The 61,613-nt window shown below is 52.9% G+C and overlaps 2 protein-coding genes across 5 annotated transcripts; one reads left to right on the top strand and one right to left on the bottom strand.

Moving 5' to 3' along the window:
- Nucleotides 1-871: 871 nt before the first annotated feature.
- On the top strand, nucleotides 872-13,380 carry MAFF (MAF bZIP transcription factor F). Its single transcript, XM_084751221.1, is given in 4 exon segments — nucleotides 872-1,071; nucleotides 11,312-11,378; nucleotides 11,742-12,164; nucleotides 12,166-13,380. Coding segments are annotated over 3 exon segments (732 nt in total). The 5' UTR covers nucleotides 872-1,071; nucleotides 11,312-11,342; the 3' UTR covers nucleotides 12,439-13,380.
- Nucleotides 13,381-14,641: 1,261 nt separating this feature from the next.
- Nucleotides 14,642-58,273, bottom strand: TMEM184B (transmembrane protein 184B). 4 transcript variants are annotated; one of them, XM_084751207.1, is made up of 11 exons: nucleotides 57,525-57,642; nucleotides 32,465-32,713; nucleotides 30,738-30,903; nucleotides 24,288-24,378; nucleotides 24,101-24,176; nucleotides 20,746-20,837; nucleotides 19,846-20,015; nucleotides 19,277-19,471; nucleotides 17,539-17,559; nucleotides 16,541-16,782; nucleotides 14,642-14,873 (listed from the first exon to the last, which is right to left on the bottom strand). In XM_084751207.1, the coding sequence occupies exons 2-10, from the start codon at nucleotides 32,654-32,656 to the stop codon at nucleotides 16,541-16,543; spliced, it is 1,245 nt and encodes a 414-aa protein (XP_084607333.1). In that variant the 5' UTR covers nucleotides 32,657-32,713; nucleotides 57,525-57,642; the 3' UTR covers nucleotides 14,642-14,873. The 4 variants fall into 4 exon arrangements, with proteins under 4 accessions (XP_084607333.1, XP_084607332.1, XP_084607331.1 ...); XM_084751206.1 differs by lacking the exon at nucleotides 57,525-57,642 and adding an exon at nucleotides 58,149-58,273 and having other exon boundaries at nucleotides 14,642-16,782; XM_084751205.1 differs by having other exon boundaries at nucleotides 14,642-16,782.
- Between the last annotated feature and the right edge of the window lie 3,340 nt (nucleotides 58,274-61,613).

Below are 61,613 nucleotides of genomic sequence, written 5' to 3'. Positions count from 1 at the left end.
ACAGGGTTTCTCTGTGTAGCCTTGGCTGTCCTGGACTGCTTTGTGGACCAGGCTGGCCTCGAACTCAAGAGAGATCTGCCTGCCTCCCCCTCCCTGAGTGCTGGGATTACAGGTATGTACCACTGTGTCAGCAATCAGAGTTACATTTTTTTATTTTATTTATTTTTAAAAATTTATTTATTATGTATTCTGCCTGTATGTATGCAGGCCAGAAGAAGACATTAGATCACATTGCAGGTGGTTGTGAGCCACCATGTGGTTGCTGGGAATTGAACTCATGACCTCTGGAAGAGCAGCCAGTGCTCCTAACCTCTGAGCCATCTCTCCAGCCCAGAGTTAAATTTTTTAAAAAGTCTTTTTTATTTATAAATTTTATGTTATGTTATGTTAAATTCGTTTCTTTGTTATGTGTCTGCGTGTGAATGCACATATACCACCACAGGCTGAAGGTCTGGAGAAGACCCGTGAAGGCCCAGGGCAGGCAGTTGCTGTGGCTGTGGGAATACAAACCCAGGGCTCACAGGTACAGAGCCCGCACTTAAAACCACGAGACTGGATGAGATCATCTGGGCAAAGGGTCTAGATCGAAGAGAAAAGAGGCCAGACAGTGAACCGTAAAGTGAAGCAAGTGACATCTCCACCCACGTCCTTCTCGACAGGCGTCACGTGAATACATCCAAAGGACACCAATCCCCAGAACTGAGAACCTTGCAGGCTCTGGCTGTGGGCCCCTAGAGCCCAGCCTACTGGGGGCGGGGCCTTAGCTCTTGGTTGCCGCTTGGGGGCCGGCTGGCGGCTGGGGGTGGTGACGTCACTGCATGACTGGGTTTTTATGAATGAAAGGAATCCTGTGCGTGAGTAATTCCGGGAAGCTCGCCTTACAACTGCGCGCCGCTCAGGCCCCCTGCGCCGTCCGCTGAATAACAAAACTCGGAGCGGAGGTGCGCAGAACCGGGTTCCCACTGAACTGCGGTCCCGATCGGAGAGGAGTGGGGGCTCCAGAGTGGCCTGGGACCGCCACCGAGACAGCCGCGACAACCGCGCGCGGAGCGCCGGGCCTGGCGGAGAACGGTAAGGACGAGTCAGAGCCGGGGACCGAGCGCCAGGAATGTGCGCTCCGGGTGGTTCCTGGGCCGCGCGTGGGCCTGCGTCATCGACGCCCCCTGAGCATCTGCTCACAGCGGGGGCCTTAGAGGGGCTGGCTGGGAGGCGGTGCGCGAGCCCCGGAGGAAGCCGAGGCGGGGGCGGAGGCAGGGGCGGGGGCGGGGCGTGCACGTACGTGACTCGGTGAGAACAGTCCCTGGAGCCGCGCCCAGCACCGTGTGTGCGCGGTTTGTTTACGTCCCCCGGTGGCGTGCGTGCGCGTGTGTTCTCTTGGGGAGCGCCCTGGGTTCCTCGGGCTGCGTGCGCGCCGTGTACTTCGAGGTTTGTGTTTGTGTGTGGCCGCACGCGCTCCCTGGAGACTGACACGAGCCCGGTGTATCTTGAAGTGGGTGCGCACGGGTGACCACAGGAGCAAATGCGGAATAAGGAGCCGAGTGAAGGAAGTGGCCCAGTCGGTGGTCACGCCAGGTCTGAATTTTTTTTTTCCTTCCCTCCCCTCCACCCTCTGCTATCCTCCCCCTTTCCACCAGCCGGGACTGCCCGGCCCCAGTTGTCTCCGGAGTTTCCCCTGGTTGGAGCCATGTGACATCAGTGTTTGTTCCTTGCCCAGCGCGGGTGCCTGCAGCCTTAGAATAGAGAAGAGGTGAGCGAGCCAGCTTTCTCCTGGCCACCTAGTGGATCTGGTTGCCTAGTGCGTGGAAGTCCTTCCTTGGCCCCAGGTTTTCTGGCTCGGTATGCGTTATTCATCCCTGGATTGTCCCATTCCTCCGGTCTCTGGAGAAACTGGGAGGGCTAGAAAACCTGTGGCGGGCTGTGATTGGGGAAGGCAAGGCTCCCAGGCTACTCTGGTGGCTGTTGTGGCTGGTGTAGGTGTCTGAGGCTGCGCCTCCGGGGTCCTACCTGCCACGCTTCTGGTAGTTTCAGTTTTCAGATGGACTTCTCTGTGGACTGCTGGACCCCAGGGCTAGTGAAAGACTGGATCAACTATCTGGAGTCCCCGGATCAGCAAGATCAGCTAGCTGGCAGTGCTATTCCCTGGTCTTCCTGAGGGAAGGGTTAATGTGGGAAAACACCTGTGGCCAGGGGGGGTTGGCAGCTGCTGAGCATGCCTTTAATCCCAGCACTCAGGAGGCAGAGGCAGGCAGACCTCTGTGAGTTCCAGGACAGCCTGGCCTACAAAGTGAGTCCAGGACAGCCAAGGCTACACAGAGAAACTTTCTTGGGAAAAAAAAAGAAAGAAAGAAAGAAAGAAAGAAAGAAAGAAAGAAAGAAAGAAAGAAAACACTGTGTAGCCTGCCTGAAGGATGGCTGGTTCTGGGAACCCTGTGACCCCCCCCCCCCCAAGACTTTCGGTCTCGCATGGTCTGGCAACTGGGCTTGCCAAAGGGTAGAAATGTTAACTTTGAGCCCAGTGAGCTCTGCTGCCACTGTGGGAACTCCAGTGTCTCTGTGTGCAGCAGGATGGCAGGAGAGGCGCTGGCAGCTGCGATGCACAGCCTGTTAGACCTGGAGCGATCGAGTCCATAGAGTTGGGGGTTGGGGGTTTGTAGCCAGGACCACAGGAATCAGGTGGGTCCACCCTCACACCTGATCAGGAAACATTCCCCACCCCAGGGCTGGGGGGTCAGAGGTGAGGGAAGCAGCCGACAGATGGAAACTTAGTATTGAAACATTGTTTCCCCTTGAAGCCCCAGGGGTCTGCTAAAGCCCAGCATCCCTAGATCATGCTTTTTTTTTTTAAAAAAACTGTTTTGCCTGCATGTATGTGTTTGCACAGTGTGTGTGTGTGTATGTGTGTGTAAGCGCGTGCCTAGTGCCAGCAGAGGTCAGAAGAGGATCTTGGATTTCTTTCTTTTTCTTTTTTCTTTTTCTTTTTTCTTTTTCTTTTTTTTATTTTTCGAGACAGGGTTTCTCATGGAACAGCTCTGGCTGTCCTGGAACTCGCTCTGTAATCCAGGCTGGCCTTCAACTCACGGAGATCCACCTGCCTCTGCCTCCCAAGTGCTGGGATCAAAGGCATGCGCCACCACTGCCCGGCGGTCTTGGATTTTTTGAGGTTGTAGTTATGGGTAGTTGTGAGCCATCATGTGGGTGCTGCTCTTCGTCACTGAGCCATCTCTCCACCTTATTTATTTTGGAGGGGAAGATTTCTTTAGACTTACAGTGTGAGGGGATGTGCATTCCTTGAGGCAGGAAGGAAGGTGTGGCTGTAGTAGTGTGGGGCCTGACGCATCCCGTCTCCATGCGTCAGGAAGCCTTGCTGATGGTCAAGCCCTGGGCTGGACACTGGGGGTGAGACGAAGAGACAGACCCAGACACTGCCTGCCGTCCAGGAAACAAATAAAAGAGCCAAAGACATAAATACAGAGCAGCTGCTGAGATGAGAGAGTCACGTGGCCTAAGTAGTAACCGTACTTTAGCCAGAGCTATCGTGGAAGTTTCCCTGGGGCGGAGGCTAGGGAGTAGGTGGCTGCCGGCGACTCTGGGACTGCAAGGACAAGGGCTGTGATTCCTCTTCGGGCCCTCGGGGCTCAACACAGGGCCAGGCATACAGTAGGTGCTTCTTGGATATGTGGATAGGTGAGGAAATAAGCAATGGGTGTGTGTCCTTGAGCTCAGTGACACAGATAGAAAGAGGACCCCGGGATCCAGGGAAGCAAGCAGAAAGCAAGACTGTGGGCTGTAGGAAGTTTGAAGGAATTCCCCCCCCCCATCCTATACACCCCCCCCCCATGTGAGCAGGTCCCTCAGGGTGCAGGCGAGTTCCTCCTTCACACACAGAGACTGTGTTCCTTTGGGCCAGTAGTCATTAGGAAATCCATTCCGTTCATTTCCTGGTTATTAGCAACAAAGATGCTGGGGGCGTGGAGGGAACATGTTAACAGCAGAAGGCTTCTTCCTGGCCTGGGGCAGATGGGGCATGGGCTCCATGGTGTTGATTTTTTTTGAAACTCACTTTTTCTTTAAGTAGGAAATGCATGTGTTCCACATAAGTGCAGATGCCTGTGGAGGCCAGGTGGTGTCAGGTCCCTGAAACTGTAGTTACAGGCAAGTGGGACCTACTTGATATGGTGCTGAGGATAGAACACAGAGCCTCTGCAAGAGCAGCACGTGGTCTTAACCACTGAGCCATCTCTCTAGCCCGAATATTTGTTTTTGTTTTTTTGCGTGTGTGTGTGTGTGTGTGTGTATAGGGTCCTGTGTAGCCTGAGCTGGCTTTGGACTTCTAGTGTTCCCGTCTCTGCCTCCTGAGGGTTGTGACCGACCACGATGTACGTGACCACACCCAACTAGTACGAGGTCTTGAAACAAGCCAAACATGGTCAAGCTTGTAGGTGTGTGCTCTAGTGACCCCCCCCCCTTTGACGCGAGTGGAGGTGGAGGCAAAGGAGCGGGTAGTGCAGTGGTGAGGCCACTGCGGTCTTGGTCTGGCTGGAAGAGGAAATGGCCCCTAGCTGTGCAAGGTGGAGGAGAAAGGAGGTCAGAGCTCGTAGGCTGGCCACTGGTGCTGTCCTGCTTCTGCCTCCAGGAGGCCCTCCGGGGTTCCCTTTCCTTTCCGCCAGTGCCTCCACCCTGCTGGAGGCTTTGGAGTTTTATGCTGGGCCGGAATCTGCTGCTGTAAAACATTGTCATTGCTGGGTGTCTACCTTCGGCTCAGGGGAGGTTGGACATGTTGGGAAATCCAGGCCCAGAGAACAGGAGTGACAACCTGAAGCCACACGGTGAGGGTAACGGTGTGGGTAGCAGAATGGGGCTGCTGCGACCCCAGCCTGCTGCTTCCCTGCACTGCTCAGTTCTCTCAGTCTTGCGCTCTTCCGGCAGGGAGGAGGCGCCCCGCGTGTGCTGCCAAGACCCAGGCAAACACATTTTTTCCCTCTGTCCTCACCAAGTAAGCACTATGGTTCAGCAGCCAGAGAGGAGCCCATGCCAGTGGGTGGGCCGTCTGCAGGATGTCTCGGGTGTACAGCAAGGGGCCAGAGACAGGGACAGGAAGGCCATGGCCCCTGGCTGGGCAGCCCTCATGTCCCCAAGAATGAGCTCACGCCTGGGTCTCCAAAGAATACTAGGAACCTCAGACCTGAAGTTGGCCCTGCTGGCTTCCCCAGGAAGAAGAGAAGCCTTGAGGGTGGGGTCCTTGGGTCAGGGCAACTGGTGCCTTGTGTTCTAGAAACTGGGGGCCCCCGCTGCTGGGAGCTGAAAGGCAAAGGTGATGGGAAAATCCCCCTTTCTCCTGTTGGGACTTTCCCTCTGTGACTGGCTTGACTGCTGAGCTAGGACATTCCTGGGCAGCTGCGGGCCTCTGTGGACTTCTAGGATGCCACTGAGGGGCCTGAGGCTAGAATGGGGGTTGGTGGGAGGGAGGAGGATGGGCAGGTCCCAGCCCTCCTAAGGCCGAGCACTCACTGTCTGCAAAGAGAGAGGCTGCAGTCCCATCGCTGGGGGGGGGGGGGGACGGGACGACTGGCTGTGTGGAGAGGGATTCTGAGGCCGTGTGAAGAAATCGGGGAGGTTTTGAAAGATTCAGGGGGCTGTTTCATCTCACTGGAAACAAGGGACTTATTAGAGTTGTCTGTGCTCAGCCAACCAAGTCCGACTCTGACTGGACCTAAGAGGCTTGCATTTTACACACCGACTCGACTCTACAAGCATCAAGACCAGGTTCAGGAAGGACTGTCGAGCCAGGCTATGCTGCTAGGTTCTGTGGCCAGGCACTGCATCCCAGTACTCAGCACCTAGCGGGTCTTAGTTAGCCTGTGCAGGGAGAGACCCTTTCTTCCGCTCTTTGACTAAGCAGTTATCGGCACCTCCCCCCTCCCCCCTCCCCCAGCTCAGCTCTGCAGAACTGGCAAAGAAGGCCTGGATATGTGGTGTCACTTGCATGTCCCATCCCTAGCCAACCTAACCCAGGCACAACACAGTCCAAGTTGTTTTCTCTTCACAGAAGTGAGGAAACAAAGCTCAGAAAATGGCGTACTGTTCAGAGGGCATACTATACGGAGCTGTCTGGCTCACTCAGTATAGCTTCAGTCCTGGGCTCTACCCTGTGTGGCTGTGTCTCCTCTGTCACCTTCGCTGGGCATTACCCGACTGTGTTACCAGGAAGATGATGGAGGAAAGGATCCACCAGACTCAATCCTGAAGGCAGGGCGTGGTGGCGCACTCTTTAATCCCAGGATTCGGGAGGCAGAGGCAGGCGGATCTCTGAGTTTGAGGCCAGCCTGGTCTACAGAGCAAGTTCCAGGACAGCCGAGGCTGGGGGTGGCCTTGGGGTGGGGTGGGGGGTGGGGGGGTGGGAGTAGTCCTGAGTGTCGGAATCAGAATCCTGCCCCAATTGCAGACGGGCATCTGTGTGGCTTCTAGCAAGAGACGTGCTCACTCAGGTCGCTAACTTGGGGTAATTTCTAGGCCTTTTCCTACCCACAGTTCTTTAGGTGACCCTGGCTGGCCATGCTGGCTTGGAGCAAGCCCCCAGAGCCTGCTGCAGCCCTGACACTTGGTGAGGCTCAGAACTTTACTAAGTTTCCAAGTGTTCTCTGTCCTTCTGTTTGTATGACAAGCTTCCACTATAACCGTGGAAACCTGTGTCCCACCCTACAGATGGGACAGTAGAGACCCAGCTACCACCTCAGGTCACACAGCCCGGAGAAAACACAGACAGGACTCAAACTCTAGGCTTGCCTCCCATCCAGTACCCTATGTCCTGGTCTGGGCCAGAGGTCACATGGGAGGGTCCCTATGCTTGCTCCAATTCTCCTGGCACCTGTGACATTTGCCCCCACAGGGAGGCAGCTGACAAGGAGAAGGATGAGGCGGCTACTTAGCAGGTTTCACTCACACTGTGTTCCCCTAAGTTAGTTTTGGAACTTGCCCGGGGACAGTGACCAGCTGGGTCACCATGACAGACATTCCAAACCAACCGCCCCCACCTCCCCGTCGCCTGCTCCCTGCCCCTGTTGGGCGCTGGCTGGGCAGCCTCAAACACCCAGGGCTGACTCAGCTGTCTGGTATAGGGGACAGCAAGGAAATAGGATAGTTACACCACCAAGGCAGAAGGGCTGGGGGACAGAGGGCACCCAGCAAGACCTATGAGTCAGGGAGGGCTTCCTACCCTGGGACAGAGGGTGAGCGGGAACCTGGCGGACCAACTGAGGGCAGAGTGGAGAGGTGTCAGAGGGTGGGGGTGGTCTAGAGGTGAGAGGGCAAGAGTAGGAGAGGAAGTGAAAGAGATCCCTGCAGGCTGGAGGCAGATGGAGGGCGGCAGGCTGGTGGAGGCAGGGTGGGGCTGGGCCTGCGTGGATGCCTGGACTCTGTCTTCTGCCTAGTAGGGATCAATGGGACCCACGGGAGGTGTCCACGTGGCCCATGACATGTCTGCTTTTCTCGGTGGTACCACCGCCATCCCCCAACTCCCCAGTGTGTGACTCAGGCAAGGGACTGTTTAAAGAAATGCCACTGCAGCCGGGCATAGTGGCCCACCACACTTGTAATCCCACCGCTCAGGTGACTGAGGCAGGAGGATTGTTAAGTTCTAGGCTCTCCTGAAAAGTCAAGTAGAATCCTTCACCCAGAATCAGCATCGGAGCCTAGATCTGCCCAAGTCCTGGTCCAGGCCCCAGGCTCAGCTTCTTCCGGCTACATCCTAAGAGGCATGGTGGGAGGGTCTAGCTACATAGGCCAGCCTGGCCTTGAACTTGATATGTAGCCAAGGAAGAACTAAAGCTCTTCCTGCTTCAGCCTTCCCATCATGCCTGGCTTGGTGGCTCTTTTCTTTTTCTTTTTGGATTTTCGAGACAGGGTTTCTCTGTGTAGCCTTGGCTGTCCTAGACTCGCTTTGTAGACCAGGCTGGTCTTGAACTCACAGCGATTCACCTGCCTCTGCCTCCCGAGTGCTGGGATTATAGGTGTGTGCCACCACGCCCGGCTGTTTGTTTGTTTTTCAAGACAGGGTTTCTCTGTGTAGCTTTGCCATCCTAGACTCGCTTTGTAGATCAGGCTGGCCCCGAACTCACAGAGGTCTGCTTGCCTCTGTCTCCCAAGTGATGGGATTAAAGGCATGTGCCACCATGCCTACTTGGTGGCTCTTTTTCAATTTTGTTATTTTGATTTCTTGAGACAGGCTGGCTTTGAATTCCTGATCTAGCAGTAATGAACTTTTGACCTTCCTGTTTGTTTCCTGAGTGCTGGGGTCCTTGGCCTGAGCCTCTGTTCCCCAGCAGACCCTGTAAGACACTGCCAGCCTTGGGGCCACAGTAGCTGTTTCAGTTCAGAACAGTGTCTTGGATGGCCAACTTCCCTTTCCTGCCCCACTCCTTCCTGCTGACTGAGCTGCTAGACCCCTGACCTAGTAGGAGTTCCTCAGAAGCTCCAGACTGTGCCCACCTCAGGCCTGAGTCACACTGAGAATTCCACAGTTGCCACATGAGCATGTTCTCTGGCCAGACCCTGTTCTCAGCCCTGGAGAAACCATTGAGGATTCGAGAAGGTCCCTGCTGCTGGAGAGGGACCATCCTCACAGGGCTGACACTGGGCAAGATGCTGCATGCATGAGTGTGCCAAAGACTTGGTGTGAGATGTGAGTGTTAGGTTGGCACAGAGTATCCTCCTGGATTGCTGTGGCCTTTGGTTGGACTAGCCTAGCTAGCTAGGTTGCCCATCTCCACCTGGCCCATGCTGGGATTACAGGTGGGGTACCACACTCTCCTTGCACTTACATGGGTCTTGGGGATCCAAACTCTAGACCTCTTACACACCCTCTTAAATTCTTTCTTTCTTTCTTTCTTTCTTTCTTTTTCGAGACAGGGTTTCTCTGTGCAGCCTTGGCTGTCCTGGACTCACTTTGTAGACCAGGCTGGCCTTGAACTCATAGAGATCCACCTGCCTCTGCCTCCCCAGTGCTGAGATTAAAGGCTTGCGCCACGATGCCCAGCCTTTTTCTTTTCTTTCTTTCTTTTTCTTCTTTTGGTTTTTCTTGACGGGGTTTCTCTATGTGTATCTCTGGCTGTCCTGGACTCACTTTGTAGACCAGGCTGACTTCAAACTCAGAGTGATCTGCCTCCCCCGTGCTAGGATTAAAGGTGTGCGCCGCCACGCCTGTCTTCCCCCTTAAATTCTTAATGTTTACTTCATTTGCATGAGTATTTTTCTGCTGGCCTGCCTGTGTACCATGTGTTCAATCCCCAGTGTAGGCCCAATATTTTTAACTAATATATCTTATTAACAACTTAGTAACTGAGCATATATCACTTATAACCCGACTAACCAAAACCATAGGAAAAGAGGATTAAGGAACACAATAACAAAACCATAAGGATATCAGTTCCAAGGAATGATTCTCCTGACTATAATCAGTAGGATTTCTTCTGCTGGAACCTGGAGTAACCAGAACCCGGAACCTCAGCAAGAGCCAGAGCCCTGAAGCCTTCCCTCGAGTGGTTCTCTCTAGGAGCATCTCAAAGTGTAGTGATGAACAGCCAAAACTATCCAAAGTCTCCAAAGAGCCCCGCCTCCAGTGTGGGCTCTTTTATATATCTCCTCCCAGAGTCTGTTCACGGGATCTTTTCAGCTGGCAACAATCAAGCTCCCACACGAGGTGGTCGGTTTTCTAATGGATTAACCTCACCTGTTCTCTCACAAGACTGTTCTGATCCCACACTTGGGATCCTAAGAAACAGGTTTATCTCTCCTTCACCCCAGTACAAAAAAAGAAAGGAGAAGGGTTAGAGAGATGGCTCCGAGGTCAAGAACATTTATGTAACAGGGTCTCGTATAACCAGGCTGGCCTCAAACTTGCTATGTAGCCACCACTGGCCTTGACGTCTTTCTTGGTCCTCTCCCTCTTGAGTGCTGGGATACAGATGTTCACCACCACACCAGCTTCCCTCCAGGGCTTTTTATTCACCTGTCTCCACAGTGCTGGGTACACGGCAAACTGTAGCTAATCAGGAAAAAGTCATTGAAGGAGTGTGAGGCTCCCAGGATCACGGGGAAGGCTCTGGGGATGGATGGGCTGGCTTTATAGGCTTGGGGATAGCTGCTATTCTCTCTAGGCCAGTGGTGCTTAACCTGTGGGTCGGACAACCCTTTTTTATAGGAGTCACCACGCATCAGGTATCCTGCAGATCAAATATTTACATTACGATTCATAACAGTAGCAAAGTTACAGTTAGGAAGTAGCAATGAAAATAATTGTATGGTGGTGGGGGGGGGGTTGTCACCACAACATGAGAAGTTGTATTAAAAGGCATTAGGACGGTGAGAACCACTGCTTTAGGACCATGCTGAATTCCTGGTGGATAGGCTCCGGGCAGTTTAGGGAAATCTTTCTAAAATACGACCTTGGACAAATGCTGCTGGAAAGGAGACTTGGGGGCTGCATCTTGATGGGGTGCTCGTTTGACCTGCACGGATTTGGGCACATTTCTGTTGGCAGCCTGTAATCCCAGCACCCAAGAGGCTGAGGCAGGAGGATAGTGAGTTTGAGGCCAGCCTGGCCAAATGCCACACGTGAGATGGCTGTGTGGGCAAAGGGGCTTGCTGCCAAGCCGAAGGATCTGAAATGGATTCCGCCGTCCCCAGCCCCCACCGCACAGGTGGAAGGAAAAAAACCTGAGTCCTGTGTATTACCCTCTGACCTCCACACAGCTGTCAATTGCAATGGCTCTGGTGTACCTGACTAGCAAACATAAATGTAAATAAAGAAATGGAAAGGACCAGCCCGGTCTACACAATGAGTCCACGACAGCCAAGGCTACACAGAGAAACCCTGTCTCGAAAAACAAACAAAGTAAAGAAACCCAAAACATGCATGCCCTGGCCCATGTGGGAAAATCGTGAGCAGGACCAGTTCACATTTGTTGAGTACCTAGTGTATGCAGGCACTGACCTTGGTGTGGTGAGGCTGTGGTGAAACTGGCGCTTTGGTGGAGAAGGGGGTGGTAGAAGGGACAAACCATCAAGTGGGATGGGAGGTGGCCAGAGAAGCCAGCTCTGCAAAGGTGGCATTGGGCAGAGGCCTAGATGAGGAGTCACCATGGGGGAGTTGGGGCAGTACAGGGACAGCGGGAGCAAAGGCTGGACTGCTGGGGTCAGAGGAGGTTGCTATGAATTCTGAAACAGGTGCCTTGAATGCCAGGGTATGGAGGTTGGATTTTACACTAAGTAAAACGTGAACGAACCAAGGGTGACCCTGAACTTCTTTCTCTCCTAGGCCTCCAGCCCAGAGGGCACCTTCTGCGAAAATGTCCGTGGATCCCTTATCCAGCAAAGCCCTGAAGGTGAGTGAGGTGCTAGCTCCTGCAGTCTCTCTCTGCTGCTGCTCCTGGTAGAGCAGCGACATCTCAATTCCCCTTTCCTTCTTGGAAGCCCCAAAGGGGACTCGGCAGCGAAGGGGCTACGGGTCAGGTCACTTCCTGTTGCGAGGGGCTTTCCAGGCTGGGTTTCTCAGCTGGGTCCAGGTTTTGACGCTTGTATAGTTTGAGCCCCTGGTAGCCTCCTGTGTGATGACGCTGGTCCAGCTCGCCTTCAAGGTCTTGGCTCAAGCCCAGTAACCTCCAAAACGGGGAGAGGAGGGTGCACTGGGAAATAGGGTGGTATCCCCAACAGGGCCATGTGCCTCTGTTTCCCCCACGGCCCCGCAGGTCAAGCGCGAGCTGAGCGAGAACACACCGCACCTGTCGGATGAGGCGCTGATGGGGCTGTCAGTGCGCGAGCTGAACCGCAACCTGCGCGGGCTGTCGGCGGAGGAGGTGACCCGGCTGAAGCAGCGGCGCCGCACACTCAAGAACCGCGGCTACGCGGCCAGCTGCCGCGTGAAGCGCGTGTGCCAGAAGGAGGAGCTGCAGAAGCAGAAGTCGGAACTGGAGCGCGAGGTGGACAAGCTGGCGCGCGAGAACGCCGCCATGCGCCTGGAGCTCGACGCGCTGCGCGGCAAGTGTGAGGCGCTGCAGGGCTTCGCGCGCTCCGTGGCCGCCGCCCGCGGGCCCGCGGCGCTGGTGGCACCCGCCAGCGTCATCACTATCGTCAAGTCGACGCCAGGCCCCTCCCCTGCTCCTGACCCTGCCCCCTGCTCCTAGTACCCGCCCTACGCCTGGAAAACTTCCCTTCCCAAAGTGCCTGAGTGCCTTCCTCTCGCGGTCTCCCGTTTTATCTGCCACCGCTACCCACTGTGATGTCTTCACATTCCTTTCCTGGGCTCTTTCTAACTCTCGCAGGCCCTCAGACTGGGACCTGATGGCCCTGGGAAGGGGCACCTTTATTAAGTTGGGGGGAGGGCGTTGGGGTTCTGGGTTTCCCTGGGTTGAAAGTCGGTCTCCGATTGGAAGGGAGGGGGTCTAGAAATGGTGAGAAGAGCTGGTGGGAGAGGCTTTGGAATGTGCCAGCATGCCCTTCCGACCCTCCCAGGACTCAGGAGTAGGTGTGGCCTTGTGGGGCTGCCCCGCCACCCCGTGAAGCAGAACTCAAAAAAGCCTCCCAACTCTGCTTGGGACCTGGGAATGTCAGACTTTCCCAGGCTAATTAAGCTCAGTTGACAGATGGGGAAGCTGTCGGGCAAAAAAAAAAAAAAAAAAAAAAAAAAAAAAGGCCCAATGCTACTCAAAACCGAGTAGTTGAGCTGCAAGCCCAAATGGGCCTTCTCACAGCTGCCCTAACCAACATTCCAAGCACGGACTTCACAGGGGGGATAGGACACAGGGACCTAACAAAGTGGCAGGAGAGCCTCCCTGGCTCGGGAGACAGCTATGTGGTAAGGAAAGAGAAGCTGAAGGTGAGAGGAGGTGACACAAACAGATGAGGTGAGGAGCTGGCCAGCCAGAGAAGGGGCAATGGAGATGACCATTGTGATAGGCAGATGACACTACAGTCCTGATGTGGGGATTGGAGGGGGGGAAGAGTCCCTTGAAATTAAGGTCCGTGGTGGAGTGGGGGGGCTGACCACTGTCCCCCTGGGAAGTCCGGCCCTAGCACCTCCCCAACACTGTATGCAGCTGACCCCTCCACACTTATTTATTGCACGAACCTAAATTATTCTCGCCAGCCAGAGCCCAAGCCCTCTTCCCTGGGAAATACGTGGGCCTTGAGCTGGACTTATATTTTATATCTACAAAAAAAATCACATTTAATCGTATATTTAGGGAAAGCTGGATGGCAACAATAGGGTTTTTTTTTTAATTGCCCAGCTCCCAGAGTTTATTTATTTTCTGATGTAAAGTGAGCCAGTTATCTATCTTGAGTATTTTGTAGACTTTCTAAATAAAGTTGAGTTCTCTTTTTCCACAATGAAGTGTACATCCTAGAGTGTTTTGCATGTCCTTTAAATGAGCGGCCTGATATGGGTAGAAGGAACTTGTGGGTCATGGGAGGCTAAATCTCATTGCTGGCTTTTGCAAGCAGCTACGGATAGAGACAGGGTGAAAGCCGCGATCACACAGTACATAGTCCCAGGCAAAGAGCGGTTCTAAGTCTTGAAATTTTCTACCACTTTCACATAGGCCTGATTTGCATAGTGAGAACTACTTCCCAGTGTACTTACTTGAAGGCTCAGAGAGAAGTGGATTGCTAGTTTTAGGCAACAGGCTTCAGCCTTAATCGTAGGTTAGAGGGTATGTGTGTGCGCCATCCTCACATGGACTCTGCCTTGCCTGGTGAGGGGAGCTGGGATTTGAACCTAAGTGGTCTTTTTTGGGAGTGGCACTTACTGGTTTCTTATAGCTCTAGTTTATTCGACCTCTGGGAAAGGGGTGACAGGTTCGCGACCCACAGGTTGAAAATTAGTACTTTAAAATGAAGGCGCTTTGAACCAGAGTCTAGAAAAGCCAGGAGGGCTGCAAACCCTAAAAACACAACAAATGGTAGTCCACAGAACTAGCGTGAGGACCTTGTTATGTGGCTGGACAGGGAGGGAGAGACCAAGGAAAAGGGGCAACGTTTGAGTATAGGGAAGCGCCAATCACGTGGCTTGGTTGGACCCACAGAACTCGCTCAGATTGGGGCTCTACCAAGACTCCTTCCTGAGGGGCTAAACTCAGGCCTACTAGGAGGAAGGGGTGGCGGATGGGGGTGGGGCGTGTGCACAAATGACGTAGGCTGTTTACCTTCAGGTTATAGGCTGCTTAGGAAGCTGCCCCGCCCACACATTCCAACCACGCCTGTCACCCACAGGCCAGACCCCTAGAAAGGCATGGTGCGAGCAGGGAAGATACCCATGCCTGTATCCCTCCCTATGCCTCCTGGTTCCCAAGGATGGAAGATCGGCTCAAGGCAGGGGCCCAGGGACGGGTAGAGGAAACCCCTTGTGGTCAGTTGTCTGAAGGAAGGAGAAACTGTCCACTAGGGATGTAGAACCTGATTTTAGTCCCAGACAGTGTAAACACCCTTTTGGTCCAAGAGGTCACTTTACATCAGGAAATAAGATGTGATCGACATACACATCTCACACAGGAAGAGGATGGACACCCTGCCCACCACCACTGCACTTCTCCCAGACGAGAGGGGGAAGGAAAACCAACAAACCAACAAAAAACCTCACTGGTAGGCAAGAGAGATTTTGATACAATCTATATTATCTCATATATATATATATTTCTTCCTGACTTTATTTGCTTGCTTCTGTCACGCATTTAAAATATCACAGAGACCAAAATAGAGCGGCTTTCTGGTGGAACGCATGGCAGTCACACGACGAAATACAAAACTAGGGGGCTCTGTCTTCTCATACATCATACGATTAATTTTCAAGTATTTTCTTTTATGTACAAAGAGCTACTCTCTATCTGGAAACGAAATAAAAAATAAATGAGACAAGATAGGTTATGCATCATAGGAAGAAAGAACTGGGCAGTCAGGTACAGATTTCTGTCCCGTGTCCCCAGTGACCACTAGCTTCCTGCCACTGAGCTCTCCCCACAGCCTCACCCATCATGTCAGCAGGCAAGTGCCAGGGTGGGTGGGGACCAGTGGGTACAGGAACCAGCAACATACTTTGGCCTGGAAGGAAAGGAAAGGTCTGAGAAACAAACTGGTGGAAGCAGTCCCAGGTGGGAACCATTGCCAGCCGCCTTTCTGGGCAACTTGGGACAAGCTGGCCAGGCCCACTGGGTGGGGCTGAGAGCTGGCCTCTGGGCCATGAGAAGGGAAGGAACCTGTTTGTTCCAGAGGTGACCAAGGGGAGAGCTTCCAGTGAAGGCCACAAGACAGGGCTGTTTCTTCTCCATCACTGTTCACCTCAAGAGGCTGCTCAAGCCAAACCCAAGTGCTGCTTGGACTCCGCTCACCAGGCCCTCTGCCACCCTACCTTGGAGGCAGCTCTGGGATGTGAGTGTAGAGGGGGTCAGGGGAGAGAGTGGGTGGTCCCAGACAAGGATGCCCAACCCCACACTGCAGAACCCTGAGTGCCAGCAGCTCAATAAGGAGCCCCCGGAAGTGCCTGGAACTGATGAGAACCGGGGAGGGGCTTTCGTACATGACTAAGGCACAGAAGAGATGGGCTGGGGCCAGGTGAAGCAGAACACCAGGCCCTGTAAGGCCAGGGGACCCAGAAGAGTCTGAGAACACCCCTGCCTTGGCCCCGCTGCATCCCCATCCCCCCAGCCTCCCTCTGTATGTGGTCTGAAATGCTGAGACTCAGACTTCTCCTGTGACTTGAGGGATAAGCCCCAGGGAGACCAGGGCCTAGCAGGAGTCTGACTGCTCCACTGAGGAGGTGGTGAGGATCCAAGCCTGGCACAGTCAGGAAGAATGGAGGGGGCAGCACTACCCCAAACTACCAAGAACTGGACCCAAGTGAGAGGGTAGGGTGGGCTGCTGGCTGTCATCTCAGGAGACCCAGTGGCCACTGAGAGAGCACTCAAGGGTCCAGAGCCGCATGTGTCACCGAAAGGCCCATAGGCACGGAGGCATCCTTCTTAGGTGGGCCCTGAGGCTCCAGGGGTCTAGCTCTGGTCCTTGCAGCATGCCAGGCAGACCTAGGTAGGGGAAGGGTCCACAGGGCATTCACATCTCCTCCTGCCCAGAGTGAGACAGATCCCGTATTGGACAAAGGTCAACTGGTAAGTGGGGACAGGTAGGAAAAGACCAGGTTGGGCCTGGGTATTGCACGGAGTAGGGTGGGCTGGGCCTGACAGCTCAGCAGGTATCCTGTTGGGGAGGGGGCTAGGATGCAGCTTCTGGCCAACACATAAGCATCTGGGCCCAGGCATGGCTGGTTCCAGATGTGTCCCCAGTACAGAATGGGCAGCAGAGATGTGGCAGCCACAGCCAGTCTTCTCTGCTCTCACCCCGAGTAGTGCAGGGTTGGCCATGTAGACATATTCCTGAGGCCATAGTCCTGCGAGTGTTTCTGGTCCAATAAATAAAGGGCAACAGCAGCACTGTGCTGGCTCCTCCCCAGCTGGGCTCGGGGCTGGAGGGGGTACTGCCCGTTCCCCACCTGTGCCCACACCTAGAACTCATCATCAGAGCTGAGCAACAGAGTCTTCTCGTTGTCACGGGCACCGCTAAGGCTGTGGGACCGGGAAAGGCTATGGGTGCCACCACGCCAGGTGGGCCCAGGCTCCAGCGTGGACTGCTGTGTGTACTGCTGGTAGGCAGGCGAGAAGTTGTGGATGGCGTCCTGCACAATGTCATGTGGGTTCATGGTCTCTTTGAGGCTGCTGGAGATGCTCTTCATGGGGGCACAGCGGCCTACAGAGAGGAGGCAGGTGGGGTCCGGGGCCAAAGCAAGAAGAGAACTTGATCAGTCCCTGCTGGTAGGGGACAAGGGAAGACCCCACGCCAGTACTGCTGCTCAGGACAACAGTGCTGCTGCTGACTAGGACAGAACATGGGGCTGTGACAGAAGGTGAGACAACAGGGCAGAGGGCACTCACAGGTAGAAAAGGACTGGCACAGATGGAGAGGCTGCAGGCAGTCACCTGGGACACCCCAAGCCCGACCTGGGAGGGCTGCTGGACCAAGTATCAGAGCCTCCCTCGATCCCAGGAGCAGGCTGGCCTGTTGGCTGTTCCTCTGAGAGGCCGTGCTCCAACTCACCCAGCTGACTCTGTGCCCCACAGTTTCCGGGGTAGGGGTGGAAGCGCAGTGCAGGCCGCCAAGCCAAGCTAGAGGAATGAACACAAGCCTGGGCCCAGGACTTGGGGCTCATAGTCTCTCTACTCTGCCCCCTGTGTTCTGGGCTGAAACCACCGCTAAATGCCCCTACTACTCCTTTAGTGGAGCACTGTGCCCCAGAACCTAGCAAGGTGTATTTCAAAACTAGAGAATGGAACAAAGGCAGCCAAGCTCTCCAAAGGGCAGCCCTCTTAGTCAGGTGTTCAGGGCTCACGCAGGAGTACCAGCTGGGAGGAGATGGGTACACAGAGGATCTACAAAAAGACATGCCAGTGACAAGACCAGACTGACGTGCAGGACGGACGTGTAGACAGCAGAGAACAGACCTACCGTATGGGCCGTACGTCAGCACTGCCCAAGGCCAACCCCAGGGCAAATGCAGAGTAAAGGGGCAGGGAGAGAAGGCAGAGGGACAGAGAAGACAAGAGACAGCTGAGTGAAAGTTGCCCACTTGCCCCAGGCCCAGTGACATCCCCTCCCAGCCCCAGACACCCAGGCTGCTCTGGCTGCCCCTGAAGGACAGCGCTCACGGTAACAGCGGTCACGCAGAAGGCAGTGGAAATTCCATCCCACCTCTGGGGTGCCCTAATCCCACCCTCCCAGGAGGGCTAAGCTACGCCTGCATGGAGCCCTGTGCCTTGCAAAGCTCCTTCCTCTCACAGCTTTGGAAATCAAGGCTCAGAAGACAATCAGGGAGCAGAGCTGGTTTTCACCCCAGCCTAATGTGGAGCTGGGAGGCACTGGGTGCCATGGCTAAGAGGATGGACTAGGGCCCCACAGGCAAAGCATCTTGTCCTGGTGGGACTGGTCCTTGGGGGGGGGGGGGGAAGGGGCTGCCTGAGGGAAGCACACAGAAAGACTGCCAGGTCACCAGTAAAGTGCCCCTGCAGAGCCTCCAAGACACAGCACTCCTTTGCCACAGACAACCCAGCCTGCTTCCAGTGGTTCCAGGCCCAGGGCCTGTCCAACCAGAGTTAAGGGGCTTGGATGAATGCTATCAGACAACCCCCACCCCGACCCCACCTACGTATGATGGGCACAGCAGGGGGCAAACCTGCCAGCAAGTGGTTCAACACAGAGTAGGGATGCCATTAAGGACCATGATGGCAACTAGTGTATCACAGTGTGGGGGACAGCACAGTCCAGCAGAGGGGCTGGGCAGGGAGTCCTATGCCTGTGGTGGCGTGCACCTTTAATCCCAGCACTCGGGAGACAGAGGCAAGTAGGTCTCTGTGAGTTCAAGGCCAGCCTGGTCTGTAAAGCGAGTCCAGGATAGACGAGGCTACACACACACACACACACACACACACACACACACACACACACACACACACACACACACACACGAAAAAGAAAAAAGAAAAAAAAAAAGGAAAAAAAAGAATCTCCATGCCATCACAGGGACCTATGGTGAGCACTAAAGCCTGAGGAGAAGGTTTCTGGCCTTCTGTCATGGAGGAACGCTAATCGCAACTGGATGGCAGGTGCCTTGGACAGGAGGCCTCCCTCTCCTGTCCCAGCAGTCTCAGGCATTCCTCTCAGAACAGGCCTTCTGCCCCCTTGGTCCCTGCTTCTCCAGACAGCTGCGCAGGGTCTAGCCAATCACAGGATGCCCAGGGTGAGTCCAACCCGCCCAGATCTTTCTAGGGCACTCTCCTGTACCCTATGGAATACTGCCTTAGCAACAAGGATGAGAGCTATAAAAAGCAAGCTGCAGAAACTGCCCTCTGACCCTGCTTCTCTGGGGGAGCAGCTTTTCTGTTTATTCCTTGAAGAACCTCAGCAGAGAGAAGACAGGACAGAGCAGATGCCACACACTGGTGTGCACTAGTCTCTGTCCTGACTTTTTTCTTTTTTCTCAAACTCACAGTAATCCTCCTGCCTCAGCTTCCTGAGTGCTGGGATTATAGGTATATTATACCATCTGTGGATCTTCACACTACATGGGTGAACTCAGCTTCTAGAAACAACTAGGGGTCCCTCTGGGCTGTGACCTCTTTAGCCCTTCTTTCAACCCTTACAAGAAAAGTGGGGGATGGGGGGCTCTGAAGCTGAACCCAGCTCCTACCTTGAGCGTCCAGCCTCTTGTCGGCGTAGACCTTGTAGGTGAAGGCATGCCGCAGGGCCAAGGCTGCGAAGAACATCTCAACACAGATGATGAAGTCCTGGTAGCCGGCAGCCACGGTCCCCTCGCCCACCGACACTCGGGCTGAGTTGATCTTGGGGATGGCCCCGCACTTCTCTAAGATGGCCAGCAGCATGCCTGGGCAGGGAGAAGCCCTGTCCGGTCACACACTGGACCCCTCCCCATGCCCCTCATTCAGGCAGTACCACCCAGGTAGCCACACGCCAGGGCACAATAGGGCTCATTTGCTCCTGGACGCAGGCTTCTGCCAACCCCACTCTCAGCTACCTGTCAGTCAGAAAATTGGGGCCTTGCTAACTGTACATGGCTGCACTAAAGTTTCCTGCAAGCTTCACCCCTCCCAAGTGCCCAGTGGCCAAGGTATCTCTGAGTTCCAAGCCAGGATCTTGAAGGACAGCACTTTGGCCTGGGACCCACAGTTCTGGGAACACATGGGACTGAAAGGGAAGTGGGCACGGGGGCCATGATCACCAGGCTGAGAAGGAGCTGACCTTGCCAGAAGGAGAGAAAGATGACAGACTTGACCATAAAGAACTTGAGGACAGGGCTGTAGGGGCTGAGCAGCTCCCGCGTGGCGAAGTAGAAGAGGAAGAGGGCGTAGAGGGCCAGGCTGACTGAGATGTTGTAGATGATGGTCACGTAGAGGTAGCCACTGGTAACACTGTGGAACAAGCATGCTGCGGCTGGGACCAACCCTTCAAGGGCAGATTGCTCCCTCCTCTGCTCTGCCACAACCTGTTCCCCATGGGTCATGGCTGTGCTCTCTAGCAAGGCACAAACACCCACTGGAGGGGGAGGCAGAGGATGGGGGACACACTGGCATGTGGCTCAGGGGTGTGCCTGTGCGCAGGCAGCTTTCCACCACCACTTCACTCACTCACAGGGTGGCCCTGCCCTGAACCTATTCCTCATGGAGGACACTAGAGGAAAGCGAGGGCTATGAAGAGGGCGCAGACTGACATGAGGTGACTCCTAAGCTTGCTCTCTTCCTGACCTCGTGTACTCATCAGCCTAGGTGGGTTGTGGTGTAGGTTATAGGTTACAGCTGATGAGAAGACCTCGGAGCACAGGGCCAGGTGAAGGCCGCCTTCACTAACACACAAGTGAACGCGTGTGGCTGGTTTACACAGCTGGGCCTTTACATCCGGGCTGAAGGCTGCCTCCCCAGCTTCTTTGCTTTCAGAAGCTGTCTTAAAGTAGGCTCCACCTTCTGAGACTCACCTGTATCAGGGCCAAGCACAAGATGGCCACTGCCAGGCTCTGGCTCAGAGATTCAGGGAGGTCTGAGCCCTGTGTGGTTTAGGAAGGTCACAGGCATGGGCTCTGTTGTCAAGGCCACCCACCCCGTGTCAACACTCTGCCCACGGATCCCGGGGAGGACCCCTGCTTACTCAAAGTCCCCATCCCGGTACTTGCCGAAGGCCTGTAGAATAACAGTGCTGACGGCCATGAGTGGCTTCACCACACAGAACTGTAGGGTGGCCTGTGTGGGAGACAGACAAGGCAGGATTAAGTAGGTTGTGGATCTGACAGCTGGGCCTTTGCTGGTTGCTAGGAAGGAGAAAAAGCGAACTGTCTGCAGGGGAAGGCAGAGTATGTGAGGAAACAAAGCATGCTGGGGACTCAAGGGCTAAAAATATAGGGCCGTCAACCAGGAGTAGAAAGACACCTCAGAGAGCTTGGAGGATGAGGGCCTTCGGGGAGGGGCAGGCTCCAGGCAGAGGGAGCAGCTCCAAGCCGGTGAGATGGAGCACCAGGTAGAGGCACTTATTTGCCAAGCCCGCTGACCGAAGTTTGATCCTCAGAACACATGGTGGAAGGAGAGAACCTCTTGAAAGTCACATATTCTCTCTCTCTCTCTCTCTCTCTCTCTCTCTCTCTCTCTCTCTCTCTCTCTCTCTCTCTCTCTCTCTCTCACACACACACACACACACACACACACACACACACACACACACACACACACACACACACACACGGACATGCTCAATCAATGGAGTGGCTCATAGAGAGGCTCCCCCAGGGCAGAGTGTGAACAAGGATGGGGAGTGGGCACTAGAGCACAACAGCAGGCAGGTAGCTGGGAAGAACAGCAGATCCAGGACCTCACGCTCTAAGGAGGAACTGGCCACACAGGGAATGAATGGGGCCCAGGGCCTCCTGTCGTCTCATCCTCCGGTCTGCTGCTTTGGCCATGCTCTGGCCTGGGCCAAGGATTCTGTGGAGCCAGGGTCTGAATAGGCTGGAGATAGCCTTCAAGAGTGGCAAGTGGGGCTGGGTGTATATGCCTTTAATCCCAGTACTAGGGAAGCAGAGGCAGGTGGATCTCTGTGAGTTCGAGGCCAGTCAGGTCTACAAAGCAAGTTCAGGACAGCCAGGGCTACAAGAGAAACCCTGTCTCGGGGGGTGGGGGGCTGGGTGGGAGGAAGGCAGCAAGTGGGGAAAGGATGCTCCTTTAATAGGTGGGAGACCTGGAAGGTATATGGGAATTCAGGCCTGGTCAACTATTCACTGTAGTCACTCAGGCGGTCACCTGGTCTAGGAGTGGTAGCCATTTGCTTAAATGTTAAATAACCCATACCCACAGCACAGAGTTGCAAGTATGGTGATGGAAGAGCTGGACAGCAGTGTCCTCTTGGGACTACCTTCTATGCACAGTCAGGCTTTTCAAAATTGCTCAACATGGTAGAATATGCTAGGCCAGCGCTGCAGTTCCTGCAGTCCAGTGGGGTGTCTGTACCACCCACAGATGCCCACAGACCTAAAAGCCATCACCCTCATCCAGGAGCCCTGAGTGAAAGAAGGGAGGCAGTGGGTACATGAGGCTCCAGCCACATGGCTTGGCCAGCATAGGACCAGTGGCTGAAGCCGAAGGCAGCCTGGGGACCCATCTCTGTTCCACTGAGGACTTGGTCTGTGGGAGGACCATGGCAGAGGAACATGTGACAGGCAGAGCTGTGTGGTACTATCAGAGAAACACACAGAATCCCTGGGCTGCAAATCCCAGTCAGAGGAAGTGTGGGGCAGGGCTTCACACCAAGGTGCCCAGTGAGCTGGGGGGTCTGTTCTATGAGATATTTTCATCACCTCAGTCACAGACGAGGAAACTGAGGCATGGAGCTGAACTGGTAGACATAAAAACTGGAGCCCAAGCCAGCAGGCCTCAGAGGCGTTGTCCAGCCCTAGGTGAGTCTGAGGTCCATAGACCTGGTGAGACGTCAAAAGCACCTGTCAGTCCCATGGTGGGCGTCCTTTCTAGACCTCTGTGGGGCTGGGGGGAGAGGGGGCATGTCACTGATCCAAGAATCTCTACTTCCCTCCCTCCCTCTCTCCTTTCCCTGCCTCTGCCCCTTCCCCCTTCCTCCCTTCTGTCTCCTCATAGGCAGTGGTAGGGACAGAGCCCAGGACCTCACACAAGCAAGGCAAGTGATTTTCCACCGCACTGTAGCCCAGCCCAGGAATTTCCCCTTTTAACAAGGGCTCCAAACGTCTCAGACACTGGGCTCTGGGCGGAGGACATCCTGGCCCACCCTGCGTCTCTGGAATGAGGACAAGACTATGAGAGCTGGGGCTCGCCTGTGGGAGGCTAGGGGTGTTCCTTTCCTCCCCTGCCCTCACTGCCCTGTTCAACATGGGAGCCTCATGCCCACCAGGAGGGGAATGATCTGGACCTGGTGGTGACTGAGGTGAGGCCACTGTGCTCTCTGCTCAGAGAGCAAAACTTTGAGGACAGTGTAATGATCAAAGGCGGCTATGAGTCACAGCTGGGCCTAGACTGGTGACTGAACCACATAAACAAAGGCTCTGCAAGCCCCACCCTGGCCCAGGCAGTGTTAACCCTTTCTGGGCTACTCTATGGGAGAAAAGCTGATGCTTCCTCAGGGAGGCAGAGCCAGCAACAGAAGGAGCTGAAGCTTGCACATGTGCGCTGACATGCTATTGTGTAGGTAGCCATGCTGGGGGCCCTGAGCCCTCCACTGAGGCTGAAAACAGGGTAGCCCTAAGGGAGCTGGCCCTGGACATGTGTGTGTGGGGGGTATTTCTTTCTTGACTACTTAGTCATGCTGGAGGGACTGACAGAGGCCAAGGACAGTCATGATTCTGGGAGTGGTACCTTCGGACACTATCTCCCTGATAGTACCTGTGCTAAAGGCTTACATCCACTGCCTCGTCTGTTCCTTTAGTCACCCCTTGAGGTAAGTGCTGCCATCCCCATTTTACAGACAAACAGCTCAGAGAGGCTAAACAAACATCCAAGGTCACAGTCAGAGAAGTTAGAAATCCAACTCTAGCCAGGAAGCGGTGGCCAAGGAAACCAGAAGCTATGAGGCTATGCCTGGAATGTGGGCGAGGGCGGGGACTGCACGGTCCTGTCTGCTATGTACCTTTAATGTCTAAACCCTGTTGCCCCAGAAACAGAGATGCGTTTTCAAACTGACAGTCTAGAACCCCTGTGTACTTACTGGTTCTTGAAAACATCAAGATTCAGTCCAAATGAGCAAGACTCTGGACCAGCCTCTCTGAGCCCAGGCTGCCCCTGATACTCCCAGCCTCTGCAGATGCCACTACTATGGTGTTTCCAGAACGGCTTGGGAGCAGCTGGGGGCCTGGGGTACCATACAGGTCAGCATGCAGCACAAATCACCCCAAGGATGCAGATCTGAACCAGAGCCTTAGTGGTTGCTGCAGCCACCACAGCAGCAGCATCCTCCTGCTGAGGCCCCAGGGCTGCTCCTGGGCACTTACCTGTTTGCAGAACCGCAGGAATCCGATGGAGTAGGTCTTTCCCCAGAGGCAGCACGTGCCATACATACAGCTTGACCTGGGAAAGACAAGTAGAGAGGGCTGGGAGGTAGGAAGGGTGGGGCTGGGAAAGGCTGCCCTCCACATCAAACAAGCCAGGGGGTGGGGAGGACCATGTGTCCATACTCACTCAATGGCTTTTCCTCTGATCTCAGACATGATGGCGCTCTCTCCCCCAAGATACTCATAGCATAAGCTCAGGAAGTTGTAGATGACAAAGGCTGTAAAGTCCAGAGCAAAGTACTTAGGTCAGCAGAATAGAGCAGCAAGGAGGGTGGCTGAGCCACAGCTACGCTTAGCCCCTGCAGTCTTCTGATGTCTGACCCTCTCAGGATATGGGGTGGCACAGAGTTGGGGCCAGATTACCCAGCTGTGGACCATGCTTCTATTACTTGGAGCTATGTGGCTTTAGGCAGATTTCTCAAGCTCTCTGTGCCTGTTTTCTCATCTGTGAACTAGTAGCCATTGCTTCCTTAGGACTTGCTGTGGGGAGAAGAGCAGTGACCATTTGAGGGCCTACCGAAAGCTAGGTTCCCAGGGCAGTGCTCATTAAATGGAGTGATGCTCTCCCCCACCCCCCCACCCTCCCACTACGCAGTGAACACGCTGCGGGCAGGAACTGAGTCCTGTCCCAGTAACAACGCAAAGCTCTGGTACCTGTGCCCACATGAAGAAAGGCGAGGCAAGGAGATGGCTTTCATTTCATTTCATCCCAGATGCGGCTATGGCAAAGGCCCAGGGCAGGCCGCAGGCTACTCTCAGGCTGACTCTCACAGGCTCTCCCTCTGGCAGGCCAGGAAGGGAACTTTTCTTGAGGTGGATCCTCCAGAGAAGCCACAGGGCCCACCAGCTCCTCCTGCCAAGCAGTCCCTGCGATACTTTCCTGCAGAGGACCTGCCACCTGAGCTCACATCCTTCCACTTCCAGGCAGCTGGTCAACCGTGCCACACCCAGCTGTGGGTGAGCTGCTTGGGCTAACACTGTGCTCAGCACTGAGCTCAGGACTGTCTTCCTTAACAGGCACACGGGAGAGCCACTGTGCTGTTTCACACCAAAGATCATTAGTGCATCAATAATGGACCCCACCAATTCTCAGAGAAAGGAGATCAGAGACAAACTCCCTAGATATGACTTGACTGGTCAAATCAGGTCCCTGACCATCCCCTTCCTAGGAAAATGTAGGCCCACATAGAACAGATTCAAACATCCAGCAATGGTGTTTATGCCAGAGGCCTTGACACAGGCCAGAAACAGAACAGAGAGAAGCTAACACACGACTAGGAGTAGGGGGTCACTCAAGCAGCAGGTTGTCACCCTGCCACACACTAAACATGGTTCTAGACCTGGTCTCTAGGAAGGCCCTGTGCGTTCTGAATACGTACCACAGCCTGTATGTCAGGCCGTGTGCTAGGCCCGGAGACGTGTCAGTGACCACAAGACCCACAACCTAGAGGGAAGTGATGGTCTCTCTCACTCCCAACCTGGACAACTCCTGCCCTGGATATCTACAACTTTCTGCTCTATTCTAGATACCACATGTCAAGTTACAGACAAGGGCACGCCATTGGAAGGAAGAATGAGGGTCAAGATGGAACACAGAGGTGTGTCCACACAGGAGCCAGGAGCTCATGGTCACAGGGCATTAAGTCCCATGGAGACTTCACTTAACAGAACAAACAAACCTTTATTTATCCCTCCCTGGTTTTCAGGACAGGGGTTCATCATGTAGTTGAGGCTGGCCCCCAACTGGCAGAGCTCCTTTGGCCTCTGTCTCCCAAAAGTACTGGACTACACCATGTGCCATCATACCTGACTAATGAGCATCATCAGGGAAGGGGGCTGTGAGCTGGCCACTAAACACAGGCGTCAGTGGCAGGCAACTCTCAGCAGAGACGGGGTCCCTCCAGCCCTCAGTGGCAGCTTCTGTAGCTAGTAACTACCTGGAGAGGAGGCTACAGCCTAAGGCACTATGGCCCACTCAGCGTCTCAACTGTAGTCCCCACAAACAAGCAACTACAGCACACAGCCTAGGAGTTCAGACAGAACCTGCTCAGACATGTCCTCTAGTAGTCTCTGCAGCTGCGCCCCAGGCCACATACACACACCACTGACTATAGTCTACTGTTTGCTAGGTACTGTGTACAGAACTGATGGTCCTCAATGCACCTGGCTGCTCGCTCGCTCTGTCAAACTTGAGCATCTTCAGCTGGTCTCTGCCTCTGCTACACATAAACTCTGAGTTGATCTGGAAAGACCAAGTTATCTGGGATATTCCAGATAACTGAGGATATGTCTGGAAAACTACTTGCCTGCTGTGGACTGAAGTCTTTGTTGCTCAGTACACTGAGCCTCAAAATCTTCCCTTCTACTTTTCAGGGGCATGTGGCCAATCACAGTACAATGGACCAACCCTGGAGGACAGGGGACCTGCCCCTGTGTAAATGTCCCCAGTCTACTGCTCCCAACTCTCCTCCCTCGTGGCTCCTCATCTATTGTGCATCCTGCTTGTTCCTGCTTCCAGCACCCCACATGCTGGTTCTGGTCCCTCTTCCATCAGCCTTGTCCCTTTCCTCAGCTCCACTGTGCTCTTATACTTATTTGTGAGCTGTGGCCAGTGGTGCCATTATCTGTCAGGGTGTTCTACTAGCAGCATACTGGCCTATGGCTCTTTTTAAAATTATTACATTAATTTATTTATTTGCATATTTATGTGGACATGTGTGCACCACAGCATGGATGTGGAGATCAGAGGACATGTTGTAGGAGTCGGTTTTCTCTATTCATCATATGGATCCCGGGGAGGAAACTCAGGTCATTCACCTTAGCAAATATCTTTAGCAAGTGTCTTCAGTGGCTGAACTGCCTCGCTGGCCCCTGTACCCTCTGTCAAGAAAGATGGTTCATTTGGGACCACATGTCAAGATCTGTTGTATCTAAAATTTGAACTCTGGGGCCAGATGTGATGTTGTCCAGCTGTAATGCAAAGGAGGCTGAGGCATGAGGATCACGAAGTTGAGGCCAACCTGGGCTACACAGCAAGACCCATCTCAAAAACAAGAATCTGAACTCTGAGATGGGGTGAGAGACACTGTGCTCCTCCTATGCATGTAAACTCCTTCTAACAGCGTTTCTACTTTTCCGGGGGGGAAACAAGGGTCCTTTCCGTCTCCTTCACTATGCCTGGCTGCAAAGGACCAGGCAGAGTCTGTTGTTTCATCGCCATCAGGTCATACTGGGCAAGGTCTGCAGCTATCTGCAGTTCTGTTTTCACAGGTGTAATGGGTGTGCGACACTTACTCCACCTGGTAACTGGGAGGTAAGAATGTGCTAATGATGATGAGGAGCCGGGGTAAACTGTGAATGCCACAGAACATTTGCAACAAAACACACTGAAGGGAGCGGAGGGAGCTGCATCTCCACCTCTGGTCACGAACCTCCTGGGTCCTTCCCTCACCCCAAAGCCAACCGACACCAAAATACATATGGCCCCATGACTGTGCCCAGTGCTGTGTGAACTACAGCCCTTATCAGATGGCTGTTGTATGGAGCCTGGAAAAGGTACCCAACATCTCTGAGGCTCAGCCCTTGCCAGGTTGCTAACTAAAACAATAACGTTTAAATAATTTTTAAAAGGAAAGGAAAAATACCAAAAACACAAACAAGAAAAGGTCTGGGGGGCTGGAGAGATGGCTCAGTGGGTAAGAGCACTGGCTGTAATTCCGAAGATCCTGAGTTCAATTCCCAGCAACCACATGGTGGCTCATACCCACCTGTAATGAGACCTGGTGCCCTCTTCTAGCTGCAGGCAGAACACTATAAACATAATGAAAGAAAGGAAGGGAAAGGAAGGGAAAGGAAGGGATAGGAAAGGAAGGGAAGGGAAGGGAAAGGAAGGGAAGGGAAGGGAAGGGAAAGGAAAGGAAAGGAAAGGAAAGGAAAGGAAAGGAAAGGAAAGGAAAGGAAAGAAGGAAGAAAGAAAAGAAAAAGAAAAGGCCTCAGGTACTGAGTTGGGGAGTCCAAGCTCACCAGGCTCTAGCACAGTGATGATTCTATCTTCTGTCAGATTTTGGAACTTAAGACTGAAAGGAATATCTTAAAAGCCAAGAAGGAAGCAGCCAGGCAGGATCAGAATCTAGCAGACTTCTCAAAAGCAACGGCAGGAGCTAAAGCCCGTGAGAACCACAGAACCGTTCCCAACCTCGAAGTGTGGTCCTTTCTCACAGATGTCAATCACACAGTACCCCATGCGTTTGTTTTTTAAGGATCCTGGCTGGTGGAAGATGGGCCCCCGACCAACAGAACAAACCACAAACGAAGGAGAGAACCAGTGCTCAAGATTCATAAGCCGCAGCCTTAGGGAAAGCAGACTGGTTATTTAAAAACCCAATTGTGATGATGTTCAGGGATAAACGAATAATAAGCACAGAAAACCAGACAAACCCAAAAATTAAGACAAAATTATTACCTGTAGCAAAACCCAGGCTTCAACACAGAACTGGGAGAGACCTGCAAGGTCAGCACTCAGGAGTGGGGGCAGGAGGCCCGAGCTGCATAAGGAGCCAGTCACAAAACCAAACAAAAGGCAGGAAGGGGAGTGTGGGCAGTGCAAGGCTCAGCTCTGGACAATCCTTAAACATATAAATGCAAACAGTAAATGCATACCCAGGAAAACACTGTAGTCCAGGCTCCTACAAGGTGAGGGAGAGAGAAGTGTTTGTGCGTGCATGCGTATGTGTATGCATGCATGTACGTGTGCTTTTAGTTTTGTCACAGAGGCAGAAGCGATGTGAAAGTACAGAAGGACAGGTGAGAGTGAGGGCCAGGCTGCTGACTCAAAGACACTAAAGCCAGTGACTTCAGGCAGCCTCAACTCCAGGCCCTGTGCTGTCGTAAACACCCTGGGAGATGACAGGCCGGACACAATAGAGTTGCTGGAGATAAGTGGCAGGCTTCCTGAGTGACCTTTCCACTGGCAGGAGGGCTGGCTGGGGTAGGTGGGAGGAACAAAGAGGCTTCTGAAGTGGGGGTGCTGCCCACCGCCTGCTGCTATTGAGTGAGGACAGACTGGAGCTCCCTGTGTCTCTATCTAGATGTCCTATCTGCAGGGCACAACCAAAGCCTGTATTTACCCCTAGACCACTAGGACACACAGACACAAAAACAGAGGCACATACACAGCAAGGAACAGCCTTTTGCTTCTAAAAGAACCAGGTGAGCAGAAGCTGCCCCAGGTGCCCACCTGAGGCTGCATGCAGGAAGAAGGATGCTCAGTGCCTTCCTTCCGCAGCCAAAGGGTTCGCAGGGGATCGTCTGCTTTCAGGAACACCAAGCACAGTGGAGCACTGAGCATGGCCCCATCTGCCTCTGTTCTCTCCTGGAAGGAATTAGGAGGAGGGCGCCTGGGAATCAGTGCTGCCCTACAGGGGTCGCAGTGTGAGCTACTCAAGTCCCTTTATTCCAAATTACGGAGCTGGCTGCGGTACAGCGTAAAGAACACGTGCCCGGCACGTGGCTGGAGAGAAGGCTTAGCAGTTAAGAACACCGGTTGTTCTTCCAGAGGACCCATCCTGGTTCGATTCCCATTACCACCTTTTGGCCTCCTCAGGCACTACACATTTGTGGTGTACACACACACATGCAGGCAAACATTCATATACGTAAAAGACACACAGACAGACAAAGCATATGAGGTGCACACCTTTATCCCAGTACTGAAGAGGCAGATTTCTGTGAGTTCCAGGCCACCCCAGAGATACAAAATGAGACATTGACACTTCCCCAGAAAGGCTTGAAGTGAGACCCTGTCTCAAGGGGGTAAGGGGGGAGAGGCCAACTGCTATCATGTGTCCAGCTCAGCTCTCACACTGAGTGAAGCCTCCTCTCAGGGCTGTATCCACTGAAGAGGCAGGCAATGGCTTGCGACCATGGATGCCCAAGAAGGATGTGACACTTGGGAAGAGACAGGATGAGGGTCAGGCCCACACAGGGCTGAAACATCAAACCATGCCAGCTCTCACCACCAAGAAACTACTACTGGTCAGCTGGGGTAGAGGCTGATGTGTCTCCTGAAGAGGAGGTGGTGGAGGCCACAGAAGTAAGGGGGGACGTGGCAGGAGGAGCTAAGGAGAGGGCACCAGTCCTTTCCTTTAGGAGATACAACAGAGCAGCACAGGGGACACACGGGGCTGCAGGGCCAGCTGTGTAAACCCTGCCACCGTACCTGGGGTTTCCAGGCATGAATGGACTATCTGGAAATTGCCAACCCAGCTAGAGAAGCCAGAGCTGAAAACTAAATGCGCCACAAGTGGCACCTGTGAGGGTGTCCCACAATCCCCCATACCAGAGCCTGTCTGTATGGGGACCCTTAGGCTACACAGGAATGGTTGCCCGTCCATTAGGGACAGACGTACAGCCAGGTGGAGAAGCGGAATCCAGATCAATCCTTGTCAAGTCCAGAAGCTCCGGGGACAACCCAGGGAACTGAGAACCTGGAAATGAGTGAGGGGAGTGCAATTCCCTTGCTTCCCTGGCCCCAGCTCCCCGGCTTTCCCTCAAGCCCCACTCCACACTGTGTCCTCACCCTCATAGCAGTCACGGATGGTGCCGAAGTACACGTAGTACTGGTCATTGGTGAAGAAGAGAAGGCTGAGCCAGGAGTCGAAGGCGTAGATGGGCACGATGAAGAGGATGCGCACAATGTGGCGCTGTTCGTTGGGGCGGCTGTAGCAGCGTAGATGCATGTAGATCTGTGTGAAGGCACCAAGTCAGGCAAGTCCTACCGCTACCCACCTGCCTGTCCGCCCCATCCCTCCCGCCTGCTCCACATGTCCGCCTCTGCCCACCCTAAGCCTCAGTCCTGCTTTGTAAAAGTAGATGGTAAAACTTCCATTGTGAGAGTCAAATCAAACGGGCCACATAAAGCTGGTGTGGCAGCATCTACATGCCACCTTCGGCTACAGGGAGAGTAAGGCCACAGTGTTGTTAACGCTGCGATCCTCGTGTGTGCTCCTGACCACCAGTTCCCAGGGTCTTGCGAGACTCAGCAGCACCAGGTTAACTGAAGGGCCAGTCAAGGGCCAATTGAAGCCATCTGGCTATGGCCCGTCTGCCTTGTCCCTTAATGGACGCTAGAGGGGTGGGGCAGACTGGAGCATCACTCTGGAGAATACAACAAACTTCTGGGCTGTGTGGCCATAGTGGTGTGATCACACCATGCCTGGTTCCTCAGTCTGCTGAACCAAGGCAGCACTGCAATGTCCCGGGGAGGCAGGAGAAGGCAGTGCAACTCCAAGGAAGCAGAACCAAGCGCAATCCCCAGTCCTGGTCCTGACTCTCCGACATCACTTTTGGCCCAGCCCAGCCCTGGCTGAAGAAAAGGACAAACTATTCCCATCCCCCATGAGCCTTGTACACTAATAGAGCTAAAAGAGACAGAACCACACTGCAGCTAGTGAAGGGCTGAGTACACTCACCCAGCCCTCTAAATGGGGTGGGGGAGGTGGAGTCCATCAAGCCTCCCTCTTGAACACCCAACCTCTTGTGGAAGAATGTCTTGAGTGGATGTAACAACTGTCAATAAAGTGCTGGGCAGAAGGCTAGGAAGTGGAAGGCAGGACTTCCTGATGAGGGGCGGAGCCAAGTTTGACAGTTGAGAGGGAAAAGAAGACAGTTGACTGTGAGGCAGAGAGAAGTCTCCGAGCATTATGGTGGCAAGTGCTTGGGATATATGTATGTTATGAGGTTTAGAGTAATTTATGTCAGTTTAAGAGTAGACTTGTATCAGTTTAGATTCTGCCCTGCATAGTGCTGGCAGCCTTCAAGTTTCAGTCTCCCTGTGTCAATTATTGGCTTCTTAGGCTGAACTGATACAATTTACTATAACAATCTCCCATGAGGTAAAGAGTACAGGAGACAGGAGACCTGACTGCCCTCTCTGACCTGCCACCCACAGATAGAGACCAGCTCCTCTGCCACCTCCCTCAGGCTCTCAAGTCTCTCCTTTGAAAGACATGTCCAACACAGTAGTTCTGTGGCTTTGGCTGGACATGGGCATGGCCCAAAGCTACTTAGTGTAAGATCAAGGTGGGTAAGTATCTGTGTGTCTCCTCATATCCCTGCTGCTCTGGTCGCTACAGGAGTGAAGATGACTCCAGAGCCACCACCTGCTGGCAGCTGAGCTAGGGTGTCAGAGAGAACTCCTAGGAAGCAGAGCTTGCGCTGCTGCAGCCTGGCTTGCCTAAAGCATGCTTTGTTGGACTAGAAACCACCCAGGACACTCATGGACGTTACTGCTTCACACCCAGGTACCTGGTGGCAGGTGATAAGTAGAGCTGTCCATACAAAGAAGCCGGAGATGGCCTGGGCGGCGGTGGTCATCAGGAACACAGGCTGCTCCATGGCTGTGGGACTGCCCTCGGGGGTGGCAGAGACACTAGGTGAAGCTGCTGCGGTTGTGGGTGAAGCTGGGTCTGGGGCCAGCGCAGCCCCCCTCACTGTCATGGCTCCCAGCAGCAGCACACTCCCTGAGAGAATCTCTTGGATGAGTGATGGGCTGGCCTGGAGAAGAAATCGGAGTGAGCAGCAGTGTTAGAAACAGCCTTCCAGGTCTGCGTCACTGGGCCCGGCTACGCCCCTCCTTTGCCCTCGCCCTGGTTTCTCTAGGCCAATACGCAACAGGCTTGCGGTGTTCTGAGACCCTAGTCCTCACCATTCTCCATGAAATTAGGAGATCAAAACATGGCTGGGAATGCAGAGGTACAGAAAAGCACCCCTCTACAACTGTCAAGAACAGCCTGGCCCACCTGCAACCCTGGCGGTCCCTAAGAGCTGCTGCGGCAAGCTGCAGCCCTCATACAGTACACAGAGCTGCCTCGTGGGCCCTCTGTCACTCTCCTCTGGAGGCAAGGTCTTGCTCTGCATAGCCCAAGCAGGCCTTGAGCCCACAATCCTCCTGCCTCAGGCTCCTGAGGACTGGAATTACAGATGTATACCACCCTGATGTGGCAAAATTGTTTTGTGGTTGCTGCTGTTGTTTTTTGGAGACAGGATTTCTCTGTGTAGCCTTGGCTATCCTGGAACTTGCTGTGTAGATCAGGCTGGTGTCGAACTCACTCACAGAGATCTGCTTCTGACTCCAGAGTCCTGGGATTAAAGTGTGTGCTACTATCACCTGGCTTAGCAAGACTATTTTATTGCTATGCACATCTACCTCTAGGGTTTGGTTTTGAGATCGTTCTCTGACTTTCCTAATGAATAACAGCTACCCATCCCTTGGATCCAGCTGTGCTGTCTTGGGAGACTTTGTGGCTCTTCTCAATTTGTGCACCTTCAAACTCTAAACTCTAGAACCCAGGATTTCACACACGCCAGGCAAGTGCTCTACCACTGATGTATACAGCAGTCCCTAACGACCACCTTCTAACTCAGCATAGGAACTCTCTTTCCTGAAACCCTGCCCAGACCCCTCCCCCAACCGGACACCCCACCCCAACTCACATGCCCTTACTCGTCTCTAAGGAGCACATGGTCTGCATTCTGTCCACGCCTCTATCTTCCTGCCTGCTCAGGGGCAGTAAGTGCCTTATGCCCATCTCTGAATGCCCAGCACCACGCCCAGACCCAGGCTGTTTATAATGCTCGACTTCATTACTGTCTTTCAATCTGTATTTCAAAAGAATGTGAGCGAGGTGCCCCACCTAAGGAACAAGCAGAACTGAGGAAGTGGGGGACAACAAGGAAATTTCCAGTGGGAAAGCAGAGGGTAGATGGCATCCCTGTGGAAGCAAAGGTCTTTAGATAGAGAGCTGGGGTCCCATCTCATAGAGAGAAGTAATCCTCATATGGCCCAGAGACCAGAGCTACTTTCCCAGAACAAAGCTTTCCAGGGCCATGGGGATGTATTCTTAGGAGTGTGGTGCTTCAGACTGACTGCCACAGGTACAGAATTAGGAGGCCGGGCCTTTGGGGGTGCTTAGGTCAGGAGGGTGGAACCCTCATAAACAGGATTAATACCCTGGTGTTAGACCCTTTGCCTTTTCTGCAACTTGAAGACAAAGAAGAGATGTCTGTGACCCAGAAATGGGCTCCACTGGACAGTGTGGTCAGTGCCTGGATCTCAACTGCCCAGCCTCTAGAGCAGTGAGAAACAAGCCAGTTTCCGGCCTGCTGTTACAGCAGCAGCTAGAGAGGACCCACCACCACCACCCAGCGCCCTGCCCTACATGTCTCATCCATTCTCTTCAGTGCTGCCACCTACTGACAACAGTCCATGCCACCCACCATCAGGTGACCAGAATACCAACTGCCCCCTCTACCCACTGTCAGGCCCTACAGGCCTCATCTGTCCTCTTCAGTACTGCCATCTACTGACAACAGTCAACGCCACCCCAGGCATCAGGTGACCAGAAGCCCAACAGTCCAAACCACCAGCTCTGGCCAAGACCCAGCCTGCCCCAGTGCACGCACAGCTGAGAGGGATAAGCTGAGAGTCGGTGCACATCACAGACACTGGAGAAGAAGCCTGACTGAAGCCTGGGTCCCCAGGTGACCAACCTCACGGCCCCTTCCAAATCCTGGAGCTGACATCCAGGCCAGAATGTAGCGACACTGGAAGGCTTCCCAGCCTCTTCATGGCGTCCAAACAACTCATGCCTGCCCTCGATGCACCTGCACCTCCTCCCAGGCTCCTGCTAACATCCTGTCCACACATCTACCTGTCAGTTCCCACAAACGCTGGGACCCAAGCAGAGCCCGATACGTTGCTCATCTCCTTCACATAAACAATCCCCTGGCCCACCAACTGCAAGACAGATTCAAGACTCAAAATCTATATATAAAGACTGGTGGCAAGTTCTGGGGAAAAAAAAAAAAAGACACCATGACAGCCTAATAATAGCTGCTGTAGGCACGGCTGCCAAGTTGAAAGCCCCAGAGCCTGAGATATTTCTTTAGAAAGGTTTGCACTGTAAAGCAACATCTTTGCCTGTCACCCTAGATTAAAAGAGTAAGCATGGGGGTGAACAAAGCAAGAACAAATACCCTAAATCTCCAGCACTTCCCTCAAATATTATCTCATGTTTGTTTTCTTTCCCCTCGTGGCAACTTTCAAGTAACATTATCTGTATCTTGGAAATAGGGAAAAAAATGTGAACTTGGCTTTCAGCCCTCTCCCAAACAATCTGAAGTGTCTAGAACATTCTCTCAGACAACAGTTAAAGCAATGCCCTCACTCATAGACATTGGTCCCTGGTCTTCTTGAAAGGCAGGTGTGGCAGCTCCTCCACCCAGACCCAGGGCCCACGTGGCTGCCGATCACAGCTGCAATCCAGTCTCCATCATGCCGAGCTCAGCGAACTGCTCACTTGCCTACAGAAGGTGAGGAGGGGCGCATCCTGCGTCCTGCTGCTCCACACCATGACATGCTCCTGGAGGGAGCACTTGCCAGCCTAGATCCCAGAACAAACAGAGCGCTGGCCTGGTGCAGGAACCGAGCCTTAGAAAAGCTAGAGTGCCTGTGGCTGGGTAACTGCAGCTGGCACAGCCCCTTGTAATCCACATGCTCTCTGTGGCTTCCCTTTTATATGTTCAAGGTGAGAGGAGGCATACCAGACAAGGCTCAGAGTTCCAACTGCACTAGCAAGTTCCCCTTTTTTGAGGGGTGGGTGCTCATCTATGTACAGGCATGCTTGTATGGGCCTGTGGCTTTCCAATTCAGCTACCTCTTCTCCCTGTTTGTTCATGGGTTCTGGGATCAAACTCCAAAGCTCACTCTTACGTGGTTCACCATCTCCCCAGCCACGGATCCCACTCTTTTTTTTTTTCTTTTTTTTTTCTGAGACAGGGTCTCTCTGTGTAGCCTTGGCTGTCCTGGATTCACTTTATAGACCAGGCTGGCCTCGAACTCACAGCGATCCACCTGACCCTGCCTCCCGAGTGCTGGGAGTAAAGTCGTGTGCCACCACGCCTGGCTCCAGATGAGTTTCTTGATCTATAGTATTCCAAGGCAACTATGTAAGTGATAAGGGGTTCCAGTTTACAGAGTCCCAGTGATAAGCAGGCTTACAATTGAAAGTGTCTATCTCAAGACTGGCAAGATGCTTGGATAAAGGCACTTGCTGCCAAGTCTGATGACCTGAGTTCAATCCCTGAAACTCACATAAATGTGGACGAGGCCCTCTGATCACTCCCCACATCACTCACTCTCACACACACTTACACACTCTTTCGTGCAACTGTGCGCGCACATGCACACACACACAGACTCAGATACACACTCACATACACACTCTCACACAAAGTAATAATAGCAATTATTACAACAAATAAAATAGCATTTTAAATGAATTCGGACATAACTGTGGGAACTCTGGCATGTACAGAACGTGGACTACAGCAATCAACAGCGCACTTAAAACAAAGCCAAGATAATTACTCACCCTGATAAAGGAGAAAGAAGACGCAAAAAGCCATCTTGTTTTTTTTTTTGAGACAGGGTCTCTGTGTTAGCCTTGGCTGTCCTGGACTCGCTGTCTTTTAAGACAGCACTGAATGCCGCCTATCCTCTCTTGATCTACGATGACTCCTGTATAAAAGACTCTACGCACATGACATGGTGTGTCCAACTGCTCACACCCACCAATTAGTTTGTGTGTGCTTCATCCTTTCCTCTTGTTATCACTTGGTGTGGATGTGTGTTCAGTTAAATATGATTCGTGTCATTTTATGCTAAACCTCAAATAAATGCTTTCCGGTGGTAGTGGTGCTGACAAGAGTCTTATCTGGTATCCCTGGCTGTCCTGGAACTCAAAAGGATCTATGTGTCACTACTTCCTGGACACTGGGTTCAAAGGTGTGTCACTATGCCTGGCCCTTAATAAGTGCTTCTTTATGTGAAAAAAAAAATTAATACGAAATGGACTGTGGATTTTTCATTTGCTTTGCAACAGTGTCTTAACATATAGCACAGGTTACCTCGGATTAGCAGCAATCCTCCTGCCTCAGCCTCTCCAGTGCCCTAGACATTACCCACCATGCTCGCTTGGACCTTGGGTTTTACTTTATTATAAATTTTTATTTTTATTTTATTTATTTTATTTATTTTTTATTTTTTTTGGTTTTTTGAGACAGGGTTTCTCCGTGGAGCCTTGGCTGTCCTGGACTCGCTTTGTAGACCAGGCTGGCCTCGAACTCACAGCGATCCGCCTGCCTCTGCCTCCCGAGTGCTGGGATTAAAGGCGTGCGCCACCACGCCCGGCTAAATTTTTATTTTTTTAATGTATGAGTTGTATGAGTATGCTTGCATGTACATATGGGTACCACGTATGTATCTGGTACCCTTGGAGGTAAGAAGAAGGCATCAGGTCCAAGAACATGAATTACAGATAGTTGTAAGCTACCACAGGGATGCTAGAAACCAAACCTAGGTTTTCTGATGGAGCCATGAGTGCTCTTAACTGTTGAGCCATCTCTCCAGCCCCAAACTGGGGCTTTAATACAAAGTGTAAAACTATAAGAGAGGCTGACGCGGTGGCACTTGGGAAGCAGAGCAGGCAGATCTCTTAAGTTTGAAGCCAGCGTGGTCTACAGAGTAAGTTCCAGTCATTCATGGCTACATAGTGAGAGCTTGTCTCAAAGACAGGCAGGCAGGAGGGGTGGGGGTGGGGGTGGGAGAGGAAATGGGTAGTGCACACACAAGTATGGGTGATTATGTTAGTTGAGGTGGGAAGGCCCGACCACTGTGAGTGACGCCATTCCCTAGGCAGGGGATCCTGAATGGTCTAACAGGAGAAAGCAAGCTGAGCACAAGCACACATGTATCCACTGGCTTCTGACTGATGAAGTGTTGAACAGCTGCTTCAAGCTCCTGAAGCCTGACTTCCCCACCCTGATGGACTATAAGCAGGAACTGTGAACTATGATAAGCCCCTTCTCCTTTAAAAAGCCAGGGAATAGCCCAAATGAGAAGACTGAGTAAACACTGCATCCAGACCTCAGACCACGCAGCAGTACAACAGTCGGCCTGGTGGTGGTGGTAGTGGTGGTAAACATCTTTAATCCTGGAGCTAGGGGGGCTGAGGCAGGTAGCTCTCTGAATTCAAGGCCAGTCCGGTCTGCAAAGCAAGTTCTAGGACAGCCAGGGTTACAAAAGACAGGCTAAACTCTCGCTTTAAAAAGACAAACCCTAAAAAAAAAAAAAAAAAGACAAACCTTGCTAGGCATAGTGGCACACACCTTTAATCCCAGCACTCAGGCAGAGGCAGGTGGATCGCTGTGAGTTCGAGGCCAGCCTGGTCTACAAAGTGAGTCCAGGACAGCCAAGGCTGACACAGAGAGACCCTGTCTTGAAAAACCAAAACCAAACCAAACCAAACCAAAACAAACAAACAAACAAAACCCCACAAACCCCAACACTAGGCACCAGAAGCCTCTCTGTTGGCCAGAGCTATTCACGAGACTCCTAAAACATTCAGCCTGCTGCGATGGCCCTTGGCTGCCTTCCAGAGGCAGAAGTTAGACTCCTACAGCTGAAGACACCACACCATGCACTTCAGATGTAGGGCCTGGTGGTCCTCAGCTCGACCTAGCCTGAACGTCTCCTCAAGGACTAGCTTCCATGGTACCCGAAGCCATTATGGTGCAAGCTTTGTAAGGAGGGAAGCGACCAACAACGGTCCTGCCCAGCTATGATGCTTATGAACCACCACACGACCATCACGACCCCATAACCCTAGGGATGCAGTCACGGCACACGTACTATGGCAGTGACCAGCAGCTTTCTGATGGAACGTAAGACCTGCTCAAAAAGAGAGAACTCTTGTCTGGTACTAGAAACCCAGCCAAAAGAAAGAATTTAAAAAGCCAAACTGTCAATACCACCCCCCCACTCCCCCTTCCCCCACCCACCCACCCCCACACGCACACCTGGGTTGCCCCGGGGGCATTACGCTTAGTCAGAGTAGCCAATCCCAAAGTCAGAAACTGTCTAATGAGTCTATTTATACAACAAAACTATGGAGGTGGCGCTCAGGTGAGTGGCCAGCGGAGAGCAGGGACACTGAGGACAAGTGTTGCGCAAGCAGGTTCCTCCACTGATGAGACAGCTGGCATCTTGACAGTAGTGATGGGTCCACACATGCACGTGAGGTAAACCACACAGAACCACACAGGCACATGCACGCCACCAGGCGACAGTACAGAACTGACTCCCACTGTGCTGCCCTCCGTGAACTGCTCTGATACAGCCATGGCCAAGGAGGACGGCACCAATGGAAGGAGCGCTGTGCCGTTTACACCAGGCCTGTAACTTCCTGTGGATCTCCATTTGTTGCAAATCGAGAATCGGTTTTTGTATTTGGGTCTGTTTTTTGTTTTTAGATTTTTAATTTTTATTTTATATGTGTATGAGTATTTTGCCTGCTTTATGTGTTATGTGTACCATATGTGTACCTGGCGCCCTCGGAGACCACAAGATGGTATCAGATTCCCTAGAAATAGAACTGCAGGTGGTTGTGGGCCACTGTGTGGGTGCTGGGAACTGAGCCTAGCTCTTCTGAATAGAAACAAGTGTTCTTAACTGCTGAGACAGCTCTCTAGCCCAAAATTGAGTTTTAAAGTCTCCAGCATGTAGAGATGCATCTTGGTATATCATAAGGGTAAAGAATAACAGCATGGTATTCTATCCCCACCCCAGCGTTGGCCCTGAGTCCTGTCCCGTGCTGAAGGGTTGCCCCGGGGCTGGGGTGAAGCTCACTTGGTACAGTGCTGCCAAGCGTGCCCGAAGTCCTGGCTTTGGCTCTCAGCACTGCACAGAAGTGGGCACGGTAGTCCAAGATGGAAAGGCGGCACTCAGGAGACAGAGCTCAAGGTCATCTCCTGCTACTTAGCAAGTTCAAGGCCAGACAGGGCTATGTGAGACTGTCTCAAAAAGGGGGAAAAATCCTCCTGCCTCAGCCTCCTGGAGCCTGAGCTCTGCATCCAGCTTGACATGGTTCTTTTAGGGAAGAGAGACAGATGAGTTATGGACATGGGCGACTGCTGAGACTTGGGGTGGGGTGCAGAGAGCAGAGGCCTCAGCAGGTAAGGGATTTTTCCATCAGGAAATACTTGGAAAGCGGAACATCGAAACCCCCAGAGAAGCTGAGGGCCAAGTGACTGAGGAAACGCCTAAGGGGGAGACTGTCTCCCTGCTTTGCAGAAAAGCATCTGAGTATCCAAACCAAACAATAGGGAAACTGAGGCTAGACTGTGCTTCTGTCTTAAGCACTGAGGAGGAGGGAGCAAACTGTTCCTCGTATAAACATTGGTTCTACACTCCTTGTAGGAGGCCAGCGTCCTAGAACTGCCCTCAAAATGTCCTCAGGCATATCGCCCGTGGCACTTCTCCACAGGACAGAACTGCTGTCTGAGAGGCCCTATGATGCCACCATCAGAAAATGCAAGTATGGAGGCTCTACACAGGGCTTTGTGACCAAAAATAGTGTATTTGGTACCAATTTTTTAAAAGTTCTCAAATCTGGACTCCTAAGATACTATGAAATAGAATTTTCTAGCTGATTAAAAAACAAAACAGCGAATCTGAGTATATTTTGAACGACTTTAAGCAAATGCCTTCTGTTTGGTTTATAAAAACATCTGACTGACAGAGGAAATGGAAATGTACCAGCTGAATCCTGACAGCTCCCTTGCATACTCAGTGGCTGAGATGGCCCAGTGAGTAACCTGATTTGAGGGGAGCCAAGGAAGATGCTCGACTGTGCTGCTGCAGGGCAGGGAGCTTTGTGACAGAAGGCAACCACGAAAACCAGGCACAGGAACACAGGAGGCAGGGCTGGCCTTCCAGATATCCCTCCACAGTGCTGAAGCTTGCCTGCCCAGAACACACCGGCCTAGGAAGCCAGAGAGCAGGTGCCATCATCAGTGACACCAATTTTAAAGCTCATGACATCTTCTGCTTGTCCTCTGACGTCTATGCAGAATGGGTCTTACAGATACAGGGTCACGGGAAGGGTTAGCTGCATAGATACTTCTCAGCACATCAAAACCCCAAACAGCCTGGTGCTTATTCATCTCTGTGTGTGTCCACCTGGGTGCCCAGGTATGGAGGCCAGAGGAGGGTGTCAAGTGTCCTCTGTTGCTCTCTGCCTTATCCCCTTGGGACAGGTCCCTCACCGAATCTGGAACTTACTATTTTCTGGCTAGATGTACATGCAGCCAGCCCCAAGAATCTTGCCCCACTTACGCTAGGGTTACCAGCATGTGCAGCCACAGCTGGCTTTTACACCAGTGCAGGGAGCCAAACATGGGTCCTCACAATTGCAACAGAAAGGGCACTGCCCACTGAGCCATCTCACAGGCCAAGTTTGGTTTCCTTTTGTTTTTAGACCGGGTCTCACTAGGTAGCTTGGCTGGCCTGGAATGCAAGAAATCCATCTGCTTCTGCCTCCCAAGTGCCAGGATTAAAAGTGTGGCAAGTTTGGGGGTTCTGTTGCTGAAGAATGTGTAATCAATAGTAGAGCAAGCCAAGACCACTGACACTGCCTTTTTTTTTTTTTTAGGTTTTACAAGACAGAATTTCTCTGTGTAACAGTCCTGGCTGTCCTAGACTTGATTTATAGACCAGGCTGGACTTGAACTCACAGATCCATTTGTCTCTGTCTCCTGAGTGCTGGGATTAAAGGCGTGTGCTACCATGCCCAGCTGACACTATCAATTTTCTGCAGTCTGTCCTTATTTCTCCCAGCACAGACCCTTAGCCCCCTCAATAAAGCCAAGCAAGGACTGTTGGTCCTCCCAGGGGCCTACCTAGCAGTGAGTGCTGTCACTCCACCACCCACCACTCACCTGGCAGCAGGCAACTCTGAAGAGGCCAGGCCTCAAGCTGGCACTTTGTCCCAGCTCCTCAGTCGGGTGGTAGAGCTGGAATCTGTGCCGTCACCTGAGCCGGGCCTGAACAAGTGAGCAGGCTCTTATCTTGGGAGCAGAGCAAAGGTGGGTACTGTCCTGTTGCTATGGCCTTTGAGCCAATGAACTTAGCAACCTTTCAAAAGGATGTAGGGCTGGAAACGTGACTCAGTGGGTACTCTGGATTCCATCCCAGGACCACATAAACCAGATGAGGTGGCTCATGTCTGTAATCCCAGCACAGGGAGGTGGAGGTAGAAGGATCGCAAGTTTAAGACTAGTGTTGGAGCCGGGCATGGTGGCACATGCCTTTAATCCCAGCACTCGGGAGGCAGAGGCTGGCGGATCGCTGTGAGTTCGAGGCCAGCCTGGTCTACAAAGTGAGTCCAGGATAGCCAAGGCTACACAGAGAAACCTTGTCTCAAAAAACCAAAAAAAAAAAAAGAAAAAGAAAAAGAAAAAGACTAGTGTTGGCTACAGAGTGAGCTGAGGCCAGCCTGGAGTGTATGAAACTGTTTCAACAAAGTTAAATGCATAAGGAAGTAAATAAATACAGAATTGCATATGGTCTAACATTCATACAGGGACTAGGCAACCCCCCAAACCTCCCATGCACAGCATTCCCATGGAGAAAAATGCAGCTTACCCACCTAGGTAAAACCTTTTAAAGGATATAATTAGTCTCACATCAATTCAGGTCAGATTTTTGCTGTGAAATGAGTCTGCTGCTGACTGAGGAGGAGCCTCTGGGGTTTCTGTGAGATCTAGAGTCTACCGTGGTGAAGAAGGGGCAGGCCCTGGAGCACAAGGACTGATTTCCATGCTAACAATGCCCCCTCTAATCCTGAAACCTACTCAACACTGTCATGGGTGTGCTGCAGTCTTAACTCCCCAGCGACCACGGTCCCAGGCCTCCTTCCTGACCTCCTGTTTGGGCATCAGTGGCAGAAGTCCCATCGCCCTGCACGTGTGAGCACATGTCTAGTGGTCAGGTGCTTCTCTGCCCTGTTCCTCATGGTCCCAAGACCACTAATTCTCACCTGGCCATAAAAGTCACCACACCCCCTAGGCCCCGCCCACTCCAGCAGAGCCTGACTGTGCTAACTGCTCAGTGTTGAGGCCAACACTCCTGTCTCCCAAATTCTCTGGGTCCAAGATGCCAGGCAACTGCGTGAGCAACGAGGCAATGGGAAGCCTGGCCTTGGAGCCACCCAGCCCGCTCTGTGGGCTATCACCTGGACCCTCCCCACTGCTGACACTGCAGCTTGGCTTAAACATCTGAGAGTTTGGCTGGAGGGAGGGTATGGGGAGGGCAGAGGATGGGAGCTGAGTCACATCAGCTGCCTTCCAGCTTAGAAAGGCCACACCAAGGAGAGCAAGGATTATCACAGCTGGAGGCAACATGAAGTCAAGTCTGTGACAAGCGACTTTCCCTGGCTGGAACACTCAAGTAAGGGGCTGGTTGCCTTTGGAACAAGGAAGTTCCCCCGAGTTAGGGACACTGACAGTAGGTGGGCTCACTCCTGCCTTCTCTATGACAATACTACAACCTTCTGGAGTCAAAGTTCATGCCTAAGGGCACCTACTTTGGGGACTGGAATGTTCTGCCATTCTCAATAAAGAGCTCTGTCCCCAACTGCCCACTCATGGCCACCTTCTGTCACATCCATGGCTGTGACATCTTTGCTGGCCTGGTCTTTTCTCTCATAGCCTTTTCAACTATGCTGCTATTTGGTTACTTAACATCTGCCTTCTGAGTGCGAGGACCTGCAGGAGAGCAGGGACCGTGGCCCTGAGGGCTGGCTGACTGTGAGGGGATGGGGGCTAGAATGTGCCTGCTCAACACTTACGTGGGGACAGGAGACACGGCGTGGACAATAATGAGGAGCCAGCCTATGCCCTCTTGATATTTGAGCAGACTTGTGTCAAGAATGCCTCACACAGGGCCAGTGCAAGTGGCACTGGGTAGCTCACAAAGCCCTCTGGCCACACGTGATATAGATCTTTTCTGCTCAGAGCACGCAGACTGGTGAGTGCCCTGGCAGAGCCCCTGTGGGGCTACCATGACACAGGGCAGGGCTCATGTTGGGCCTCTGGCCTGTGGCTAATGGGAAAGAAGGAAGCAAGCTGGAGCAAACCCAGCTCATAAAATGAGGAGCTGCCCACACAATACTCCTCTACCTTACACCAGACAGTCAAGAGAGCTGAATCCGACCCAGAACAGGATTGAAAGCACAGAATCAGAAGGAAGCAGGATGAGGGTATGGAATAAAATTCAACCATTTCCTGTTCAAAGAACTGCGCCAAAGTCAGAAACTCACTCAGTAAACTTTCCCTCCCCCAGTACATCCCACATTTACAGCCTCCTCTGGGAAAAGACAAGCCCACTTCCCTCTCAGAGGGGACACCCTCCTTACACTGTCCTCTTCATACTGCCTGGCCCTTCTTCAACCTTGAGCCCTGGAGCCACATCACCTATGCCTGACTGCAAGCTCTGCCTCTCTAGCTGTGTGTCAGAAGCAAATTATGCAACCTCTCCCTGCCTGGCACGAAGGGCACATAGTCACATCCAAGTCAGAGGAGCTTCCAGGAAAGAACAAGACTTGAGCACTGCATGCTGCTACCATTACTATTGTTGGTCTCACTGTCACCATACCCTCCTATCACAGAGGGGTGGGGTGGAGTTGGGAGTGTCATATTTTCTGAGCCCAGGCTGGCCCTACTGATTTTCTCTAAATCCTGTGTATGTGCATGGTGTATGTGTTTGCATATAGTATATGTGTGTATGATTCGTGTGTGTGTGTTTTATATGTGGCTATATATGCGGTGTACATGGCGTGGCTATGGTATATGTATATGGTATATGCATGGTTGTTGTGTGTGTGTGGTGCGTGTATGCATTACACATGTGCAAGATGACACCAGGAGGTGCCAGGGCTCGCTCTGAACCTGGAGTTCATGTGTTTGGGCTAGGGCTGGCAGCCAGCAAGCCGCAGCAAGCCTCCTGGCTCAGACCCCCACCTCCTTACGCTCCTGGCACTGGGTTGACAAGCGCATGTGAGACCACTGCCAGGTGCTCACGGCTGTGCATGTAGCAACCATTCTTAAGCACCCAGCCCTCCTCCTAGCCTCCCCTCACCCCTCTTGAGACAAGGCCTCGCTGCAGCATAAGCTAGCTTAAACTCAGAGCAAGCCCCTTGCCTCAGCCTGAGTGTTGGGTTTATAAGCATGAGCCACAACCCTCAGCCAGAGTTTTGTTCATTCAGTTCAGATCTGAATCCTCCCAAGCTGTAGCTAAGGAGTGCCTGCCCAGGCAGCTGCCACCCACAGGCCAGGCTGCAGTGGCAACAGGTGGGCAGGAGCGGCTCTGGAATTTGAATACACCGAGAGGGAGTTTTGTTCCTGTTTGTTTTATCCCCTGGAGGAACATCCATTTTACACGCCTCCTCCCCTCTCCCCAAAGGGCTCTCTTGAACACTGCATCTAGGCCCCCCCCCCCGCTACCCCACCCCCCCAGCCTGTAGAGCCCTTGGGCCTCTGAGGGCTGCTCAGCTTCATCAACCTCCAGCGGCTGCCTTTGGAGGGAAGCTGACCCACATGAGACAGGCAGAGCACACAGACTGGCCTTCCCCAGAGGGGATTAGACAAAGAGTGCCTGGCCAGCAGCTGGCAGCCTTGCCTGGAGAGCCTTCTGAAAAAGGTCACATGCCTCAAACAGGACAGGGGTCCACTGCTCCCGCAACACTGCTGCCATCCATCAGGGTATCACCAGACACACCATGTCTGAGGCACGGAGGAAAGCTTACCCGCCTGGGCCTGGGGGAAGTAGCAGGGGTTCCAAGTCCTGCAGCAGAGGATTACTAACTCCTTCCTGAACTCGGTGGGTTTGCTCTGGGTTTCTTTGGGGTTTTCCATTGATGCTGTTGTTCTGTTTATTTTTAAAGGTTTGACTGTATATGTATGAATGTCTGTGTACCATATGCATAGCTAGAGCCTGTGGAGGTCAGGCGAGGAGAGGGATCCCCTCAACTGGATTAGGATGGCTGTGAGCTGCCATGGAGGTGCTGGACTAAGAACCTGGGTCCTCTACAAGATTAAGTCCCTTAACCACCGAGCCAACGTCTCTCCAGCCCTGAATTCAGTGGCAATTCTTGTGGTTTTGTTGTTGTTGGTGGTGGTGGTGGTGGTTTCTCTAAGTCAGGGTCTCACTACGTAGCCTGGCTGACTTGTAACTATGTAGACAAGGCAGGCTGGTCTCTTCTCTAATCTGCCTGTCTCTACCTCCTGAGTGCTGGGATGAAAAGTGTGGTATCATCATGCCCACTGACGTCGGGGTTTTTGGGTTTTGTTTTTAAATGCACCAGGCTGAATTCTGGTCACTCACTCCTCTTCCACACTGAGAACAGATCAACATGCAGCCTCCAGGGCTGAGCTTAGGAGCCTCTCTACAATGCCAGCTAGCGAACATCCCACCCAGCACCAAGCACATGGCTGCAGAACCCTGAACCCCAACACTCCCACTGCCTTGTGAGCAGGCTGCCTAAACAAAGGCTGCTACAGGTGCCTTTCCCTGAGAGTCAGCACAAGTCTCAGTAGGTGACAAACCCCAGGCAATAAACTCCACTCACAGACACATAGTGAGCAGGCAGCCCAGCCTGGTGCACACCCACGACAGAGGAGCAAGGGGCTCAAGACAAGAGCAGAAAAGGTCACAGTGCAGATGCCGGGCAACACAGGTCTACACAGTGAAAATGTCGGCCGGTGAGCACCTCCACAGCAGTGAAAAAGAACAAAGGGCTGTTCTGCAAAGCCAGACAGCCTCACTGATGCTGGAGGGGAGAAGCCAGGTCCCAGAGAGACCTGCACAGCCATGCTCGCTCAAACCAGGAAGAGCGAATTGTAGGCGCTGGGTGGTGAAGAGTTCTTACCTAGGACAGTAAGTGACCACAAGGAGGCCCAGGGAAGAACCAGGTACTTGGGACACAATGTAGAAAGTCCCAAGTGACAGCAGCAGGGAACAGACAAGGCTGTGGGAAGGCCAGAGGGCAGTGCAGAGCAGACTCTGAAGGACACTGACCTGGTGGCACCGGAGTTGCTATGGAGGGACGGGCAGTAGCCAAGGAGCCGGGTGAGCACAGGCATGGAGGTGGGGCGCCAAGGACGCCAGTGGTGTAAAACCCAGTTTCTCAAGCAAGCATGGCTCAGGGGCCACTACAGAGGGATCCTGGATAACCAGGGCTTTAGCTGCCCATGGGAAACCCTGAAGGGTTCAGAGGAAGGGAGCTGACCACTGCAGCAGGGATTTAAAATGACAAAGCAAGCCAACAACAGTGGGAGCAGGAGGTCCTGCTTACTAAGGAAGCCTCGCACCTGCTCAGACTCTTTTGTGTATTTTCACTGGATGAGGTCAGGGGCTAAGTGAGGCTGGCTGTCTATGAAGAGCTGGCCTGGCCCGGCCAGCTTTCACTGGGCAAAGGAAAAGCCTGTTTGATTTTCTGCAAGGGATATAACATTCACAGGTTTCAGCCATCGGCAATACACGGGGAGCTGGCTTGGTGGCACCCAGGAAGCTGAGGCGGCAAGATCACTGAGCCTAGGAGTTCAGAGCCAGCCTTGGGCAGGTTCGGGAGCCTGCAGGTTCCCTGCAGGTGGAAGAAGGCACACAGGACATTCAGCAAGCAATGGCCAGCACCAGCACACCCCACCCCAGAGGCATCGCAGTCCCCAGAGTTCCTCTACAGACGGGAACACTTCCTCCATGTCACAGAGGGGCTTCTAGACATAGCGTGCCCCACCTGCCACTCAGCGGTTTATCTGCACCGGCCTCTGAGCCCGCTGTTGCCTCTGCTGTGACTGCACAGTAGTCCATGGTGGCACAGATCATATTGTGCCTCCCTGTAAAGACACACTGAGGTTGAGTCCAATCTTCAGCTATTTCAAAAGCAGCAGCAATGCCCAGCCGTGTAAACCCACGGCTCGCTCGGCTTACATGGTAACACTTTTGCAGGCCAGTCCCTCATGCAGCTTCTGGCGGCAAGTGAGGCAGAGGTGGAGTACACTTAAGTTGTCCACCTAGGAAACAAACCTTGGTGTTGGGAACGACACTTGAGGACTCTGCTGGGGAGACGGAAGAGAAAGCCTGAGTTTTCAACAAGCAGGGCTCCGCGTGAGGGCATGGTATGGACCAGGCTCAGCCTTCTCAATGCTCTGCCGTAAGCCTGCTCTCCCCACTTACACTGTAAGGAGACTCGGGGCTGGGGTGGAGCTCGGTGGTAGAGCCCTTGCCTAGCAATGCACGGTGCTGGGGTCTATCTCGAGCACTGCCAAAATGGAAGAATGAAAAGACTAGGCCTAGACCATCAGCCCTCCGTGGCTCCGGCTCGGTGCCCTGATGGACACAAACAGGTCACAAGACAGCCAGAGAGAACTGCCGTGCCTGAGTGAAGGAACCACCCTGCAGAGGGGTAAGGAAGAGTGGGACAGAGAGCGGAGGGTCTCTAGCTTCCAGTCTAGCCTCCCCAAGAAGGAGAAAAGCACCTCTCATCACGCCCCCTGCCAAAGCTGTGGGGACATCACAGTCATGCAAGTGCTCACACTACACGACATTCACCCTCCCTGCTCCTGGTCCATCACTAACTGTTACATAACTCATGTACCCAACATCCACCCTACCTAAGCCAGTCAGTCATGGATGAAGAAAGTGCCCCCCACCCCTACCCCAAGAATGAGGGCAACTGAGAACCTGTCACCAGCAGGGTGGGGCTTCCTCTTCCCCAAATCAGGCCCAGCACTAGAAAGTGTGCATGAAAGGAAAGGGTCCCTGACCCCGGCTGAGGAGGCCAGGCCTCTGCTAGAGAGAAGCAGACAGGCCCCCATAGGCGCGCGTGCGGGCTCTGCTCCCACAGTGACAGTTAGCAGTCCGCTGGCTGCACTAGGGCGGCTGTTTCATGAAGCAAAGATTCAGCCTTTATAGATCCAGATGGTCACATTCCTGCTCCCTTCAACTGTAACACTCAATGCATCATACGATGCTTCCTGGAGGTGAGTCAGGACCCCAAAGCACTCAAGAAGACTCACCCTTCCTCAGTGCTGCCCCAGGCCTCTAGGTGGGCTCCACATGGCCCACTGTCTGCAGAGCCTCCCTCCCTCCCCAGTTAACATGATCACCATGCATACAGTGCTGGCTCATCAGCCCACCCTAGGCAGAGCGGACAGCCGCTACCTCCTGGCTGCTACTTTTCCATCTCCGGCAACTTGGTATGGCAGGCTTTCCCAGAAGGCTGCAGGTTCTGAGGAAGAGCAACACTAGTGGTCACTCAAGCCAGGAAGCGCCAGAAAGCCTGGTACTTCCTTCCTAGGCCATAGGCAATTCATCCTCTGAGTCTCAGAATAAGAATAATGATTCTCAGGGCCAAGGCCACCGGGAAGTGTAATTTACAAAACCCTACACAAATCATATTGAGGACAGAATTAGGGTAACTACATGCCAATATTAATAATATAAAAGATGACATACCACACCTTTGCTAACACCCATCACAGTGCAGTGCAGACACCCACACTGGGTGCTGCTGGGATCCCCCACTCGCTGCCAACAGGATATAAACAGAGATGGAGAGCAGGCTACTTCAGCGCCTTCAGAGCTTTTCTAAAAATGACCATGGGCCCTGGAGAAGAGCTGCACCCAGAGTGGAGGCCCTTGCCGCCATTTGCCACAGGACAGAGCCTCTCTTGGTGCAGCTTGTTCGTGCGGGTTCATCAGGAGAAAAGTAGAGATATATGTCAGTTAAGGTGGATGGGCTGTGTGATCTAAAAATCCCCTTTGGGGTGACAGACGTAACTGTCTCAGGATGGAAGGGGAGAGGCGGGAGCAGCCATCTTGGGAGAGGCATCACACCCAGGTCAAGGACCTGGTAGTCTCAGCAGGAGGAATAGTCTTCACAAGATCACCATTCAGACTCGAGGTTCTGAAGGAAACAGCAGATGTGTGTGGACCCTTCTTCACAACCATGTGACCTGCCAACCTCTCACCCTGGTGACCTGGGAACCCACCTGGCACAGGAAGGTGGGCAGAGGGGGTAAGATGCCCACTGTGGAGTGAAGCTCAGAAACAGCAAGAGGCCTGCCAAGGCCAGTACTCCAGTTTCTGGCTCTGCCGACGCCCTGCCCACCCTCCACACCTCAGCGTTGGCCAGGATGGAGGCTGGGAGCCTCATCTTTCCCACTGAACTTCAAGCAAAGCACCAGGACCTTCCCTCTTCTCTACCTGTGGCGAGACAGTGTAAGCTCCCACCTAGAATGAACATCAAACTCAAAGGCAATTCCTCCTGTTCCAGGAGGTGTGGAGGGGTTGAAATGGGGTCCCGAGTAGCCCAGGTGCTTTAATCAACAGGAGCCACTCCATTGGCACCGGCAGGTCACAGGCTGCAGCACAGCCGCAAACTGCAGACCTCGCCATCTGCGTTCACCTCTTCTCGTGTGACTCTAGCCCAGAAGAGCTGGAAGTGACCCGGCTTAGACACAAAGGCCTTCTGGGTGGGATCTTCCCCCTCCAGTTTCCATCCCTGAGAAGGAAAAGGAGGTGTCTGCTGGGCTTCCTGCTTCTCACAAGCCCGAGACTTCCCTCACCCCCTGTAGGTGGATAAAGGGCACTGCTGGCCCCCAATGTTGGAACAAACAATCCTGTTCTGTGTGGGCATGGCAGTGCATACCAGCAGTCAGGAGGAGAGGGCAAGAAGATCAGGAGTCCGAGCCAGCCTGGGCTACATCACATCTTGCCACAAACAAGCAAACCCAGGCAGGATAGTACACACCCTTAAACCCAGAATTTGGGAAGCGGAGATAGGTAGATCTCTGTGAGTCTAAGGCTAGCCTACTCAATGGAGAGCGTTCCAGGCCAGCCATGGATATACAGGGAGACCTTGTCTAAAATAAGTAAATCATTGGGCATGGTGGCACACACCTTTATCCCAGCACTTTGGAGGCCGAGGCAAATCATCTTTGTGAGTTCAAGCCCAGCCTGACCTATATAATGAGTTCCAGGACAGCCAGGACTATGCAGAGAAACCCCTGTCTCAAAAAACAAAACAAAACATAATAAATGAAGGAAACACACAGGACAAGCCTGTTCTGATGACCATGGAGGAGCCATCACATTTCAAGGGTAATCTCAGCTTCCTCCTGAGTGGCAGTGCCGTTGGCCATCCACTGTTCCATTTGCTCACTCAAAACCGCCCAGCACCTGCACTCAGGCAGTGAGCCGCTGCTAACTGAAGGCACCCACTGGAAGCCACATGACAGCGGGCTATGTTGCTCTCACGCCACAGTTGGGCCATGCTGCCTGAGTGATTGGGCCAAGTCCAGCTCCTGAGCACCCTCTGCACGTGGCTTTCTCCTCTCTGGGGCTTTGAAAAGCAGAGTTCCGCCATCCTGGCACTCAGGAGGCAGAGGCAGGCAGATCGCTGTGAGTTCGAGGCCAGCCTGGTCTACAAAGCGAGTCCAGGAGAGCCAAGGCTAACACAGAGAGACCCTGTCTCGAAAAACCAAAAAAGAAAAAGAAAAAAGAAAAGCAGAGCTCCAGGAGTGGCTGTTGAGACTACTGCTGGCTGGGGCTGGAGAGACGGCTTAGGGCTTAGGAGCACTTGCTGCTCTTGCAGAGGATCAGGCCAGTCCCCAGCAGCCACATGGCAGCTCGCAGTTATCTGTAACTCCAGGCCAGGGGATCCAGTACTCTCTTCTAACCCCCTGGGTATACAGTACACGTGCACACATACAAACGCTCATGCGTACAAAATAAAACTTAATAAATTTTTAAAAATGCGGCCAGCGACTTCTCAGTGTGTGTTGTGCAAGGCATCTATGCACAACTCATAGAGCAGAAGCAGCCCAGGAGGTGTGAAGAGTTAAACCGAGGCCTCCCCGTTCCCCGCATGGTGCTCCTCACTCTACTTCTCCCTTTCTGGCCTCTGTGAAGCAGGAAGCACCTTCAGTGAGCACGCGTGGCAGGCCTGTAGGGCTTCGTGGCTGGTTTGTGGCATGGGCTCAGGTCACTGTGTGAGCTGTCCCCTCTGCCTGAACCCACTTTCTCTACCTTTCCACATGGTGACATCGTAACTGTCACTGTATCAGCATGAAAGTACCCGCAAAGCACCCATGACAATTGTAATCATCCTGCAGCTGCCCACCCTCTCCCTAGCTGGATGCAGCTCCCCACATTATGCCTGACACACGGGACTCCTAGAGAAATTCAATAGCCTGTGGGGAAAGAGCAAAACCTGGTGAAGATGGGGAAGAGAGCTTGGTCGGTAAGTACTGGCCACACAAGCTAGAGGACCTGAGTTCGATCCCCAGCACCCACACAAAAAGCATGTTTGTGCATGCTTGTTATTCCAGGCTAGAAGGGAGAGACAGGCTGGTCCCTGGGGCTCCCTGCCAGCCTACCTAGCGTAGGAGCCCCAGGTCCTAGTTAGAGCCCCTGTTGTAAAAAAAAAAAAAAGAAAGAAAGAAAGAAAAAAAGAAAGAAAGAAAGAAAGAAAGAAACAAGGCAGTTGAGGAACAGCATCCAAGGCTGACTTCTAGCTCCTATCCACACGCTGTGCACTGGTGCAAACACTGGGTCATGGTGGTCCTATAATGCTCTGCTGTTGGTACCTGCATTCTACAGAAGAGGCAAACTCCAGCTCCAGTCCTTCTTCAGGCTGGCCTTGAACTCATCCTCCTGCCTCAACCTCCCAAGAAATAGGATCACATAATGTACAACAATACCACTATCTTTTTTTTTTTCTTTTTTTTTGGTTTTTCGAGACAGGGTTTCTCTGTGTAGCATTGGCTGTCCTGGACTCACTTTGTAGACCAGGCTGGCCTCAAACTCACAGTGATCCACCTGCCTCTGCCTCCCGAGTGCTGGGATTGAAGGCATGCACTATCTTCTTCTTCTTTTTTTTTTTTTAAAGATTTATTTATTATTATGTATACAGTGCTGTCTTCATGTCCACCTGCAGGCCAGAAGAGGGCATCAAATCACATTATAGATGGTTGTGAGCCACCATGTGGTTTCTAGGAATTGAACTCAGGACCTCAGGAAGAACAGTCGGTGTGCTTAACCTCTGAGCCATCTCTCCAGCCTTAATACCACTATCTATCACTTGCTTTATTGTTTGAGATAAAGCCTCACTATGCAGTCTGGCTGTCTTGGAGCCTACTATATAGAGCAGGCTAGCCTAGAACCCACAAAGACCCATCTGCCGCTGCCTCCAGAATGCTGGGATTAAAGGCATTCATCACCATGCCTGGCTACCATGAATTATACCTGGTAAGCAAGGACACGGTGCTAATAAAAGCAAGGATTTGACCTGAGATTCCTAATTCTCTTTCCAGGTCACCAGAACTGCTCAGCTCATTAGCTCCCTCTCTCCTGCTCTGGCATTTTCAAAGACCCTACTTTTAAAATGTAGTTTTATTACTACGTGTGTGTGTGTGTGTGTGTGTGTGTGTGTGTGTGTGTGTGTACACATGAGTGCCAGAGGACAACTTTTTATCTGACTGGCTCAGAGGACAACTTTCGGGTGTGGGTTCTCTCCTTCCACCACAGGCTCTTGGGATCAAAGTTGGGTCTTTAGCCTTGCATAACAAGGGCTTTTACTCACCAGCCATCTCGCTGGCCCAGATCCCTCAACTCACAACTGCCTATCCTAAGGCACCCCTGGGCATTCTCCCCCAACCCTCAAGCTTGCTCGTGTCCTTCAGACCATCAGCCCCCCCTCCTCACACGGCTGTGCTCCAGCAAGACCCCCACAGAGAGCCCCCAGTGGAGTACAATCTCAGCCTCTGTCCAGAGAAGGGATGACATCCAACTCCTTAAACTCTGGACAGACTGGCAAGTCACTGTACCAGAGGCCAGCCAGCCTGGCACCTAGCAAAGCAGAACGGGCAAGTCTTCACAGGGCTACACACCTAGCTTGCCTGGCTCCAATGCTGGCTCCAACCCCAGCTCCTTTCTGCCTGTATTCATAGAGCTGAGGGCTGCAAGCATGGGGGGTGACAGACCACACCTCCCAAGGTGACATGAGAACCTATGACCCCAGGAGACCTGGGAGAAAAACAAATTCAGGGCTGGCTCAGCAGGTGAAGTGCCCCTCTACACACACACACACACACACACACACACACACACACACACACACACACACACCCGCATGTGAAGGACCACATAAATTGGGCAGGTGGCTTATGCCTGTAATCCTAGGCATTGGGTAGTAAAGGCAGGAGGACCACAAGTTCAAGGTCATCCTCAGCCACACAGTTAATTTGAATCTTGCCTGGAATACATGAGACCCTGTCTCAAAAGAAAAACAAAAAACTTAGTTGTTGTCAGTGGAGCCAGATGTCAGGTGTCAGAAGAGGCCAGCAGGAGAGCAGAGGCCTGGCCTGGGGCACAGTGACCTTCAGTCCAGAAGATGCAAAAGAAAAACAGAAGCAGACAATAAAGAGACCCCAGGGACCAAAAGGCAGCAAACAGGAAGGAGGCAGGTCATCTTGGAGTTATGTGCCAGAACGAAGGAAGCAAGATGCAGGGCTGTGATACGGCCTTTACAACACAGGGCTGTGCGCTCACTTCCTCCCTAGCGGTCAAAGGCTCTTTGTTGACCACACCGGGATCAGATCAAAACCCTCAGAGAGGGGAAGCATTACAGGCCTCCACGTCTGTTTAGGGCTTCTGCTGCCTAGAACCCTCCTCAGTCCTGCAACCCCAGTCCTTCAGGACCAGGAGGGCACTGGACACACTTTTAGGGGGAGAGGGGAACAGCAAGACTCGCAGGTCGGACCAAGTGACCTGTGATATAAAAGGCGGCAGCCCTACCTCAGGGGATGGTGAGGATGACATGAAAATGAAAACACTTTGACCTGTGCCTGGCACGCAGTAAGTGCTCAAGAAACAAGCTGTTGACGCTATTGTCCTCGGGGCTCCCTCAGAGCCCTCTTCCTGCCCCAGGTAGAACACTGTTTCAAATGTATTAGTTACATGCTAGGCTACCTTAGCCAACCACTGCCTTTGACAGGGGGAAATCAAGGTCTCTGGCATCTCTTCCCTGGTGGCCAGCAAATTTGGGGCACACAGGAGGTATTCAGTAAGCATTTGCTACCCCCAAAAGCCTAGGCCAAGGTCTTGGGTCAGACCCCACACAGAAAGAACCCTGCGGTCCAACTCCAGGCCTCCCAGCACTCACACCAAATTCCCCAGTCTCATTTGCTGCTACTCTCTTTCAAAACAATAAAAGGGCTGTACCCAGCCTTGCCTAGCAGTTTCTACTCCAGGGAGCGTACAGAGAGAAATGAGCACAGCAGGGACTGGAAATAGCACTGAGCCCCTCTCGGGGAGAGAACTGGGCAGGCCAGCTGGCAAACAGGAGCAAAACCTCAAAGACACACAAAGTGGGAGAGGGCTGAGGGCCTGGCTCAGTGGCGCACTGCCTGTCTGGAGTGCCTGGGGACATGAGTGAGTACAAGGACAAAAAAGAGGGGGGAATGAAGAAAGCAGCCTGCTGATGGGAGTCCAGGTCCACAGAACTCAGCCAATGGCCCGAACTGGGACAAGGCGGTCACTCACACCCTTCCCACAGGCGGTCACTCACACCCTTCCCACTTGGAAGCTCTTCTACTTCCTCCTACTACAACCCATCCTGGGAGCAACTTAAACCTATCCCTGAGGACTGCGTGAGGACACCCAAGGCACCTATGGTTCTTGGGGGGCGATATTTAGTGCCTCTCTACTCATACTGGCCAATGGGGTCACCATGTATGTCTACCTCCCCAGCAGACTGGGAGCCTCCAGAGGCAGGTACCACAGCCTGCTGCTCCATGTTCTACTCCGGGGACGTCAAGGAAAGCAATGGGCGCAGCTGGGACTGGGGACAGCCCTGAGCCTGGCACACAAAAGATGCTCAGGAAAGTTACATGGCAACTTGGCAAGACGCAGGCCCTGACTCAGGGATGACGGACCCTACCAGAGACTACTAGTATCACAATGACAAGTGAGTCACTAGTCAATCCCCCAACGCTCCCCTCGACCTGCTGCCTCAGTTTCCTCAACCACAACTATGCACGATACTTTACTCACACAGCTGCTGTGAGAACAAACTGGGAAAATATGCATGGAAAGCAAAAAGCCTCGAAGGAATGTCAGTCACCCAGCGTCGGCTCAACTGTCTTTTTGTGCTGAAGTATTATTTATTTATGTATTTATTTATTTATTTTTGCTGGCCTGCCCATCTGCCCCCCTCCCCAGCCAGCACTAAACCCATCTCTGCACCACACCGCCTTTGCCTTTTGTTTCTGGGATCCCTGTAGTTATTTATTTCTAAGTCTGATTCTGCCCAAGCAGTTCCCGGACGCCTGGATCATCCTATCTGTGTGCAGGTGAGCACCCAGCCTGGCTTCTGGGGCTCCACCCACCCACCCACCCTAGGGTTCCAACTCCGGCACCACACATGTTCAGATGTGCAGAACCCCAGGGCCCACCAAACTTGTTGACAAGGAGAAGAATGTCATAACCAGCCTGTCAAGAAAACTAGACCTCTTGAGACCTGCACCTCCCCTGCTGGGGGTGGGGTGTGTGTGTGTGTGTGTGTGTGTGTTGGCTAAGTCTGCAGCTGTGTGTGTGTATGTGTGTGTGTGTGTGTGTTGGCTAAGTCTGCAGCACTTGCCTCCAGGGCACAGATTGCTACTTATCTCCTTAACATAAAGCACCTGGCAGTCAGATGAATAATACATGGGCCTTCATCTCACACACAGGTATAAGTCAAGCATCACCCCACCAAGGCCTGCAAGGGAGGATGAGCTATCACGCCCCATACAGTTCCCTAGAAAGGCTACAGACTAGAAATCCGAGCCCCATACCCCAGACTTCCTTGCCTTGCCACTGCCTGGAGCCTTTTAGCCCCAGCGTCCTATCCAAGCAAGGTGTCCAAGGGCGTGCCCAGGAAAATAGGCACAACACACAGGTCGGATGCTCACACCCAAACCAGTCTCTAGAGGAACACCAACATCCCATCCTGGGGGCCTCGGATTCCTATCTGTCCCCTTCCAAATCTACTGACCCGAGTGCAAAGCAGGCACACATACCCCATTTATACACGTACCGCCTCAAGGGCCGACCACCCCGCCGCGTCAAGGCCACCGCACTGGGGACCGGCGCCTCCCCAACCCCGTTCGGTTGTGCCAGGCTGCAGCACACCCACCGCGGCGCTCACAGTCCCACCGGTAAAAGGCTGGGCCCCGCGCCGCCCACCCCTGTTCCCCCACGGGCAGGTCCAGTTACACTCAGGGGCCCGCCACGCTGGCGGAGCGGGCACACCCACGGGCCGCACTGGGGGCCTCTGAGTCCTTTCCACCCCGCGGGAAGTCCCCAGCGTGGGGTTGTCTCAAAGGCGTAGTCCCCGCCCTGTCCCCGAGCATCCCGCCGCCCGGGTACCTCAGGAGCCCATGGCACTGGCGACTGCAGGCGGAGCAGGCGGCGCCGCAGCCCGGTCTCTCCGCCGCCGCTGGCGCGTCCAGAGCCCCGCCGCCGGGTACCGCCGCGCCGCGCCTGCGCAGTCGGAACGCAGCTAGCGGGGGCGGGGCCGGAGCACGCGGCTGAGGTCACTCGCCTAGCCTTAAAGGGGCCGCGCGCTGCGACTGCCCACGCGCGAATCTCGGGTCTGGAGGACAGCTCGGTCCCCTAGCAACTCGCAGATACGTTGGGAGAGACCTAAAGCCCAGACTTCCGAGTCTCACCTACCGCAGTCCTGGGTTGCACATACTGACCCGCGGGGTTCAAGACTGCCCTGGACATTCACCGGCTGGCTAAGCGCTTCAATTCTCAAAGCCCTATCTGCGCCTACGCTGAAAGTGAAACGAGTTCTAAGTGGCCGTTTGCGACGTGGATGGTGGGTGTGGGACTATGAAACGGACTTCCACGAAGCGTTTTGTGTAGTTGCGCAAAATGAAACTGCAAAGCACCACTCCACCCAGCTCCCGAGGAGCCAAACTAACCTAATTCTGGAGGTCCCACTCCAGCCCCCACCCCATTTTGATTTGAGAGGTCCCCACGTCTTACCCAGCTGACTGAAATGCGTAATATGCAGCCAAGTTTATTTTTATCTCCAGCTCCAACTGTCTACCGACGCCTCTTACTTAGAGAGCTCAGCTGCCTCCCCTTCCACACACGTTTCCTCACGGCACCCCTCCAACCCCCATCCCTACTTCCAGTCTCCAAGTCAGAAGAAGGTCTGGAACCATCCATGAGGTCCCCTCTCGGTCCCCTGTCGCCGCCCCTCGCCCTCCCCTCTCCTCGTCCTCCCCCCTCCCCGTCCCCCTCGCTCCCTCCCCCACGCCGCCTGGCTCCACCTGCCTCCTGACAGGACATCCTGTATCCCTAGACTCTGACCTCCTCCAGCCCACTTCACTAGTGCCATGTGGTCCAGGCTCTCTGCCCAGGTATTGTGAGCCTCACCTAAGACCTCGTCCTCTACGGGTCTGTGTCAATGTGGGGACCAAAGGGGTTCCTTTAAAATCTAACTCAGCCGAGGAACTTGCTTAGCATTCAACAGTCCCTCGGTTTGATCCTTTGTACCACAATAAACAATGACAACAACAACAACAATAATAATAATAATAATAATAATAATAATAATAATAATAATAATAATAATAATAATAATCAACAATAATCAAGTTATCAAGTTGAACTATAATACTCTGCTCAAAACCCTTCACTAATTAATTCCATGCCATTCCAAGTAAATATCTGCACAGGCCTTAGTCTGGCACTCTCCCTCGACAGGCATGCCTGACCTTGGACCCCTAGCCTCTTGTCCCTACAGTCAGGTACAGGAGGTTAGGTTCTAAACCTTTCCACTTGCATCCCCTCTCCGGGGATTGCAGGTTCCCGAGCCATGCCGAGCCTTGCCAAGGAAGCTGAAGCAGGATTGTTCTGAGACAAAAATCTCCTACCGGAGTGAGATTGCTGAGCCCTCACAGGCCCTCCATAGGGAACACTTCACTGTGTGCCCTGTCCTCCCAATAAAATTTAATTTCTACCATGTATCGATCAGTTTTTTAATCATCTTATTGCTCATCTTCTTCCAGGAGACTGGTAAGTTCCAGAAAGACTGTTCGTTAATGTTTTCTGGGGAGATGTAAACAGGCACCCACATGCTCCAAGCAGGAGGGCACCCGCAGCAGACCAAAGATTCCACACAGCTCTCCCTCCCTGAACCTGAGAGTTTATTGGGATTACTTGCAGCAACCTGGGGGGGAGGGGTTCTGAGAGCTGTACCCTGTAACTCCACACCACCTGCTGAATGGCTTCCGGGAGTATTAGAGTGTTTAGGAGGTAGACAATTAATAGAAGGGATGGGCATTCTTATAGAGCTATGGGGAGGTCATTATCCACGCTGGATTGGAACTTTTTTCCCCCCAATCATCCTTGCTCCTGTAAGCAGCTGTAACAGACTCATTGCTTCACCAAGGTAGACTGAGCAGAATCATCCCTTTGCTCCGTATTTGGTCTTATACCTGGAGTGAGTAGATGTTTCTTCATGTCTCTCCAGGAAAGGTGAAGGCAGCCAAGGACAAAAAGAAAAAAGATTTTTTTTTTATTCTGACATAAGCCAGTACTCAGGACAGAGGTTGGTGTGGTGAACATGTGCAGAAAGTATCTGTAAGGTGGACAAATACAGTATCTAGGTCTTGGTGGGCAGAGGTGGCCCATGCCTTTAATCCCAGCACTCCGGGAAGCAGAGGCAGGTGGATCCCTGTGAGTTCAAGGCCAGCCTGGTCCACGAATCGAGTCCAAGACAGTCATAGCTACACAGAGAAACCCTGTCTCGGGGAAAAAAAAAAGATAGTAATAATAACAATATCATCTAGGTCCTAAGGGAAAGCCCCCTGCAGGATGCAAGGCAGAACATCGGTAGCGATACTCAACAACGTTGAATTCAACCTCCAGGACCTTCATGATAGAAGGAGAAAACCTACAAGTTGTCCTCTGACCTAGAGGCACACACAGAGACAGGTACACACACACACACACACACACTAAATATTTTTAAAGAAGAAAAGCCAGGTATAGTAGCACATGCTTTTAATGGCTTCATTTGGGAAGCAGAAGTTAAGTGGATCTCTGTGAATTCAAGGCCAACCTGGTCTGTGTAGCAACTTCTACATCAGCTATAGCTACGTAGTGAGGCAGTCACTCAAAAAACAAACAAACAAACAAATAAATAAATAAGATGGGCAGGGCTGGTGTACACCTTTAATCTCAAAACCAGGGAGGCAGAAGCAAGCAGATCTCTGTGAGTTCAAAGCCAGCCTACAGTGTGAGTCCCAGGACAGCCAGGGCTACGCAGAGAAACTCTGTCTTCCGAACATACAAACAAACAGGAAGAAAGAATGACCTCTTCCCAACCCAGGTTTGAAACCCTCATTTGTTCACAACTTCCTAGATAGATCCTGCTCCAGATTTCCTAACCCCTCTGGGCAAAGTCCTTGCCTGCCACTGTCACCACATCTGCAGCACTTCCAAACCAGAGCCAGTTTGTTAGTCCCTGCCCACTTCGGAGCTGTTGGCACAAACTATATCCAAATGCACATTCTTAGTCCCTGCACCCCAGGGGTGCTCATGGTTCTCAACTTTCAGAGGCCTTGTCTGGCAGGAGCACAGGCAGGTGGTGGGTATTTTTAGGCAGGCATTGTCAGGAAAGGGCCCCCAAACACAAAGTTACCTGACCTGGTGACAGAGCTTTGGGCTGTGTGCACTGGGAGCTGGTTGAGCCTCTTTGGAAGGAAAAGCTCCCCTCATTACTTAGGCCTTCGGAAAAGCTGAGGGCCAGCAAGCGGGCTTGACTCGCTGTGGAGGGCGCTTCCTGCCAAGCTTGAGGACTGACTGGAGTTAGACCCCCCTGAACGCACATGAGGGAAAGAGAGAACCGACCTCCAATAGGACACTGTGGCATGTGAGCCCCTCTCCTCCCCCACACAGACAGACAGACAGACAGACAGACAGACAGATGTAAAAGCGAAGGTAAGAACACAGCCCTCCCCTGCTGCATGCAAACCTATTCTCAGCCTTCCACCTGTTCTTCCTATTCAAAGATCTCTCATCCCTCCCCTAGCTTCTCTCCGTTTCTGTGGCCACCACCCTGCTTCAGCCTGCTTCAACTTCTAGGCCATTCTCTGTCACACCTGCCCATTTTTCTCCACCCGCAGCTCCACCCCCTTTCTATTCTGGGAACCACCAGCTTCCTTCAGGGACCACAGCAGATACTAACTTCTTGTTCCTTTTCATCCTTGTTCATTTCTTTTCTTTCTTTCTTTCTTTTCTTTTTTTTTTTTTTTTCTTCTGTTTTTTTGGAGACAGGGTTTCTTTTGTAGACCAGGCTGGCCTCGAACTCACAGAGATCCATCCACCTGCCTCTGCCTCCCGAGTGCTGGGATTACAGGAATGTACCGCCACTCCCAGGCCCCCCTTGTTCATTTCCTTCGCTGCAATGGCTAGAACCCAGGGCCCCCGCATGCAGGG

This window comes from Acomys minous, assembly GCF_964271855.1.
Source record: "Acomys minous genome assembly, chromosome: 12".
Taxonomy (NCBI): domain Eukaryota; kingdom Metazoa; phylum Chordata; class Mammalia; order Rodentia; family Muridae; genus Acomys; species Acomys minous.
The sequence above is the reverse complement of the archived record's forward strand: the minus strand, read 5'-3'. Positions and strand labels throughout refer to the sequence as shown.

Coding starts and splice junctions, on each gene's coding strand:
- TMEM184B (XM_084751206.1), bottom strand. CDS start 32,656: ATGACAGTGAGGGGGGCTGCGCTGGCCCCAGACCCAGCTTCACCCACA. Junction 30,904..32,464: donor TACTTATCACCTGCCACCAG/GTACCTGGGTGT, acceptor GCCTTCACACAG/ATCTACATGCATCTACGCTG. Junction 24,177..24,287: donor ATCAGAGGAAAAGCCATTGA/GTGAGTATGGAC, acceptor TGTCTTTCCCAG/GTCAAGCTGTATGTATGGCA.